The 72,089-nt window shown below is 43.4% G+C and overlaps 1 protein-coding gene across 1 annotated transcript; it reads right to left on the bottom strand.

Annotated features, from left to right (window-relative positions):
* Positions 1-17,124: 17,124 nt before the first annotated feature.
* LOC147709300 (chymotrypsin-C-like) lies at positions 17,125-65,269 on the bottom strand. The gene is made up of 8 exons (XM_086927855.1): positions 65,191-65,269; positions 40,829-40,917; positions 40,648-40,745; positions 38,198-38,320; positions 37,207-37,343; positions 30,792-30,937; positions 19,006-19,158; positions 17,125-17,590 (listed from the first exon to the last, which is right to left on the bottom strand). The coding sequence occupies exons 1-8, from the start codon at positions 65,228-65,230 to the stop codon at positions 17,573-17,575; spliced, it is 804 nt and encodes a 267-aa protein (XP_086783981.1). The 5' UTR covers positions 65,231-65,269; the 3' UTR covers positions 17,125-17,572.
* Positions 65,270-72,089: the final 6,820 nt, after the last annotated feature.

The raw sequence follows: 72,089 nt of genomic DNA, 5'->3' as shown, positions 1-72,089 counted from the left end.
AGCTTAGTGGATATTGGGAACGGGTTTAGACGCTTTAACCAACTGTTCTTAAAATCGAGCTTTATTTTCCGCAGCACTGTAAGCATGAACACTCCAAGCAGACAGCCCACAGATGTGCATCAACAGACACACCAGTCACACCAGTCACTTAAGAAATATGCAGTGCACAACTGAGGCAGATCACAACAAGGTAGAAGAGTATTCTTCACTGTAGGATTTTGCATCTTTATCTCCAGTGAGGTATAAAAGCTGGATGATTAAAAAAAAAAACACTCTTAAATAATAATAATGATGATGCCCAGGCCAACGGGTCTGGCTTGCACTGGAGTCCTGACTAAAATATTTAATAAAATAAAAAGCCTGCTGAAAGTCGCGAGGTCTGGTGGCTTAGTGGACTAAGGCGTTGACTATACGGGCCTGTGTTCGAGCTCTTGGTCACAGGTTCGAATACCAGAGGGTCCACTTAGTCTTTCATCCTTCAGAGGTCGATAAAAGTGTGTACTGTTAAGTTGAGTAATAAACAGCTGTTATTCAGCGCCAAGATACCCATGGGTGAATGTGTGCGTTATAAATACACGTTATGTTAAAAAAATTACACATAAAAAAGACTGCTTTATGTATACAATGCTCTATGAGATGAAAAACGTAATATGTGATGAAGCCATGTACTTTTGAGGTGTTAAACAGACCCTCATGCTTTGCAATATAAGAACTTCAAACAGTACACCAAACAGCCAACTGCATGACGTGAGAGAGAATAGTCCTCTGGGCAGAGTGTTAACCAACTCTATATTTTAAAGTTACTATTAATAGATCATGTAGACAGCTCCATTTTCAAGCCAGAACATATCAAAGGAGAATTATTCTGAGTAATAACTTTCATTGCAGACCTAGCAGCTTCTTCCTTACAGTCATGCTGCTGTACAACTTGGGTAAGAAAACATCGACAAAGTCAAGTAATCTCTCATAGGCAAAACCTAGTGACTTTGCTAATGCTTGTTCCCACTTGAAGCATAAACGCAGCAGATGTATGTCCGAACCATGTAAGACAAAGCCCGCGATGCGCTCTGCTGTGCTAAGACACTTAGACAAAGTAAGTACCAAAGGGATTCTCTTTGATTAACCTTGAACGAGAAAGCCCTTGCAGCTGAATTGCTTCTGATCCCCAAAGTGCAGTATTAATAGCTTGACATTTGTAAAAAGGAAGAAAAGTTACCTACTTTTCCAATGGCGCTTTCACTCCTGTACACCAGTGTTGTGCTCTTTGTCAGCATATTAGAGGCCTTGACGTACAGTGATCTATGACTAATGGACTTGGCTTGAAACTGGAATTATTTCACAGGCGCAGTGTACAGGAGCGGGGTACAGATTTTCATTTTAGTGCTGAGAAACTCCAGTATGTGTCAGGATGGATGATCCATTCATGCACCAAGGTCACTCAGAGAACTGGTAGGAGGCTAGAGCTGCGCATGCATTAAAGAACAGCTGGGTGTCCATGAAGGACGCTATTCAGCCTGGTGGGGGTGTATGGATAGGATAACCAACTTAACATCAAAATGATCTATTTTTAATTAATGAAGCAACAGTACATGTCAGGCACGGTTTCATGGTATCACAGTGAGATAGCATCGCAGAAGACTTTCACAGCTGATCATGAAAAGCATTGCACAAATGAATGCGAGTATCTTTCTATTATAAGTTATTTTAATGGATCAGCAGAACAATTATGATGTACATTATGACTCAGACTTGGTATGTTTTCGCTGGAATATAGACATTTGTGCGGAAAAACAGTAATGCAAATAGATTCATCCATTTCTTAGGGCGTACCTGAGTGCCAGTACTGTGGCCGGAGGGAAGCCGGATGGAGGCGGGAGAGCCTGGTGTAAGTCTGAGAACTGTGCTGGCAGAGGCTGACGGGTGACATATTCTGAACCCCAGGAAGCCGGAGAGAGAGGGGATGTGCTGGTGTGGGAGGGGGGAGGTGCTGGTGTGGGAGGAGTGCTGTTAGGGCAAGGCTGTGTTTGCAGTGTGAGAGAGGGGAGGTGCTGGTATGGGAGGGGGGAGGTGCTGGTGTGGGAGGAGTGCTGTTAGGGCAAGGCTGTGTTTGCAGTGAGAGAGAGGGGAGGTGCTGGTGTGGGAGGGGGGAGTTGCTGGTGTGGGAGGAGTGCTGCTAGGGGAGGAGAAGCCTGATGCCGGATGGGGGCGGGAGAGCCTGGGAATGCGAGAGGCTGGGCTGGGCTTGCATGCGATGCGCGTGCATGTACACGTGAACTGCATGAAAACCGCGGCGGGGCTGAAAGCCCTTAGTTTGACGATGTTTTCGCCACTTGAATTCTTGCTCCGCTCGATGCGCTTGCGCACATCGATAGGTCGCGAGACCTAAATATACAATTAAAATATGTACATAAATTCCTTGGGAAAGTTGAAGAGTTTTGCACTAACTGCCTCATTTTTGGGACTAGAGAGAAAGTCGTGAGCTGAAGCTACATCCTTAACACCCTTTTGTAAAAATATCAGCCTAAGCTTGCGATGACGATTGGAGGCCAGTGCTGGACAAAGAAACAAAACATGATCCGGGTTCTGAATGCTCAGTTCACAAACTTTTTTTTTCCTCCATTTTTCGAATTCTGTGACCAGTGTGCTGTTAAATCATTTAGAGGTAGGAGATTTATGTGAAATAAGGAGAACCAGCGTCTTGTTCCATGATCTAAGTTCCAAGTTAAATATTTCTGGGGAAGTCTCTGGGAAGTTGTCCTGGCTATTATCTTGAATCTCTCTTCAGTATTACGGAACTCAATATCTCCATTAAAACTGATCTTACCACTTAAATTCTTTACAAAGGATTTAAATTCTAATAGCGGGAGGGACACCAAAGATTCTTCCTGAACACAAAAGAATTTTAGTGCCAGATTGAAGTCACGATATAAAGAGTATTTCCCCAATACCACCAAACAGTCCTTGACAAATGAAACCTCTTAGTGAGTAAGATTCACTATTTTTTAACTGGTATCCTCCACGTAAAACTCTGGAAATGCCTTGGATATGGGTGCTTATCAATCAAAATTCTGATCTAATAGCAGCTGATGGAACTAGCGTACTGAAATTACACAATTTACGTAAAATCTGGCCTTCTATCCTCTCTAAAAAAAACTCCAATCCTTTACAGGGATTGATTCAATAGCATAGAGCAAAGTTGATGGATTTCTTGCTTTAAAAACAGTCAGCAGATGCAAAAAATGTATTCTACCCATTGCACTATAAAAAAATGCGCAGACCATTAGCGTGAGACATAGATTTACAGGAGCTGTGTTTGATATGAAGTTTATTCTTCGAGTTGCTCGCTATTATTTTCCCTACATATAAATATGAATCAACCACCTCTACCTTTCCTAGACCAATATGCCATTTGAATTTACTTAATTTTATACTTCTGTTACCCTTCATGATTAAAGTTTTACTTTTGGCGACACTGATCTTCAAAAAATGAGCCATCGTATAGTTCAGTAATGAACCGTGCCGCAGGGACTTGCGCTACCCCTTTTAGTCGAGTCCTGCACCATGCCGCGCTGCCCACGGATGTCTTCTATCTCCACTCCCCCTACACCCGCTTGTTGTCTCAGTGTTTCACCATAGTGGTCCAGAAGAAAAGAGAACTCGAGCACAGATGCCAGATTGTGCCATGTTTTGTGTAACTCCTGAGGACCGCTGTTCATGCGTATACCATGATGATCTCCCATGGTTAGAAACTGTTAGGATTTGGTTACTTTGAGCTTATTTCATCTCATTTTTAAAACATTGCCTTTTCAGACACTACCTTGCCCACAGAATTCCCATGCGTTTCCAGCTCATCGTACTGGAGCACTTATACTGGATCATGCCTATTTGTCATTACTGAATTTTGCTTAAGGCGAGATTGCGTTACCTCTCAACTCTCTTTCCCACGTTATCCTTTGCACAGTGGACTTGTATTTGATTGCGATTTTCGCGCTACACACCCTCTTGATTTCTTACGTTATGTCTGTCCCTCTCATGCCCCAGGTGATCTTGGTGTATCTTTCCCCTGCTACTACTCTGCTGAGCGTGTTTATGGAATAAGAGGGCCCTCGGTCTTAAGGTAATATTTTTCTACAAGTATTTCCCTGCACATTATTTTAAACTTTTATTGTTGCTATATGTAAGTGACTTGCGCTTGCAACTTAAAATAAAAATGTTGTTAATGGATCAAGGGTCTTTATTTTTTCAATGTTATTTTCTCTTTTATATATATTTTTCTGTATATGGATGTTTTGTTTGTTTGTCGCATGTCTCATCACCAGTATCCTGGAATGTGCCTCTAAGGCCTAGTTTGTAATCACATATTTTTTGTTTTCCAAACACGTACTCCCATAGTTCTGTAATCTGTGTGTGCAATTTATGCCATAGTGGCATTGTTAGGTCTCACATTAAAAAAAATTAGAGCTATTGCTGTTGCATTATTATTTGCAATGCCAAAAGCTCAAACTTTTACTAATGCAAGACCTATTGCATTGCATAGGCTTGTTGTGTAGGGAGATTAAAATACTTTCAGACCACGACAGCAATGTCTTCCCCTGAGAATAACAGAAGTTAAACAGTGGGACTAAAAACGTGGCCCACAAGAGTGGTTCCTTTTTAATTACCGTCATAGGAATTTCATCTGGACCCATTGCTCCTGAATATCTCTTTTTTTTTAATTATAAATCCAACTACGTCACTCAATGAGTGTACATAGTTGGATAAATGAGTTTCCAGGGGGTCAGGGGCAGTGGGGATGAAACTGGGGGAATTAGTATATGCTGCATAGAGTTATACCAAGTGGATTTTCCAATCCTCTTCTTTAATAGGAATTGGGAAAGATTTTACTCTTGTGCCACAGCAGTCAGCAATTACTTCCCAAAAATGTTTTGCTTGTTTTTGGAGGATGCCTCTTTTAACTGCACCCATGCACCATCTTCCTTTACTTGTTTCAAAGAGCGTTTTTTCCTCTGCCTTTTCCTCTTTAATAAGTTGATTGAGTTACTTCGTTCAATAGTAAAGTTCAGGAACTGAGCCCTCACCAATGTATTGATTTCCCTATTTAAAATGAGCATTGGATTAAAATGAGATCTCTGTTTAGTTGGAACATGCGATGATTTACTTACTACAGCCAAAGAACCTATATTACGGGTATAAACTTCCAGAACATCAATTTGGGGCGAATCATGTTCGGTCATAACTAGATGGTGCTGATCTTTTATCAGAGTAGTTAAATTCGCTTTTACTTTAACTGTCGCTTGAGAGTTCCAGTGAATTCTACCATTTTTTTACATTAAACCCTACAGCACTGCATTTAAAGTTCCAGAGGCCTACCTTAGCACAGGTGTAATTGAATTTAAAACAGATCAACATATGATCACTAAAATCAGTTCCCAACACTTCTATACTTATAAGATTACAAATTACAAAAACAATCAGAGGAAATAATTAGATAATCTATGATAGAATTCCCTGTTGGGGCCTTATGAGTATAATTTGCAGGAAAATCGTTTTCTAACCTCCCATTAGCAATTATAGCATCTAAGCTTCTCAGACCTTCAAGTAATATAGCACCCCTTTTATCTGTCCTGTTTTTATTTGGAAATTGGGCACTGGGGATTTTTAGGGCTTAATTTCTTTTCAGTGTTGGAGAATACCCTAATACTATGTGAGGAAACTTTAGCAATCAGATCACCTACTAGCCTTAGAGACTTACAATCTTCCCTTTCCAAAATAGAGGAAATAAAAACAAATAGGTATTTCAATAGGTGAGCATAAGATGCATCAGGAGGAAGGTAAACATTTACAATTAACAGAGTATTTAAATGATCCTGGGAATCCTTAAGATTTAACTTAATCGCCTGAATCAAGTTAGAATCATGAAAAAATTCTTTGTAAGACCAACTAAAATTTGTACTAAGCATAATAGCTATTTCTCCTTTAGCATGTCCTCTATTCACCTGGACCCCCCTCTCGATGGGCAGATTTGAGCCCCGAGGACCACCAACTCCCCGGGGCATTATGTATATAATGGATGGGGGGTAGCACGAACCCCCTCTCCATGGGCAGATTGGTGCCCCGGGGACCACCACCTCTCCGAGGCTTTATTTTTTATAAGTGGAGGGGGCCATGCTGATCTCCCTCCTGGGACTGTTTGAAGCTCACCACCTGCCCGGGGCATAAATTATGAAGGCCATTCCCCCTTTGTCCACCACTCTGCAAATGCATCTCCTGGTGCACAACTGATTGGGTGATAAAGTCTCCTTGTGTGCTGTGGGACCTTGAGGGACCAAGAACCCCTCCTGTTCCCACCACTAAGTCTCTCACCGTGGGATTGCTGAGAGCTCGTCAGAGGCCACACCCATTTTGTCAACCACTCTGTAAATGCACCTACTGGTTCATTACTCGTTGGGGGATGAAGTCCCCTCGGACGCTGAGGGTTTTGGGGGGCCAAGATCCCCTCCTGTTACCACCATTTAGTCCAGGAATTACGGAGAGCTTGTCGGAGGCCCCACCCCCTTTCTCCACTCACTGTACAGACCCATACAGCCACTCACACATCCACTCACAAACCTGTGCAGCCACTCACAAACCCACTTCCACACCCTCAAAACCACTCACACACCAACTCAGTTACCCATACAGCCACTCACACACCCACTCAACTACCTATACAGCTACTCACATACCCATTCTCAAAGGTTGTAGTTAGGAAATACAATCAATAAAAAGCCTCAAAATTGACTAGGAAAAGCAAAGGTTACAGGGACGTTATAGTTCGGAAATGGAATAGTTAGGCTCAGTTTTTACTCATACTAATCCATTGAAATTCAGCCGTTATAGTTACCTGAGCTAACTATAACGTACACAGCCATAATGCACTGTTTATGAACTCACATATCACATCACTTATAACATGGTCTGCGATATCCACATGACATTTCGAATTACATCACTGATCACATCATCCATAGAACCACTCACCCCCATACAACCTCTCATACTCCCACTCACTCTCCCACAGAACCACTCACATACCCATTCAAAGACCCAATAACCACTCACACTCATTCACTCAACCATAGAGCCACTCACTCACTCACCCACTCAGTCACCTATGCAGCCACTAACACAGCCACACACTCACCCATACAGCCACTCACACAACCACATACTGATTCATATAACAACTCAAACAGCCACACACTCATTCTTACAGCTGCTCACACACTGTCTGGGGTTCACATCCTCATGTGGCACGTTTTTGGGACAGCCTAGAAACATATCCAGCATACTTTTGTTGTTACAGTCCCTAACAATGTGTTAAGTTTTTACGCTTAATCATCAAAATCATTGATGGCATTTGCAGGTAAAACAAGCAGCTGTGTGGTGAAGACCGTTATATGTATATAGTTATTTATTTTGGTTTCTTTCCTGTGGAATGCCTTTGTTTATTTAAATCGTTGTTTTCTTCCAGCACTGAACGTCTCGATATGGACATTGACTTGTGTCCACTTTTGTGTTCTAGCGCTTTCCAGCAATCCTGAAACCTTGCAGGATTAGACTGCCCATCCACAGTGTTAGGTGTAGTAGAGGGCATGGTCTACGTTATTTCAACCACGTCCGCTTGACCGCAGACGATTTGTGTCAAGACCGTCACCCAAGAAGCAATGTTCTGGAACTATTCTATGTCGGCTCTGCTTTCCGGCACAGCAGTCTTCTTTTCAGACCCCTGACCATCTCGGAATTCTCGCAGGCAAACCCAGGCAGCCCTTGAGATGTAGGGCCATATGTATCATAGTTACGTTTTGCGATTCCTATATAGCGATTTTTAAGGAATCGCTATTTAGGAATCGCAAAATGGTATGTATGAAGAAAATCGCTTTTTTTAGCGAGTCCTTAAGCTTCCTAAATTGCGAATTCGCATTTTGCGAATTCGCAATTAAGGAATAATTTCCAATGCATTCCTATGGGCCAGGAGGCCCATAGGAATGATTTCCAAATAATTCTCAAATTGCGAATTCGCAATTTGCTAATCGCAATTTTAGAATTATTGCAAGGGTGCAGGGGTGTCTCAGGGACACCCTGCTGCACCCCTGTAAATTACATGTGTGTGCATATGGCGCAAATACATGCCCAATGGGCATGTATGTGCGTCATATGCCACCCTCACAAATGCACAATTGTGCATATTTACAATAAATCGCAAATTACCACCAACTACAAGTTGGTGGTAGTTTGCGATTTCTAAACCTGAAATCGCAATTCTAAAAAGCTTCATACATAGCATTTAAGGAATCGCAAAATTGCGATTCCTTAAATGCTATGGCAAATTAAGGAATCGCAAGTATTTGCGATTCCTTAAGATGCGATTGTTTCATACATTTCAATTCATGCAAAATGGCCTTTTGCGATTCGCAAAGGCCGAAATTCGGCGAATTTCGGCCTTTGCGATTCACAAAAGGCTTGATACATATGGCCCGTAGTGAGCTCGTTCATGACTTAATTCCTGCTTTCAGCTACTGGCAAGTAAGCGCTCCCCAATGTCAATGCTCCTGACGGCTGGTAATAGGGAGGCAGTTTATTTAGAGCAAGAGTGGTGGATTTCACCGATAACACTAACTTCTACTCGGCAGTTGTTTTTACTAACACCACAGGTTTTGGAACTACCACGTTTCTGTTTATTACGTACTGATTGAAATGATCTGTTCTTAACGCACTGCCTTAATGCACTGTCTGATAGACTTGGAACTGACCCAGCAGATGCACATGTTGGAACTTGGCAGTGGAAAAGACAAATAAGGCGCTGCCACCTTTCCGAACACTTTGTTGATAATTTGCTGTTGCACTTCCAAGCAGGAGGGCAGTAACTTCCGTGACTAAATAGTTCTAGTAGTCAGTTCATCCCGAACAAACAATGAAACCAGAGATGTCACCTATGTAATGATGTAATGGTCAGCACTGACACTCATAATATGGCATCTAGTACTGTAGCGTAATTGCATGCATAATTCATGTTCGTATGTCTTTACGATAAATCATCACTGAATTGTGGCACGCGTGTCCCGTGCCACACAAGAGTTGCACAGCTGTATGCACATTTGAGATATGTAATCACTCGTACTCCTTAGTATTGCCAAAGTTCATCCAAATTTTATTCTCTTATTTTAACCATTTTTAATCATTCACGTCGAAGAAATGAAGTCCGATATTTTTCTGCATTTAAATTGCTCAAGAATTGTCCATCCGGGCCTATTCACTGGCATGTAAAGAAACTCCATTCCAATCAGTACACTTTGTTGTCACCCAATGCATTTCGGTTTTTGTATAAACCTTCCTCACGCTAAACTTGACTAAAGCGGACAAACGCTAAATTAAGGCAAACTAGAGGGTGTGCTTCAGACTTTTTTCAGATTGATTATTTTACAATGAATCATCCATATGCTTTTTCCACACTGCCCGTCAAACAAAGACTAACACAAGAATCCACATTCCTCCAGTTGATCATAGGTACAACTTATTCCGACCTTACAGTACACTATTGGTGGGTGGGTGGTAGAGGGTGTGAGGCCTCTGGGGCCTGGTCGTGTGTACAGCGCAGCGCCGCGTGCAATGAAAGGGGACACACACACTCTTGCTGCTCTGGTGTGCACCGGAAGTGCCGAGCCACTTCGGTCCCTTTATTTAAAGCTTTCTGGCCACGCCTGGCCAGAAAGTGATACATGGTGCGGAGTGCTTCCGGGGCTCAACCTGAGACCCTCGGAGCACTAGAGCGCTACATCCCTTCCCAACTTGGATTTTCAACATAATTATAAAAGTCAGTTCAACATGCAAAATCAGCCAGTTTATGATTAGGTCGTGGGTTGGATCTCAGATTATATTGCCACTTGCCTCTCGGAGGGATCGGGTCTCGAGGAGGTCCCGGTGAGGGTGGAGATGGGTGTTCTGCAATGTCCGGGGACATGCTCGAATTCTCTCTTGAGGCTGCAGGTTCTCTCTCTTCTCTCGCTACAGGCACGTCATCATTTGAGTTCTGTCTTTTCTGAGCGGGTATGGGCTTGAACCACGATATGTTGCGAGTCACCTCTTCTCCGTCCCGGCTGACTGTGACTGCTGTTCCGTGGGTTTCCTTTATGACCCAGGGCTCAGGTTCAAATGGGGTATTGAACTTCCCTCCGGCCTCCGGGTCTCCTTGTTCGGATCAGCACCGTCTCTCCTGGATTCAGGGCCTTTGTCTGGGCTCTCCTCTTATTACTCGCTTTCTCGTTTGTCCTCCTTCTCCTTTCTTGGGTGTTTGCTGGGGAGTATGGTTCGGGAGCCCAGCCGTCAGCCATTGGTAGTAGGTCTCTCCGAGGGCCGGCAAACATCAATGCCCACAGTGATTGCATGGTGGTGCTGTGCGGTGTGCTGCGGTACTCCCTTAGGAATGCTTGTAGTGCTTCTTCCAGGTCACTCCCTTCCGCTGACGATATCCTCAGTATTTTGTTTATTGTTCTCATAAAACGTTCTACCTCACCGTTGGCTTGCGGCCATTGTGGGGTGATTCGGTGGTGTTTAATTCCAAGGTTGTTCAGAAACTCCTTAAATTCGTTACCCTGGAACGGGGGCCCATTGTCTGTCTTGATGACCATTGGGATGCCGAACAAAGCAAAAGTTTTGGTGAGGATGGGGCGAATGTTCGCGAAGCTGGTTGATGCTGCTGTTTCCACTATGGGGTATTTAGTGTAGTTGTCCACTAGTACTACTGTGACTCTCCCGTCTGGGAAGCTGCCAAAGTCCAGGCTTAACCATGCCCATGGTGATGGGGCGTGTTCCTCCGTTATTATCGGTGCTGGTGCTTCGGGGCTGCTCGTGATTTGGCATGCTCGACACTCTCGCACGCAGGCTTCGATGTTCTCCTCCATGTTGGGGAACCATACCTTCTCTCGCATCCTCGCTTTCATCCAGCGGGTGCCTTGGTGTCCTTCGTGTGCCAGGGTGGTTGCTCTCTCTTGCAGCGCCTTGGGAATGACCACGCGAGTCCCTCTTAGTAGGAGGCCGTTATCTGCGCAGCTGAGGTCGTCGTGGACTTTCCAGTACTGCTGCAGGCGTGTTCTGTCCGCTTCGTCCCATCCGTTGGTATCCTTTAGGAAGTTTGCCCACGTTCCGGAGTGTATGGCTTCCTTCACCCTTCCGACGACTGCATCGCTGTCATAGTGGGAGATGATGGTGTTAGCAGTCAGCGCGCAGGGGCAAGCGCCTGTTGCTAGCATGTTGATGAATTCCTCGGTCTGACCTTCAGGGTCTGTATCGCCGGACTTTTCTGCGGGGGGGTGGCGTGACAGGAAGTCCGCTGGGTTCTTTGCCCCCGGTCGGTATACTAGGTCCATTTGGTACTGTTGAACCTGGATTGCCCAGCGCTCGATCCTTGGCGGTGGATGTGGAGCGGTCCCGCGGAATAGTGGGATTAGCGGCTGGTGGTCTGTCACCATTCTGAATGGGTGACCGGATATGTAGAGGTGAAAATGGGCGCACGCCCATTTTACTGCCAGTGCCTCCCTCTCAATTTGCGAGTACCTTGACTCCGTTGCTGTCAGGGCTTTGCTTGCGAACGCCAGCGGGGCCCAAACCCCTGGTTCAGATTCTTGCGACAGGAGAGCTCCCAGGCCCACTGGGCTGGCGTCCACTAGTACTTCGGTGGGTCTTGCCGTGTTGAAGTAGGCCATTGTGGTGCTGTCTAGGAGGGCCTCTTTGATCCGGTGGAATGCTTTGTCTTCCGCTTCAGTCCATTTCCATGGGCTGTCTTTCTTCGTCAGGTTTCTCAGAGGCTCCGCAATTGTGGCCAGATTGGGTATGAACCTGGCACAGTACTGCGCCATCCCTAAGAAACTCCTTACTTCGGAGGCTGTTGACGGTGCTGGAGCATTCTTGATGGCGTGCGACTTGCGGGGGTCTACCTTTACTCCGTCTGAGTCGAATATATATCCGAAGAACTCAATCGATTTCCTGAAGAACTGACATTTGTCTTTGTGTAAAGTGACTCCATACTGTGCGAGACTTTGTAGGGTGGCTTTCAGTCTTCGGTGGTGTTCTTCGCTGGTTTTTGCGTGAATCAAAATGTCGTCGCTGACGTTCAGCACTCCATCAAGCCCTGTTAAGATTTCTTTTATTGTGTTCTGGAAAATTTCGGCTGCGGATGAGATGCCAAAATTTAGTCGCTTGTATCGTCTCAGCCCTAGGTGCGTCGAGAATGTTGTAATGTAGCGGCTTTCCTCCGCTAGCCTGAGCTGGTGATATCCTGCATTTAGGTCCAACTTAGAGAACCATTGGGCCCCATTCAGATCAGTTAAGATGTCATCTACTGTTGGGGTGAGGTGCCGCTCCCGTCGGATGGCCTTGTTGGGGACCCTCATGTCTATGCAGATGCGGATTTTGACTGGCTGGCGTGGTTTCTCGGCTATCACCATCGGGGATACCCACGGCGTCGGCCCTGAGACTTTCTCAATTACCCCTTGTTCTTCGAGTTGGTTGAGTTCCTTTTCCACAGCTGGGCGCAAGTGGAAGGGTATCCTTCGGTGTCTTAGAGCAATAGGTTGGATGGCGGGGTCGATGTGTAATTTGATCGGTGGTCGCTTGATCGTGCCAAGACCCTCGAATAATGTGGGGAACATTTCCAGGATGTCCTCGGTTTGTAGTACTTTGACGGCGTTTGCAAACGCAACGAGGCGGAGGTCTTCTGCTGTGTTGCTGCTTACTAGCAGGTCTGCTTCTTTGTCTATTACGTGGAACGTTGTCGTTACCTCGTTGTCTTCTGCTTTTACTTGGACCGTCATTTTTCCTCGTAGTGGGAGGGGTTCCTGGCTGCCGTATGTTAGTATGCGCGCCCTCGACGGAACTAGCTTGGGTCTTGGTTTCAGTGCTTTATAGTGCTGGATTCCCATGACGTTCACGGTGGCCCCCGTGTCAATGACGCCACACGCTGGGGACCCGTCGATGTGTATTTGGCACTTGGGTTGTGGTCTCCGTCGTTTCTTTAGTTCACTTACGAATGACACGTAGTAGCATTCATCTTCATCCTCCGAGGGGGAGTCGTCGAACTGGGGTCGCCTCGGCGATCTGTGTGATCGCGATGATGTTGCGTCATCTAGCGATAGCTGTTTCACTGCTCCTGTGATTGGTTTTCTTCCGGACGCTCCTCTTCCTCTGGAGCCACCCCTGCACACGCTTGCAAAGTGGTTAGGTATTCCGCATTTCGAGCATGTCTTGCCACGTGCTGGGCAGCCATCTTGGCTGTGCTCGTCTCGGCCACAGTATCCACATGACGCTCGGCGTGGCGTCCTGGTCGGCCATCTTCCTCTGCTTCCTCGACTGGTGTTGCGGACTGCATCCACCCTTTCTGTCTTCACCACGGTTCCTGATTCTGCCCGCGGGTTCAGGGCTGCTTCCATCGCTGTTGCGCGTGCATCCGACAGTTCGTGGGATCTGGCTAGGATCAATATTTCTTCCAGTGTGATTCGCGGTTGCCTTAGGATGAGTGTTCTTAGGTGTTTGTTACGGCAACCTTGAATGAGCTGCGCCGTCACTTCTTTCTTTTCGTCCTCGTCCGTACACGTGCTTATGAGGTCCCTCAGTCGCGCGTGGAACGCATCCATGGTTTCCCCTTCCCTCTGTCTGGATTGACAAAACTTGAACCGCTCGTAGTGCGGGTTCAGCTGGGGGTCGAAATGTGCGTTCAGCGCGTTGACCGCAGCGTCGTAGTCATCGTCATCTCCTGTGTCTGGGAGATGTTTGAATAGTTTGTACAGCTCGGTGCCTCCAAAGTGCAGTAGCAGGGACCTCTTCACTGCGTTATCCTTTTCTCTGGTGGCAGTGAAATAGTTGTTGAGTTGACCTAGTCACACGGCCCATCTGGGAGCCGCTGTCCCGGGGTCCATCAGTTCGCTGAAAGGTGGTAGTGCTTGGATTTGTGAGTGTTGCGATGGCGCAGGTGGCTGTGTGCCGAGGTTTACTGCTGGTGCTGCTTGCGCTGCTTGTTGAGCCAGGGCGGCTCCCCCAGCGGCTCCTCCTGGGTTTGTGGTCATTATGAGGCTGGGCGGTGGCTCTCTATGGTATTCTGGTTTGCCTTTGCTCGTGCTTGTTGGTGCCTGTGAGAGGCAATGTTTGTTGGGCTGTGAGTTGCCTTTGCTTGTGCTGTTTTGCTTTGGCTTGGTCTGGTGTGCACCAGGTGGCTAACTGTCTTTGCTTGTGCTTGTTGTGGGGTTTGCCTTGGCCAATGCTTGATGGGGGCGCTGCTCGCGCGTGTCTTGCCTTGGTTGTGGTGCCTTGTGGTGTCGTTGATCTTGCTGGGCCTTCCTTGCGCCTGCGAGGCCTCGCGCTCGATTTTCTTGAAGCACCCTCTCGGCCTCGCGCTCTCTCGGGCTCCCCTTCCGGCGATGACGTCGGTCTTTCCGCGCATGCGCGCACTGCTGGGCCTGCCGTCCGATCGTTTCTCTCGGCGCGCGTCTCCTGTTCTGGGCCTTCCTGCCGTCGCTGCCGCCGGTGCCGCACGCAGCTCCTTGCTCACACTGCTTACCGGTGTGCGCGGCTCCTGCTCTCGGCGGCGGCTGCCGTCACGGGCGTTCTTCTCCGGCGCTCGGCTGTGGGGATCGAGCCGGCTGGCATCCAGGCAAGTAGCGCTGCGGGGATGTAGCGCTGTGGGTTTCTGCTGATGGGCTTATGATCATCCCACCCTCGTCGCCAGTGTGAGGCCTCTGGGGCCTGGTCGTGTGTACAGCGCAGCGCTGCGTGCAATGAAAGGGGACACACACACTCTTGCTGCTCTGGTGTGGACCGGAAGTGCCGAGCCACTTCGGTCCCTTTATTTAAAGCTTTCTGGCCACGCCTGGCCAGAAAGTGATACATGGTGCGGAGTGCTTCCGGGGCTCAACCTGAGACCCTCGGAGCACTAGAGCGCTACAGAGGGTATTCTTTCATAGGATCAAAGTAGTGATCTTAATTCTGTACTTCCCAAAGGTTGTCAACAGGGCAACACAAGTGGGGAAAAATATGTCATCCTGGATGGCCTCCCTCCCTTAGTCTTGCTCAGAATTCCCAGAGTAAGTCATAATCCCAAAACCACAGGTAGGATTCTAGGAGGTGGGTTCCTATTGTCTCTTTAATGTAGAGGAGCAAGCCTCTAAGTAAGATTGCATCACTGTGTCTTTTCTAATATTTCAACCATGCAACCATTTACACAGCTATTCACTCACACATACAACATCTGAACACAGCCATACACTCACCCATGCAGACATTCACACAAACATCACTCAGCAGTACATCCACTTACACAGTAACTCACTCAACCAAACACCCACTCAAACAGAAAAGTGTAATCTATACAAGCAGTCACACACCCACTCACTCAACCATTTAGCCACTCACACACTCACACACCCACTCACCCACCCAGTCACTGATTCAGCCACTCAAGCACCCACTTGCACACCCATAGAGCCACCTACACACCCATTCACCCACCTATACAGTCACTCACTCATCAATGCAGCGGCTCTCACAGCTCTCACCCATACAGGTAGTCATACACCCACTTATTCAACCATACAGCTACTCACACACCTACTTATTCACCCATACAGCTACTCGCACACCACTTACATACCCATAATGCCACTCGCATACGGATACAAAACAGTCACTTACATAACATATGTTAGAAATAGTATCACTCGGTAGTACACAAAGTATACTAATTTAGTTTTTGTGGTACTTCGGTATTTATTTTTCATGCTCATAAACTTTTAAAAAACACTCACAATCACTAGACGATGTCATCAGTGATGTAATTTGAGATGTCAGCAGTGATGTCAGTGACCATGTCATGAGTGATGTAATATTTGAGGTCATAAGCAGTGTATTGCGGGGGTGTAAGTTATAGTTGGCTCGGGTAACTACAGCTGCTGAATATATCTATTGATATCTGAGTCTAACTATATTGTCCCTGTAACCTTTGTTTTTTTCTGAGTATGTATACATATATATATTTGAACCATGTTGGTGAAATTAAATGTGAGCAGTTAACACATTATTTGGAAAACAAAAAATTAACAGATTCCTACATTTATTACTACAGTGCAAAGATGCTCTTACCTCAGTAGAACATAGCCGGCTTGAAAAATCTGATTAATGCCTCACAGTCTGCATTCTATAATCCTTTTTCATTCTTTATTGCTTTAGCTTTTCATGTGGGTTCAACAATAGCAGAACTGATGTTGCAGCTTCCACCAGCAGAGGAATGGTCACCAGTCTGCAATACTCAGTGTCAAAATATCCATGTTATGAAGCTTAAAAAGCATATGATGATTAACACTGCCTCTCAAACAGGCAAGCTCCAGGTTGGAATTAAAAAGTGAATAATTCTTGACACTTGAGTAGTCTGTTAATCTCTGTCAGATTGGTGTCATTTAAAGGTCTGGCTGATTTCTTATGTCCACATGAGTTCTTAGAAATAGAGGCTGTGTGTTCTGCTTGCCTGCTCAAACTTATTGTTGATAAGATACAAACTAAAGGGCTTCTTTAAGGTTTACCAGGCTGTGTTCTGTCCTGCCAGGTCAGCAGAGGCACATACTCAGATGCCTTGATGGAGATCAGCTCACCATATTCAGAGGTCTCTGCCAGCAAGGCCTTGAACTCTGCTCTCAAAGCATTTTCCCCGGTGCATGGTCATTAATCTAGTTTTATATTTGGGAAGGCTAGATTTCCCTGGCAATTACAGTGTACAAAAAAGTGACTGATGTCCCAATATCAGGTGTGCTATCAGAGATAGTGAATGCTCCTCTGACAGAAACCTGGCAGTTCTGACTCTAACTAGAATGAGGAACCGCGAGTTTGCCCGTCAAGATACACCGCCATGTTTTTAGCTGAGTACCTTATCTGCCAAACTCGGAATATATTATAGTTACTCATGAATACAAACCTTCTCCCATAGGATTGTATAGCCCGCGAAGTCCCCATTATCCTATTTGAGAATCCTACAGCATAATTTACAATAAAACTGTTTGGGGTCCTTTCATAGTCCTGGAAAGAGATAGAATCTTGTGACTTCTTCTATTCATCATAATTGTAACTGTTGTGTTTCTTATGTGTAAATTCAGACCTGTTATTTTCTAGACAATGATTCTTGCTGGACATTGAAGTGTGTTTTCTACTTCTGTGCCATACTGTACATGATTTCCAAACCCACTATTACCTTTGGAGTAACGCTTGACTCCTCGATCTAACCACCTTTGAAGAGTCTAGGGTGCAAAGTGAGTAACAAGCTTATCCGATTGGGATTCATGACCCTACATGAAAGCTTGAGAGGGCTGTGGTAAACCACACTACCCACCACAGATAATACCCAGTAACCACTGGCTGCTCCGGGACTAAAGGAAAATGACTCATATGATGACAACAATCAGTGTTTTTCTTAATCACACAAAGATGCAAGGAATCGTCTAGGTTTATTCCGTTATGATGCACGACATTTAGAAACACCAGGGTGCGGCATGTTCTCACTTTAGTTGGAGGCAATTTTCTGTTGAAGGAGAGAGAGGGAAAAGTGTTAATATCATGATATCTATCATAAGTGGTGCTGGTAAATTGCATGCAGATCTTGTGGAGCAACTCTTTCTTTCAACATAGCCCTTGTTCGTTATATTTTTACTTTGCACTAATATAGACTACAAGCAAGTTGGGAACCAAAGCTTTGGCCACAGCAGGCTATGCAGCTTAAGAATGTACATTCCATTCAAACCTCTGGCTATAGGGCTCTACACTACAAATCCACTCTTTCTTGTAATGCAACAATGCCTGAGGGGTACTAAGGCTTTGCATCCAGAGCTGCTATTAGTCTCCTTCATTGGTTGACCAATGGCTTTGGAAGACTGGTTAGTTATGCAGTTGGGAGTGGAACTGACACCTACTTAGCCCAAAGCAGACTGAACACACATTATCAGTCACTGACATGTAGCAACAGAAGATATATCACACTTAAGGCAACTTTCATCAGAATTTATAAAGCTTACACGTCAAAGGGCTCTAACATACTAAGAATAATAATGGTCAGCAGCATGTAAATGACAGCAAATGCAAGCTGAGAACCAGCTCTCATTATTTATCTGCCATAGATGACTTACTTTACTCTGCTCTACTCTGCTACCCCTGTGCTGAGCATCATGGCATTAACCCAAAAGACCAGAAAAGCCAGCTTGCATTTGAATGTTCCTCATGCAAACTCATTATGCACTCAGCCTTTCCCTATTCTTATCATTTCCGGCCAGATTATACACTGTTAAAGCCTAGCCAAGAATCACCAGAAATAAGATCGGTCATTGGATGGTGGTGCTGGTGCAAGGATGTGTCTGGTTGCAATCCAAAAGTTGCAGGTGGGAGCTAGAGTACCATCCTATTGTAATCCATCTGGTTCTGAGGACACCCTACTTGGCCACTGTATCTCGAACAGTATCTTGCCCCACATTTTCTAGTGCAGGCCATAATGGCGACCATCCACTGGGTGGTGTAAGCATCATGATGTTCTCTTGCAAGATCATTGGTACTTTTGTACTATGTTTAACAGAAGCTTTGTGGGTCAATATTGTCCCAACACTAAAGTGAGGACATTAATTGCCCTATATAATTTCTCTCTACAAATCCCCCTGCTTGACTGGCATGATTTTTAGCTCTGCCATAGCAAAGATCCATTCTCTTTTGTATAATAATCATGCCTTTATCTATTTGCATGATGTGCAATATACTGTATTCACCCTACATATTCTACATTGTAATGGATGGAATAGATATGGAAGACAAATTATGAAGCGCTTAGTACAATGTACTTCCATTCTCCACAGGCTGCATGCTGGTTTTATAATGAGTGCAACACAAACTATGTACTAATGTTGAAATCCACATGACACCTTGTTTACATGAACATAAGAAGAATCTACTCACGTCATTGATCCAGTCGATGTAAGCAGAGACACGAGTGAAGACGGTGGGCTTTTTAGCAGTGTTGCAACTGGTACTCGAACCAAAGCTCACAATGCCATGAACGTCCCATTTGCCATCATCTGCTTGGCAGTTCAGAGGGCCACCAGAATCCCCCTGTCATTAACAAAATAGTTTAATTTAATGTTGCCAATGGTCCTTGTATTAAGATATTGCGAGAATAAAAGAAAGCTGTAACACGTGCATTAGAAATTTGCGGAAGTGTTGTATTGCTTTTCAATCCAGGTCAAATTTATTGTGTATTTTAAATATCTAACTTCCACCCTATACGTCCTGACCCACTTCCAAAGTTCAGGCATGCTATCTTTTTTGGTCTGACTAAACGAAAAGCATATCTTGAGTTTCATTTAGTTTCATATAGCATTACATTCTTCTCGATCTACCTCAAAAAAGTCCCTGAGAATAATTCTCTTGGACTATTACATACCATGGGAGATATTCACTAAGGCATTTTAGGGTACACAAGGTAATTCGCCTTTAGTACTCTTATGTACAGATACAAGACTTGGTGAATTGGCCTGTAAACATCTGAAATAGGGATATTTGGGATATATTCCTATGCAATTAGTATAGTCTGAGGGCTTCCTTTTAATAATAATATAAATGTTATCAATTTGTCTTGGGGGGAAACAGTTGCTACACAGCAATTAAGCCATCAAGGAGAGATCTGAAAACCATACCTACCCTTGTGTTGAAAGAGGTGCAAGGTACTGTTGCTGAGCAGCCTTTTCCATCTGCCTGTCGAGCAAATTATTCAACGTAACTAAAGTTCCTAACCAAAGTTCAGAGGCAACCAGGTTGTATGTTTATAACTCAGATATGTCCTTAGAGCTGTCCACTGATCCAGTGTTATGTGTGACACCATTAGCATTCTCCATGCTGGACTGCACATGCCCACACTTAGAATAAAAAATGCCACATCAGAGTACAATAATCCAACTTTGCTTTTGGCTAAAATATCAAGACAAGCTGTGTAGTGATTCCCCTTTTGGGTCCCACGTTGTGCGTCATTTCATAGGGAATCTGCTGGGAAACAGAACTGTACCTTGGGATAACAGGACGTCAGAATGTAGGGACTGAATTTCTCTACCACATCAGTACCTTTAGGCTCAAATTCGACTAGCTCACAGTGCTTCACCTGAACTTTGGAAACTTTCACACATGTAAGCTGCCGCACGTTTAAGACAAACTGATCAAGATCCTTTGGATGAAGTGCTTCCTATCATGTAAAGTGACACGTCTTCATCGTACCATGGGCAAAGTCAGTTTACATCTATCATGCAGTTTTGTTGGATGCTGCAGGTCCTTAAGAATAGCAGTGTGCCATGGCCTTACTTAAATATGACATAGGTATTCTTGCCTTTCAACCTCACACGTAAACGACGACTCATTGCCAAAAGAGGTGCTATGTACACAATGTTACACCTTGAGAAGTAAGATCTGCTCCCTTTCACAATAGCAGAGATGTCCTCCAGTGAATGGTTAATACATGGCGTAATATCTTTGCCAATTTCAATATTTCAGTTTACAACTTGCATGACTCACTTCCCTGTTGGTAGATACAAACCCTTAGGAGGAAGCATAATTCATGAATTATGGTCACTACTGTTTTCTTCTCGTTGTGAACAAGCCAACAAAGAGGTCTTCTTTACTGGAAAGGAATACAACTCTTCTGTCAAACACGCACTCGTTTGTAAATGTTACCATTCATGGCGCATGTAATCCTTCAGTAATGAATTTGGCCTGTTTTCTAATAGGAATACCAGCCCCTTCAATTCTCCCCCTCATTACTGTCCTTTTAGATGGAAACTGTTAAGCAACCAGGACAGTTGCGAATGAATACCGGGATCCCATATATTTTATCAGTCTCCCAAATAGTGACCTGCTGCAATAACGCACTATTTCCCCCCGATGCATATGGCTTTTGATAGTACATTGTGACCTTCCATTCCAACTTTGAAGGCGGATTTTAACAAGCTAAGCCGACTCAAAGCCCTGTTGTTTAAAAAAAATTAGCATTAACTCTAAAATCTTCGAATTGCAGGTTGCAAGAAGGTCCAGTGAAAGACAGTCCTTGTTTAACACAAATCTTCCATTACAATTTGGCAAGCAAGTGCACCAGATTTTTAATGTGTCCAATACCACTGGTATAGCACAATTGTTTTAAGTTATTGGGACTGCCATAGTCAGTTTCTTTCAGAAAATCTTTGGAGTAATACCAGCCTTTAGACATTCATTATCAGCGTGTTCCCTTTAGACATTCATTATCAGCGTGTTCGGGGGCATACCTTCGGTGTAATTCCTCATTTTTGGTACTTTGTTCTATTTTTGCTACTCTGCAATGGATATTCCTTTCGAAGCCCACTGGTGATGGAACTCCCACCTATCCAGCTGTGCCGGGAGCACATGATACAATTCTTTTGAGTCCCTTAGATCCAAGAACCTAAAATTGACTGATCATTGTCATTCCGACCCACCTGGTTTCCTTCGTACAACCCAGGTTTCATTGCCTGTTCTGCCTAGCTCTGCAAATGCTGGTTCCTGTGGATATGAACCTGTTCATGAGTCCTATAATGACCCATTTTCTGAGTTATCCCATGAACTTGCGGCTCCTTCAAAATGAATGGCATGAGCCTCTCCATACAGTGGAGATGGGTGCTTTAGCATCAGGATTACCGAACGCTGGCTCTAATAACACAGATGCAGGACAGCAAGCTACTGCCTCCACGTCAGCTGATCATGAGGATCATGTCTGCTCTTTGGAGCTTTTAAAAGTGGCTAATGAGGAATCATTGGCTGCGGAAACTGAATCAGTTTTGGATTCACAAAACATTGTTCTTTTGGAAGAAATCTTGGGTGAAAAACAAACAAGATGATGGATGGAATGTTGTGCAATGGCAAAACATTCACCCCCAGTCACAGATCTGGGTTTAATCCATCCTTATTTTGCTCACCAGGCCACCTCAGTTCAGACATGGCCATATGCAAATCAGTCTTGGCCCTGTGCCTCATTGGAACAGTCCAGCCCGAACTGCCAAGCCATGTCTTCCCTGGACCGGAATCAAGCATCCTAGGACCGGTTCCTGGCTATCAGCCGTCTTCAGCCAGGATAGCTTGACTCCAGATACTTGCACAAGTGCCACCATTACCTATGTAACGTTTGTTCTTGTGTTTGAGTGTCCTTCATTTATTGCAGTATTATACCTCTACTTGTACTTTGTACGCTTTTGTAACCTGCACACATGTCACTTTTTCCTCCTGTAATGCACCGTTTGCTACCTATTGTATTTTGTTTGCTCACGATTGTCACTTTTGCCTCATGTACTGTAATGTTTGCTTTTGTAATTTGTTCACTTGTAATGTTCTCATGTATCAGTTCTGTTCCTATTGTGAAGCGCTGTGACTCCTTCAGGTAAAGTCCACGCTATATAAAAACGCATAAATAAATACAAAATAAATGGAAAGTCATTGAGAGGTTGCTGTCAAAGGCAACTCAGGTTACAAACTGGAGACTAACATAGACCCCTGCAGCCCCTGTGATGTGATGGGGGGGCCCATGAGTTCAAGGGTTCTATATTTAGCTCTACATCAATGAATATCTGTGAGATATGGGAGAGTCAGTGGACCCTGGTCAAATTCTGAGGGAGGGTCATCATGTATTAACCTACTAGTTACAAACCTTATCCATAGGCAGTCATAAAGCGCGGAGATACTCCCCTGGGAGTCTATTCTAGCGCTCTATAAACACGCAAAATAAAAATAAATAGGTCTGGGTTTACTGACCAATAGAAGGGCAACTGAAGGCTGTGCTTCCTTCTATTATAATGATCTCCGTCTTAATCCATGTTTATTTGCAGTCCACTACTTCCCGTCTACTCCCTGCCCTTTAGAAGACATTGTTGAAGTGTTTGCATTGACTGGCATTTGTTACTTGTTAAGCATACAATAGCTGATGAGATGATTTCTTGCCATTTGTTTAACCACTAGCAATTGCTTGGGGTACCATCCCAACTTATCGTTCTTTTGCTCACTATGCCACCTCAGTTTGGACGCAGCCATTTTCAAATCAGCCTTGAACCTGCTGCTCACAGTCCAGCCAGTACTGCTAGTCTTGGTCATCTCCCCACCAGAAGGATTGGTTTCGCCCTGATAAAGGCTCATCAGCAAGTTATAGCTTGGTTTCAGGGCACTGAGTATAAGACCCATGTTTGGGCCTACTCTTGCCACGCAGGGTGGTACATCAGACACACAAAAGGTGATGGGAGGAATGCTTACGATTTGTCTAACCACTGGCAATCACTCGGATAGCATCTGAACCCCTCCTTCTTATACTTACCATGCCACCTCAGTATAGACCCAGCCAAATGCAAATCAGCCTTGACCCTGCTCCTCATGGGAACAGTCCAGCCCGAACTTCCACGCTTGGTCCTCACTTGGGCCCAGTGCTGACTGTGCTTCTAGAATCAATTCATACCTGGCAATTGAGCCCCTCTCAGAGCAAAACTGGTCCTAGGTCGCTTGTGGTCCAGTTTAGGGAGGGCCTGTCCTGGCAGTTCATGCTGGACTGTTCCAGTGAGGAGCAAGGTCAAGACTGATGTGCATATGGCTAGGTCCAAACTGAAATAGCATGGTAAGCAAAACAACGATGGGTTAGAGTGCTACCCCAAGTGCTTGCCAATGGTTAGAAAAATTGCAACTATTCCTCTCATCAACGTTTGTGTATTCTTTGTTACTTTCTACCAGTCTATGAAATAGCACACATCTAAAACATGAGTCCATGGAGGCAGAGCAGCTTTGTCTGAGGCTTTTCATAGATACTTACCAGATATGGAGAAGGATCAGGTGACTGCTGAAACTCAATAAGGGAAAATAAAACATGGTAACACTTAGGGAAATAGAGAAATGCATTGAGTGTGGTTTGCAAGGAATAACTCAACCTAGATCAGTAAAGCCTGTTTCACTGAACCTGGCAAGAAATATGTGGTGGACCGTCTCAAAAGCACCTGAAAGATCAAGCAAGATCTGTGTGCTGACAGCAAACATCCATCGCTGAGACCAAGCTTATCCTAGGCAGACAAAAGTGCTAATTCTGTGCTGTGTGCCAGACACTACCCAGCCTGAGCATCACCCAAGCATAAAAAGATAGTTCTCATCATTGAGGTGAATTACTGATTGGGAATCAGCTGCCAGTCACCCTGACGCCTTACACATGCCGGATATACTGGGGCACAGACAGGTACTGGGATGAGAGTCTCATTTCTTCACCGATGGGAGCATCTTGAAGCATCGTCATGAATAAATGCTTATTTTGGGGAAAGCCCTATCCGACATAGTAAAACACATAATTTCACCAATATATGCAACAATATAAAAGTAGTAATTTTTTTTACATCTTCTTATGCCTTTAAAATCACATTTCCATGCAATCTAGTTATCGCAGCATTTCTTTCTCCAGTACTATGAGGAAAACAGGAATGTATCCCCACTAAACACAACAGGAACACTTGCACCAGATTTGATTATCCTCAAGCAGTTTTATATTGTGTCACCATTGCAGGCTTCATATAGGACTTATTCACTTTCCTCAAAGTTGAGCACAGGCAGTACAAAAAAGAGCAAACGTGCTACCATTTCCCCATCCAAGTAACACTTTACACATATATCAAGAGGGGGAATAAAAGGACTAACTAGCCATGTGCCACTAAGTCTTCTGATAGGTAATCTTCTATGCCTGCATTTTAAGTACAGTTGCTTAGCAGCAAAGGGACTGATATCATCTGAAACTACCTCAAATGTTAGCTCACTCATAAAATCGAGGACGCGATCTGTGATATATCCATGTCTAAATGAATCGCTCCATGCATCCATCACGTGTGGCCCGTTTCTCCCTCTGAGGTGTTTCATTGACATCCTCATAACAGAGCTCAGGTCATCTTATAACTCATTCACCAGGAGAATATACAACCAAGTGTTTTCAGTTTTCAGCCATGGGAAGCCACACAAGTATTCCAAAGTTAGCACTTCCTGAAGACACATACTATATGGGCCCAACTCCACTGTGGACTAAAGTCGAAACCAATATAAAATAGGTCTAATAATAATTGTATCGGCTTTATCTTTCATACCAATGTCCATGTGCGGGGGGAAAAGATCAACGCTTCTGGGGATGTTGACCACTGCTCTAAGAGATTGTTTTTTTGCCTACATTATTATAACCCCACATTCCTGCACCACAAAGATCTGCTCCTAGAGATATTGCATGATAGGCCTTCCAGCACTGGTGAAACCAATCTGGAGATAATATAAATATATTTGTACGGCTGATGCATCGTCCTGGAGCATTAGATGGCACTTGGTTGTTTTGTGGGGTCCATGACGTAGCACTAGACAATTTTACAATCAAATACTCAGAATTTGTGACCCTTTCTATCTTGCTGTTCTCAATTAGCAGTACAGGCCTATCTGTTGGGTGTGGGTTGAAACACAGGTAGTTTGTATTCAATTAATTTATTTCCAGTCGCCAATCCTAGTGGAAGAAGACAAAATGAACTAAAAGGAACTCAAGCCCTATTGAAGGGGTAGATATCAATAAGCTGTCATCAGCGAAGAGTAAAGTGGGTATCTTGTGGTCAGACAATTTGGTGAATCATTTACACAAGCATCTAGATCCTTCAAGACACCATTAATGTATATGTAGAAGAAAGTTGGAGCCAACACTCAACCATATCAGACTCCTTTATCTATTTCAATGCAATTGTTTAGTTCCCTGTATTTTCCCGACCTAACTTGGGCATAGTCATTAATTTGCAAGGTAATAATTATATACAGAATGCTTTCAGTCTCAAGTACTGCCCAGAGTTTACTTCTAAAGATTAGCTTGAATGCCAACCTTAAATTAACTGGGGCAACATGTACATCGCCCCACTGTACACTGCTTTCCTGTAAATAAGCAGGAATCGGAAGACCTAGTCAATAGTGCTCACCTGGCTTCTAAAACCTGCCTTTAAGGTGCCTCACTTGCCATCATCCAATTTTGGAGATTGGTGAAGGCTTGTCTACAAAATATTTTCTGGAGGTTGCCAATTAATCTAATGGGTCTATAATTAACAGGATTGTTCTTGTCGTCTTTATTTAAAATTCGTATTCAAAATAGCGTTTGATAAGGTGTTAAGATATGGAGAACAGATATTGGGCTCTGATAGAAATAGGTCCCCAAGAATTCTGTCAGGACCTGAGACCTTGCCAAATTTTAAGTTGCTTGAAGAGTTTTAGAAACTCCATTCCCCCAGTACCAAATGTCGGGTTCAGTGCAACCGATACCTCAACGCTATTATTAATGGGTAGAAAATGGCAATAAAGCTCACCAAAATGTTTCAAACAGACATGTTGTTGAACACAAAAATCAACACTTGTATGTGTGTGAAGGCTGCCATGGACAACTATATGGCAAAGTAGTCTGTTAGAGTTTCCTGTTTAATGCTGTGACACGATCTTGCCAATTAGCTTCCTCCCACGCTCTATTACATTATTTTTATTTATTTATTTACTTTTAATAAAGTTCAATAGAGTGTCCCGGCGCTGGGCTGAGCATATAAAACATTGCAGGGCTCCCCTCAACATATGTTGATCAAGGAATAACCATGTTTTAAGTTCTTTCCTAAAACCTCCTAAGCCATCCAGCTAAGAGTGACAGGCATCCGATTCCATAGACCGCCACTTGTACCTGAAAGGAGCGTCCGCCCCTGCGTGAGCGGGCAAACCTAGGCACTGTCATTAAATGGAGTTGTGATGATCTAAGGTTTCTGCTAGGCGTATAGACGCCCGCTTCCTGATGTACGCGGCTCCGAGGCCATGAAGAGCTTTAAAGGCCAGCAAAGGGCCTTAAGGTAAATTCTACTACAAATAGGCAGCCAGTGAAGATTCTTTAGATGAAGAGAGATCCATTCTCTTGGGCCCAGCATGAGGATAGCTCTGGCCGCCATGTTTTGAATAACTTGAAGTTTATGCAGGAGGTCAGCTGGAAAACCCAAATAGAGGACGTTAGCGTAGTCCAGCCTAGATGTTATAAGAGCTTGGACCACCGTCCTTCTATGAGTGAGCGAGAGAAGGGGAGGAATCTTAGTAGCATTTTCAGGATGCCATAACAGGTCCCTGCGACCAAATTTACTTGAGTTTTCATGTCAAGGGAGGCATTCAGTTTTAACCCTAGATTTCTCACTGCTCCTGCCGATGGCTGTGGCGATGGAGTATCTCCCGGCCACCAGCCTCTCCACGCTTCCTGAGTAAATGGCCCGAAGAGGATCACCTCTGATTTCTCAGGGTTACATTAAAATTGGTTACTTCTGAACCACGAAAAGACCACACTTAGGCTTTTGTTGATCCTCTCTCCATCGGGATCCTCTCCTTTTTTGCAGGTGAACAATAGCTGAGTATCGCCAGCATAGGACATAATAGTTGCACCGTAGGCCTCAGCTAAAGAGGCGAGTAGTGCCAGATAGATATTGAACAACAACGGGCTCAGAATGGAGCCCTGAGGGACTTCTACCCCCATCAAAGGAATACCAGCTACAAATGGGGGAGACCAAACCACCTGGCACCTGTCCGCCAAGAAGGAAGAGAACCATTCTAACACCGTGCCCCCAAGACCGCACTCCCTTAGTCTCTGCAGGAGACGGTCGTGGGGCACGGTGTCAAAAGCAGCGGACAGATCAAGTAAGAAAAGAACTGCTCTTCTTCCCGTATCCAAGGTTGCCTTGATAGACTCTGATATCTTGAGTAAGGCTGTCTCCGTGCTAAAATTAGCACGGAAACCGGATTGACTCGGATGGAGGAGGCCATTTGTTTCTGTAAAATCAGTAATAATATAGTTCACATATTTTTGATAGATTTCACAAAGAAAGGCAGCAAGGAAATAGGTCTATAGTTGGATGTTAGAGTAGGATCAGCCGCAGGTCTTTTTAGGAGAGGGAGGATGTTTGCCCTCTTCCAGACAGATGGAATTTGGCCCCTACTCAATGACAGATTCAGGACCTTGTTAGCCTCGGGATTAATGATCTCAGCCATGGCCGCAAGTAATTTTGCCGGGCAGGGACCAGACGGCGACCCCGACTTTAAGTTTTTCATTATGGATAGAGAATGCTCCAGGGTAATGGGAGGAAACTGAAGGATTGTGGCCATACTTGCCGGAGGAGCTGAGCGCAAGACAGGAGAAAGGTCCTGCGCGTCCTCCATAAAGGTAAGGGATTTTTGAATCTTTGACACTTTCTCATGAAAGGCGGAGGCCAACTGGCCTATCCAATTTTCTGACACAATCCTTTCCGAGGCTGCAGCTTTCGGTGAGACAAAGTGTTGAACGATTTTCAAAAATGTCCTTACTCTTATACCCTGACGCCTCAATTCTAGCTGAGAAAAAACTTTCTTAGCTTCCAGAATTCTGTTATGATACATTTTTAATGCCTCTTTATATAGTACCTTACTATCTGTGCTTACATAAACTCTTACATTTCCTCAACGTGTCATTGAACCAAGGCGCCGATGGCCTTATTGCCTGATGCGAGCAATCTTTTCAAGATTAATAGCAGCGTCCTCGATCTTACTATGCATAGAAAAGGGATTAGAAGAGAGTTCTCTGCTCAGTGCTTCGGGAGTAATTTTGTGAAAAGCTCTAGTTGTAAATGATGGCACTTTCTCAGAGATTAGAGTCTGCTTCATTAATCTACTGATCTGCCAACCGATCAAAAAATGGTCTGTCCAAACCAAAGGACAGGTTCCTCAGTTGTTATTGGAATATTAGAAAAAATGTGATCTAACGTATGGCCTTTCTCGTAAGTCGGCATAGATATATAGGGAATAAGGTTCATGATCTCCAAAGTCTCCTGGAATGTGATTGCATCTGGGCTCTCCAGGTTGTCCATATGGACATTAAAATCTCCCAAAACCAGAAAATGCTTGAATCTCGAGGCTAGTGATACAATGGAAGTAGCTATATTCCTAAATAATGTCCCTGCATATCCTGGGGGTCCATAAATTAGGGCACCTGCCACAGATTGGTGGGTGGATAAAATGAAGTGAAAACCCAGACATTCCGTCCCCTCTTTGTCCTCCATAGGAAGTATCTTAACCAGAATATTACTTCTGGGAATTATTGCGACACCACCCCCCTTTCCCTTGGTGCTTCTAATTACTCTTTGCTCCCCAAATTATGACCATATTCTCACTCCTGATTGCAAATTAGTTTACATTTTGCTTTCTTGTGGTCTTTATCAAACCAGGGCAGTTATTGATGTGAATTTCCAAGGTTTTTAAATTTGTATTTCCTATGATGTCCCTATAACCTTTGTTTTTTTCAGTGACTTTCTATGGTTTTGTAATGCTATTTTTCACTATAATGTCCTTGCAACCTATGTGTGTGGAAGGGTTTGAATGGTTCTGGTGGGTATGTGAGTGCATGTGTGCCTGACTGTGTAGGTCTGTGATTGGGTGTGTGAGTAGGTGTGTGAGTGGTTGTGTGGGTGTGTGAGTAGTTTTGTAGGTCAGTGAGTGGGCGTGTGAGTGACTGGTGATTTGCAAGTGGCTGTGTGAATGCTTGAGTGGGTGTGTAAGCTGTCTTGGTCGGTGAGTGCGTTTGTGGGTGGTTCCAAGGGTTTGTAAGTGTGTGTATGCAGGTGTGTGTGAAAGCTGCGTCTGTGAGTGGGTATATGAGTGGTTTTGAGAATCTTTGAGAGGGTGGGAGAGTAGATGTGTGTGGTTTTGTGGGTGTGTGGATGGGTGTATGAGTGAATGTGTGAGAAGGTGTGTGGATCTGTGAGTGAGTGTATGTTTTTTTTACTGGGGGTCTGCATTTGCAGATCCATCCGACTCCGTGAGGATCCAGGGATGATCCATGGTTTTTGGATAATTTCTTGCCCATGAGGGGACCCTCTCAGACCCCTCCATTAGTTCCATGGGTTCAGGGTGCATCTTCCCTGACTCCTTTTATCACATTTAAATGTTATTTTCCCCAATGGGAACCGAGTCCTGATGAACACAATGGCCACAGCAACTTGGATATGTGATGTTATGTTACAACGCATGCCATTACATCGCATGCAGTTGCAACGCCAACCTTTACCCCGAAGTTCTGTCTGGGAGCGCTGGAAGTTGGAACAGATTAATTTTCTATTCCAACTCCAGTGTGTGCAACAGTAGTGAAGGTGTTGGAGTTAAATCCAACGTCTTCTACCCACTGCTGCACACCTTTTTCATTGCAATGGCATGTGATGTAATGGCATGCGTTGTAACGGTTGCGTTGTAAAGGCTGTTTCCCCCACAACTTTCCTCTCAAGTTGCTGCCAGCCAATCACAGCACTCCTGTTGGCATGTGGATCCGCAAATATACAAATTTGTTTTCCCCTTAATATTTAAAAAACGACTATATGTATTTACAACAATTCAATAGGTCGCCTTCTGGTCCAAGAACTGCCACTTGGCCAAATTTAGAGTAATTCCGTTCAGCGGTTAGGGCAGTAGCCATGTCTAAAATCTGTATGAAAATTAACATGAGGAATGCACCTTTTAGGACCCCTCCTTTTAGTCAGTCTCCACTTGATGGATCACCCTGAAACTTTAAATACAGTAGCTGAACTGAGCGTCAAACACATTTTTAAAATGTTGTGAAGATTCATCAAACTGCGCCAAAGTTATATGCAAAACAAAAAGTTGAGACAGGCAATAGCGCTAAAGAAACTTACATTGCAGCCAGAAACAATGCCATCCCCTCCGGCACAGACCATAGTCTTCCTCACGCTGGATCCCCACCAGTCTGCACGAGAACAGGTGACGTGATTGACTACTGGCAACAGGGCTTGCTGCAGGTTGTCAGCAATAGGGCCATTAGCTGAAGCAGAGAACATTGAAAGTTTACGTATCAACAAATTAATATTCATTGTTCAAAACAATCTCGCAGGCTTTTGGTTCTAAGTTAAATCCTGGATAAAGACATGCTATACTTATCCTGTAGAAGTATAGATTTTTCAGAGGAAATCCATGGTTTATCTGTATGCTTGTTCTGTCTGGCTCACTAGTCTAACTGACATGATGCTTAGAGGCTTCCCTGTAGTTGATGCAACTTCTAACTGCCCTCTTTCTTTCGTCCCCTTTCTTATAGGGAGGTATAGAAGTACCCTAGCATTGGCTTCACGTTCATGTTGAAATTTCCATATCTTCCCTAGCAAGCCCACATAAATTACTGTCAAATAATATAATAATAACTAGGAAGAAACAATGTGGGCCATATTTCCACATCATCATCATAATTCTTTGGAAAATCAGATGACAAGGCACCCTTTATTGTTAAGTATCTGTCTGATGAATGCAATATTATATTATACTTTGCATATGGCCATGTCTGAACTGGGGTGGTGTGGAGTGCAAAAAAAACGATGGATTTAGGCCCAGATCTCTGTACTAGGGTGAATGTATGACATTGTTCTACATTCTGTCCATCAACTGTTATTTTTGCATTCGTACTTCCTGCCATACATTATAAGAATTTTGCAAGTCACCAAGCAATTCCACAACCTTATTGAGGGACGAGGCTGAAGGTATAGAATCATGGAACGCTAAGTTGACTTGAATATCCTTTTAACGTATGGCAGAGGGTGGTTTATTCTTTATAATACATTGCCACACCATCAGCTTTTCCAAAGAGCAATTACATCTTTGATTTCTTGCTCCTTCATATTCATTGCAGACATGATGAAGAAAAGCAGACCCTGGACTGCAAAATCAAGCATATCAAAAAGCAGTTAGTAAATCTCAGATTGCCTCATGTGAGGAGTGTGAAAATCTCACCAAATCCTTTTTATTCTTTAAATCATGTACTGGTCTCTTTGCATTTTGTTTTCTGTTACTAAAGTAGTAGTTACAAGTACCACATTGTGATAAAATAAAAAATAAGGGCCATATGTATGAACACATTTTTCCATAGCCATAGAATGGGTAAAACCCTTTGATACATCTGGCCCTAAGTCTATTTGTCCCATGTAATTTAATCTCAGATAGTTTGCAAAAAATAAAAGCCGCTTAGCGGAGATGGACACAAGACAGTGGGAGAAAGCGGCAGTGTGTGAGGGCGAAAAAGGATTAAGAGGGATGCTGGGGTCAAGGAATGCCACTCTGGGTTTCCCTGTAAATTGGCATGGATAGGGGCAGGGGAAAGCAAAGGGGTACAATGACTCAGCAGGAAAGATAGGTATTTAGGAACATCAACAAGAATGGGGGCCTCCTTTGAAACCAAGCAACAACAATGGAGATTACAACACAGGAGGGGGGCATGGCAAGCAACACTGAGGTTGGGGGAAATAGGTAAAGCAATAAATGCAGGAATGTGGGAGCAACAGTAAAGCAACAGCGCGGTTGGGAGAGGGCAAGCTATACCAGGGGATTGAAGAGCAGGAGGGGCAACAAGAGCAAGCAAAACAGCACTGGTGAGAGGAGGAAGCAATAATGCAGTGCCATAGGGAGAGTGAGCCTGCAAACACGTGCACTCACTCCTTTGGAGTGCTACAAGTTGAAAAAAAAGGAAAACATTTGGAAGCATGCCACCAATGGAAGGGACCGGGCCGCAGACTGGATGCTGTACTTGGTCCAGGCTATATGGGATGGACAAACACAGGGATAGAAAGTGAAAGCAGGAAGGGCTTACCAATGAGAAGCAAGGAAATTAGAGTGACATCGAAGCAAACCAATGGAAAGTAATGGGCTGGCTCTAAGCCCAATTTAATCATTATTTTTTTAATTTGTATTAGATCTCCCAAGTGACAGCATTTGCGTTGTCTCATACGAGGCCTATAAACGTACTGCCATAAATATCTCCTTTCAACTGATCATGTTTCTTTTTAGAAAAACAAATCGACATCAAAAGCCAGTTCCCGTTTTCATTGTTTAAAATGCAGCTATAATGATGGTCTGTGACTTGCCTTTGAATGTGGCTGCTGGCAGCAGACATTGTGATGGCATACCTCAAGGGTAATGTGCTAGAATAACCTTTTATTTCATCTTGCTCAGAAGCACAAACACGCACATTCCATGAAAGAAAATGTTTTATAAGCCAATGCCCGTGTTCCAATAATGATAGAGACAAAACATGTTAAAGTTTAGTTCTCTTTCTATATCTAGTGTACACAGACACTGGTCAATGTGTTTCAAGGACCTTTGGGTAAACTATTGAAAACAAAATTAATGTTTGCTTGCTGTGGCTGTGAAATGGTTTTGCGTTCTTAGGGCACTTTTATTGGAAGGAACAGACCCATTCTTAGCCTCCATTGTGGGTTAAGCCTGGCAGATATTTTTCGAGTCTTTAAAATGTAAAGCTAGGAATAATGCAACTCAATACACACTGGATTGGGAAGCTGAGAGATGGGCGTTTGGGAAAGAGACTGGGAGCAAAATACTCTGTGCCAGAGAGGGTGCGTTTTCCGGAATCTATTACGACACAACCTGTTTTTTGTTACCTGACTGGTTCAGATTTGCGATTTAATTTGACATTTTTGAAAGAAGCCCAATAAAATGACTGTCTGTGGCAGTGCTTAGTTTGAAAAAATTAAAGTGGCAGGTCCCTGCTCAGGAGGCACCATCCATTGTCCCTAACAGCCCTGCCAATAATAGTACTAATTCAGACTATTCCAGGCCACCCAAAGCTATAGGAATGGCGTGGAGCAGTTTAAATTGTCATTTGTTATGTGCATTGAATTCTTAAACACTGTTTTGTGCTCATATCAAATTAAACAGACATCGCCACTATGTGGTGGACTGTCATTAGGGCTGGTGTTGAGAATTAAGTGCTGGTGACGAGCACCGGAAACCACCAGATCAAATTAAGCACTGGTCTGTAGCGCGCAGATCTCTTTAGTGCCTTTTGTGCAGTAGAGACCCCAGCCTTAAGACACTGTGCGCAATATGTCACTTTTCAAGTGCTCGCCATTCTGCGTGAGATTGACTCACATTCCCAATGATTTACATTGTCCAAATGTGTTAAATCAGACAGGATGTAGTCCTTGGACCATCAAGAGATCCAGGGCGCTGGCGAGCCAGCCATGTGCCTTGCACTATAAAACCGTAAAAATTCTTTCAAAATGAAATCTGAATTGTGGTCGTGGCAGAGCTGCCAGCTCGTGTGGACGGGCGGCATTGCGCCAATTAAAATGACTATCTTACCCAAAATTTTACATACCTTCCAATCCTTACCCTGAACACCATACCGTAACATGCTGCTAACTATGCCGAAGGTGATGAACAAATTTGTGTGGAACAGGAAACGACCTCATATGGCATAATACCTCACATACCATCCTGTGTCTGAGGGCAGCCTGGGGATACCCAATATCGCACCCTACTTCCAGGCCACACAGCTTAGATTCCTAGTGGAGTGGGGATGCCCTGAGTCTGAGAACCACTGGTGAATCAAGGCACTTGCATATGGAAGATACCATGGCTACCCCAACGGAGCAGATCATGGGGGCTTTACTCCTCCCCTGTCACACAGGCCATGCTAGTGGTATTGGCTAGGGTGCCGGAGTGAAACAGTCTGGTGACCCATCCTTTGCCACTGAGCCCCCCTCTTTTCCAAGCCTTATTTCATACCAGGTATATGTAATGACCACTTTGAGCTCTGGCAGGTAGCGGGTGTAAACGGATTGGCGAACTCTTTGACTACACTGGGATCATCACCTTCACCACATTGAAAACAGATTTTAACTTAGCGGAGGCTGATAGCATGCAACACATGCAACTCTGACATGGGGTAACACATCTCTCATGTAAGTCTGAGTGCCCACCGCCTCTAACACCATTTGAGAAATGGCTCTTACGGAAAGTCCCGTGCTCACTATTCCACCGGATTCACGCTAGCCTGATTGATGACAGGCGATACCCCAAAACTGGTCCCAGGATCCTTGTTTCTGGTCCAGGGAGGACCTGGACTAGGAGTTCAGGTTGGACCATTCCTATGGGGAGTAGGGTCAAGGCTGATTTGCATACGGCTGGGTCCAAACTGGAATGGTGAGCACAGAAAACAATGGATTTAACCCAGATCTGTGAATGGGGGCAAATGTTTTATTTGATAAGCATTCCGTCCATCATCTGTTCTTTTTGCATTTGTCGCCCTAAGTGGAAAGTGTATGCCCAGACGTGGGACCTGTGCTCGCTATGACACCGGAATCAAGATAGCCTGGCTGATGATGGATCAGTCCCCAAACCCGGTCCTAGGTTGCTTGTTTCTGGTCCCGGAAGGATCTGGCCTGCACAGGTCCCACGTCTGGGCATACTGGATGGACTGGTAACATGGGGAGCAGGGTCTGCATTGAATTGTATATGGCTGGGTCCAAACTGGAATGGTATGGGGAGCAAAAACACCTGATAGATTTAAGCCAGATTTGTGACTGGGGTGAATGTTGGATTTGTTTAGCATTCTGTCCATCAATTTTTCCTTTTGCATTCGTTGGAGGATGTCCAGCAGGTTGGGGGATACTGGAAGAGTTGCCTACCTACAGTTAATGGGCGACCGAGCCATTATACCTGAGATATTGCATGTATGTGGGGAGGGCTGAGGGGGCGAAGGGTTTTTTGTTGCAGGCAAAAGCATTTGTTTATCTAGTTAGCCGGCCTCTGGCTTATAGCCAACAATTTTGTAAGTTACATTATTCAGATAATACTTATAAAATAGACATTTTAATTCTGTCAAAAACTGGACTTGGGCACTTTGGGGCTTGACGAGTTTTTAGTAAAATTTAGATCTCAATCTGGTGTCCTATGCAGCCCTCATGTTTGTGAAATCTACCACTTGTTTTCTTCCTCATGACAACAACTCTCCTTCAGATGGCAGAATGTATTTGCCCGGTGTTACTACCTGGATGAAGAGTGACTCCTCTGCACATGTAGAGAGGGCAGGAGTTGTCCACTCAACATAGAGGGATCAGCATGGGTAACTCCCACAATTTGAAGAGAGCCAGTGGTCAATCTGAGCAAAAGGTTTGTATGGTCCTCCTTTGCAAACTATTAAGCTCTTCAAGGTAATGGATTTCCAACTGTCCCCGACCACAACAATGCAGTACTTCTTTAACACGACCAGTTAGTAGCCACTGAGCAAGCAACTAAATGTAGTTTAAAGCCCAAACTTTGACTAATTATAATCTATAAAGACCCCGGTTGGTTAATTTATATACAGTAAATGCTAGTTTAAAGTTTAGCAAATTTAGTTAGTGTTGGAATTTAGTATAATCAAGGCAGCAATCAGGAGTTTTTAAATATTGAAGGGAATAGGTCAGAATGTTGCAAGCACTGAATCCCTGGCTCATGGCATCCATCATAGGGGTCTATTTAATTACCTGTTCACAGCAAACCTGAACAGAGTCAACTACCGTTCATGTGGAGTATTACCAATATCTAGGGCAACCCTGAGGATTAGCGTGCAATATATTCTGTTATCACAGGTGAGAGCCACCACCAGTGGCTCCAGGGCAACCCTGAGGATTAGCGTGAAGCATCTTCTGTTATCACAGGTGAGTGCCACCACCAGTGACTCGAGGACAACTCTGTAGAGTAGCGTGCAGCATCTTCTGTTATCACATATGAGTGCCACCACTATTTGCTCCAGGCTAAATCTGCCGATTCTCATGCAGCATCTTCTGATATCACAGGTGAGAACCACCACCAGTGGCTCCAGGACAACTTTGCAGAGTAGTGAACAGCATCATTTGTTATTACAGTTGAGTGCCACCACCAGTGGCTCCAGGACAACTTTGCAGAGTAGTGAACAGCATCATTTGTTATTACAGTTGAGTGCCACCACCAGTTATGTTATGTTATTTATTCTTGTAGAGCGCATGGTTACCCTGGGGTTACCCTGTTCCAGTAGCTCCAGAGCAACTCTGTATAGTAGTGAGAGGCCTCTTCTGTTATAGGTAGGTGAGTGCCACCACCAGTGGCTCCAGCAGAACCACAAGCAGTTGACCCACCACCACACGCCTAACTAAGGGTTGAATTCAGACATCTGACACTTGCCTGAGATGATGCCCCACACGTGTCCCATAGTGACCCCGATAAAGGGCCTGGTAAGAAGAACACAAACTCTTCAACTAATAAGAATAGTGAGAGCTTCTTGCTTACTGTAGAGCCGGCCCCAACCAGTGACGTAGCAGGAGAATTTATGGGGCAGCACAACTCCTGCAGCGGGTAGGCACGCCGGCTGAATCTTGTCGGACAATTCTACGGGCTCGGCCAGCTTGATCAGGGCAATGTCATTACTGCAAGGAAAGAATATTGGCTCATTTGTGGATCTAAAATACTTTAAAGACTGAATGATCACCAGAAGCCAGAGTTAGGGAATCATCACACCTTTACGGCACTACCCTAACAAGGAACGTGCTTTGTATTCACCCCATATCCCTGTAGAATATTTTGGATGCTGTGGGAAAGGGGATAACTATTAATATATTGGAGGGAATTCTTACAGGATGAATCCCTGAACTGTGCAATCAGGCTGAGGCTTTACCCACTCCCATCAAGGGCCGAGTTATGAAGACTGTGCTGTGCAACAATCCCTGTTTATATGGTCTGACTGTTAGAAGAGTAATGTGTGCACTAGTCACATGGTACAAATGTTGGTGCAAAATTGAACTGGTACTCGTTGCAGAGAATCAGACCCTTGGGCTATTTGAACCTTGACTGAGGCCCCAATAAGCTCAAATAGTCTAACCCACAAAGCTAGTTTCTGGGGGGAATACCAGGCAGATTGGCTCAAGGAATAAGCCATACTCCCTCAGAGATCAAATGTGTGGTATATGCACTTTAATGTGTGTGGTATATGCACTATAATTAGCAAAGTAGCAGTGTAGTTGAAAAATGAATGAACCTAAAATGTCTTTAAAATAAAAAAAAGCTAAAAATAAAACTTTAAATTAATAAGGTTCTTTGTAACTCCAGATACTCGGACAGTGCTGGGTGGAAACATGTCTGCATAGAAGAAAAATCCACACACCCTGAATGTGTCTGCTAGTGTGCTCTAAGGTTATCAGTAGTTGCTTCTTTGATGTAAAGGTGAGAAACTGCTTTGACCCCTAAGAAAAGCCTCACGTAAGTTAGACATAGCAGAACATACACAATGGGGAAAGAGGTCCACTTTTCATGAACGATGAGTTTGGCGGTGCCAACTGTGACCGATCCATGCTCCTCCATCTTCAGGTTGTGTTTCCCTAGAACGACGCGGTATGTCCTGGAGCTTCTGCAACAAGAAGTCAAGAAATAGCGTCATGTTAAAAAATATTCCCAGTGGCAGCACAACTTCTAAGCTCTGTTCGGATATGACTGATGAGAAAATACATTCTATAGCCCTAGACCCCTTGCTATATTTGCTGCCTTAGTTAGGATTTTTCTTTCAGTCGATAACCCTGCCTTAGACCAGTCTGTCTGCTCATCTCTTCTGCTATCTCTGTCCAGTTAACCATCATGTTTATCATCAGTCGTTTAATCGCTGATTATTCCTACAGATCCCAGGGCAGGAGGTTTTGAGGCTCTTTGAACTATATAAAATATTGTAGAAAATGTACTTCGAACTGATAACTTGTCGCTTGTGATCCTTCTTTTTGGGATCCTTGAAGGTCAGCGGTTACTGGACCTTATCCCTTGGGTGTACAGTTGTTTGCCAGTGGGGTCCCTGGGTCACAATGCTGTTGCACTTAAAACTGGCTAGCCTAGTGATGCCCTCGAGCTAGCAAGGACAAGCAGCCGAGGTTTACTCCAGGAAGTGACAGGGCTTGGAGAATCAGATTTCATGTGATACATTAGGCATAAATTAATAACTTCAATGTACAGTCACTTCTTAACTTTCTAACAAGAAGGACTTCAAAAGCAGGTGAGTAAAATAATACCCAAAAATAAGGTACAGATGGAAAACCTAGGGGCATATTATTAAGGGTATTATCGCCGCTTTAGCGGGACTTTTTCCCGCGAAAGCGGCGATAATTTTATCGCCCTATTAGCAAGCTGTCGCTAACAACAGTTAGCGACAGTTTCTAGGCGATAGCGAGCGGTTTGGGGCCCGCTTTGCATGTCAGCGATATTTATCGCTAATGACATGCAAAGTGGGCGTAGACAAACTGTTAGCGACTGAAAGCAGTCGCTAACATCACTATTGCCTATTATCAACGCAGGCGAAGCGATAAAAAAATGTGCGCTAAGCGCTAATATCGCCAGAAACTAACGCCTGCTTAGACCACTTCTTAACCTGTACATCCAATGGGATTTGGATATTCAGGTTAAGACCCTATTGGTGTTAATTCCTGAATATCGCTGAATTTCCAGCGATATTCACGCATTGAGCCCCTATCGCCGGATATTTTATCGCATTTGAGATAAACGTTGCTAATTGCACGTTATCTCTGCGATAAAATTCAGCAATGTGCGGCGATAAAAAAAATATCGCTAAGCTCATTTAGCGATAAATATCGCTAGTTGTTGATAATATGCCCCATGGTCCCTTCCGAGCCCAAGACACAATGTCAAATGCCTCTATACCTCCCTCACAATAGGGACTACACCAAAGAGTCCTATGCTATTTATTTTTTCTATGGTTCCTTCTTTGGGTCAACTTTAAAAATGTTGGAAGCCTGGGCCGCGGAGATATGAAAGCTGTCACCCCTAAAATATGCCACATTCTAGTGTCACAACTCTTATTGTCATACCGGGGTGACAAAACGTGGGGGTTAGACTATAACTTGACTTCGACTGATGGCTATGTTGATCCCACCAATTCTACAGGTTTGAGCTTTTTCAGGTTGGAAAGAAACTAACCAAACCCTCAAACACAGTAAAGAGTGTGGGCAGGGATCTGAGCTACGCCGACCTGGCAGAAATGTTAGGGCCAAACCAGAGACTTCTGCATAATCCAGTGTATCCCAAAATTATGAATCTTTGACTGCAATTATCTATTAGGAGTAAAACCTGCCCAGTTAGATCTTATATATTTATGAATGCGGCCAGAATATATTTGTAGATCTTATACAATTCTCTAATAATCCTGTCTTCACTCCTGGAGTTTTGGAGATAGTAATATTACAATTTCCTTTCTAATTGATTCTACTGGAAAGATCTTAATGTGCTCAGCTTGCTCCTCGACAGCAAGACTGTCTAAGCTCCCCTTCTCCAGAAATTCCTTATTTCAGCCTGAGATTATGACAATGTTTCTAGATATAGGGCTTGATAAAACTTCACAAAAATTTCGGTGAAACACTCTGGATTCTCCTCCAAGGCACCCGACTTATTATTCCGGACATCATGGATTTGACTAGAAGTTGTTCTCAATTTAATTTTCCATGCAATAAATTTCCCAGTTTTGTTATTAACCTTGACTGTTGTTGACTTGTTGTCTGGTTAAAACAGTGGATATTGTTTGTCCTCATACTTTGCAAATGTCGCTTCAACTAGAAGGAGGAGGAAGGTAGAAGAGGAGGTAATGTAGCTCAACTGGAAATCCAGGCCCTAACACCACAGCATGTTTATGCTTTTGCAACATGTCAATCCCTGCTCCTGGACTTGCACAGAGCTAGTTACCTGATGCAGTGGGCGGCTGTGAGGACCCATTGTGGGTGGATGAGGGTCCCTCCGCAGGTGTGGCCCCACTGGGTCTCCGGCTGGTACTGCAGCGAGATCTGGAATGGGGCGACAGCCATTAGCAGCAGCTCTCAATGTCTGTAGACCGGGCACGTTGGTAAAGACTGTTGTTTTACTTTACCTGCCAAGGCCAGCTGTTGGGCCTCACATCCTCGCCCCCGACAACTCTGGAGACGTTAGGAGTGTATGAAGGCACACCACAGCAATAGGCTGCAACAGAAAACACAAATAACCATTACTAGTGGCCATCACAAAACACAGCACTGTCAACTCAATAAGCTGTCAGTGTCAAGCTGAGGATAGGTCTACCCCCAGCCAATAAGCAAATCAATGTCCTGAAAGACTCACAAGCAGTCAATAGTGTCTTCTGCCTCATTTTGGCTGACATATATATCCTAGACCACGACCTAATGATGTTGCATCACCTCACCTTTACCTGCAGATCCATCACACACCAAGGAAGCTGCACCACACAGTTTTATAGATGTACCAAAGAACCATACATTTATAATGGGAGATTTAAACTGACTGGCAGAACATATGGGGTATTTCCTCTTTTCTTTGACAACACACAAGACAGAGGTTTCTATGACTGGCACCACAGCTAGTGTGAGGATGGTTATAACATGGACCAAGCCATGCTTGATTGTCTCCCAGGCCCTGATCTCATTTGAATGGCCTGCTGCCAGAGTGTGGCACACCATCAGGAGCAAAGCGCCTTGCACCTGCACCATACTTACTGAAACACTGGTGGTGTTCCTAACATATTGACTGGTCTTGGTGGTGGCCATTTGTAACACCATTGCCCCATCAATTTCTAATCACATTTAATGAAATTATTGTGAAAAATTGACAAATGGATCTAACTTTTCTTAAAGCATAATTAAGTTATAGTGCGGCGTTTGACTGTGGCAATGGGGAAGGACAGTGGTATGGATGTAGCGTGTGGAATGGATGCATGAGATGAGCCCATGTTGGGATGGTTTGATGGAATGTGAGGGAATTCTCAGGAAAGCATCTGGCAGTTCAAGTATATGGAAATGGGTGCATTTCCCCTGGTGTTGCTCCAGTATGTACAGTATACTTGTTATCTGATCTCTGCCTTGCGTTCTCCTTCCAACTTTGTCAATAAATGAGCAACTGGAGTAGGAGTGGTGGAGAACCCTGGAGCCACCGCCAATACTGTGCCTATGATAAACCAGTGTTGGACTGCGGCGTATCTCTAAGGAACCTGTGAGGACCACAGTGAAGTGTTGAGACCACAGACAGGTGCACAGTAGCGGTTCTGTTATACCACGCAAATGATGTGGAGAACCACATGGGAGGACCGACAATTGACAACCCCAGCATTGATTTTCAGGTGTACGTCATTGGGCAGGCAACATGTAGCCCTTTCCTGATGTGTGACACATCCTGACCTGCTTCTCCAAGCTGTATGCATGTCATGAGTTGCACACCTGCAGCCATTTTATATGTTGCTTTGCCTGGCAACCAAGTAAAAGGTGCGCAGAAGAATGCTGTCCATGTCTGAACTGGGGTGGCGGAGTGAGCTAAAGAATGATGATGGATTAAACCCAGATCAGTTGACTGGGGTTGAGTGCTTGCAATGTGCAACACTCCGTCCATCATCCCCTGTGGTTTTGCTTTGTTCGCCCTAAGTTGGCAGGGTATGCCCAGACGTGAGTCCCTTGCTCACTTTGCCACTGGATTCAAGCTAGCCTGACTGATGACGGCTGATAGCCAGAAACCGGTCCCAGGATGCTTGTTTCCGGTCCAGGGAAGACATGGCTTGTCAGTTCAGGCTGGACTGTTCCCATGAGGCACAGGATCAGACTGATTTGCATATGGCCATGTCTGAACTGGGGTGGTGGAGTGAGCTAAAGATGGATTAAACCCAGATCAGTTGACTAGGGGTGAGTGCTTGCAATGTTCAACAATCCGTCCATCATCCCCTTTGGTTTTGCTTCGCATAATGCTGTCACCATTGACCTCTTCTGCAGGTGGCTACGTTTTGGCTTTTAAGAAGTCTTTATTGAAAAGCACTGAGGATATTTGTAGCATATGAAACATACCCTGCCAACTTCCAACAAAAAAGTGTTTGGTAATAGGTTATTGGCAGGAGGAGTTAGAGACACACATACATTTTTGTGCTACACATGGATGGTCAGAGAGTCAAATCATAGCTTCTTCTCAGCAGTGAATAAGAGCCGTAGTGGTTCATCGTTTACCAACATTATGTTAATAAATTATTTGTTTTCGATATAATAGACTATGGCGATGTTTTTAATCATCCCTGTATTTGGTGATTCAACAGCAAGGTTACAGCTAACCTCCTTTTTACAAGCACCAAGGGAACCTTCCTTGGAATAAGGAGTTTGGTTTGAAGAATTTTGAAGTACTGTTGGTATCTGTGATAGATTGGGAAGATGAGGATTGCTTTGCATAAATGAAAATCATTAATATAACATTGCTTAGGTGGAGAAGATCCAAGAAAATTGATGCATCTTCCGACATTATAGATGTTTTTGAATATGGTGTGAAGCAGGTACCGGGGCCTTATTAAAAATGTGAACAGTTTAATGGAGAAATATAAATTCGATTCTAGGAATGAAGATGAAGCAGAGTAAATACAGAAATACATTTCATCATTAAGCCCGTTGGCTGTTATGTGAGACTTTAGTCATGACCAAATGTTAGGTGATCACATGGAAAAGAACACCAACAGTAAAAAAAAGTACAGAAAATAATGCAGATAAGTATTAATCTTGAATTAGATGCCACCATTAACACAACAAGGAGTGTGAATCTGGATGCTATATATTGGAGTTAAGGTATCAGTCTTCATCTGAGGTCAATACAGTGAACAAGAAAAGTGCAGGGGACAAACGAATAATAAATAATGCCTTTGAAAAAACAAAGAAGAGGCTGTTGTTAATTACTGTAGATGTGGTGGTTCAAGCTTAGGAACTCTAGAACTTGCCCAGCATATGATAAAGTATGCAATAGGTGTAAAAAATGAACTTTTTAGCAGATTTTGTAAAATCATATGTGAAAGTAAGGCCACATTAGATGCTACAGGGGTGTGAAGCTATGGGCCTGAATCCTGATGTTGTGTTGAGTGATGGGACCTGTGAAAGAAAATGTATAGGTTTGCCAAAATGTTACATTAAGAAGGATGTGAAGTAACTTGGTGTGATGGTTGATGTGTGAGTATGGGTTGTTATTCACAGGAATGCACTGGTGACTAGACTGCAGGTGAAGAAGAGGGTGCTAAAGTTTCAAAGGGAAATACAAGAGGATATGGATTGTCAGTAAGAGTTTCTTAAGGAGTTGAAGCAGGGTAGGTTGTGTGGCAGGTTGTGTGGCTAAGGTTGCTGATTTATGGAAAGGGTAGTCTATAAGGTCAGATCCCATACATTTTTTTGAAGTGTTGAAATACAATGATTATAGTGGAAGAGGTTTAATATTGAGTTGATATAATTACACACAGGAGGGGTATGAGTGCTATGTGTGGTGATGATAATGTATTTTAAAAAGAAGTGTAGAAGAAATTTGTGCAAATAATGAGTCTCTTTTACCGCCAACATGGAATGGAATGCCAGGGACTGTAAGAGGGGCTAGTGGGTATTCTGTCAAGGGGATGTGAGGTCAACAAAGAGGACTCCTCAGAGGCTCTGAGATTATGTGGTTAGTTAGAGTATATTTGTTGTGTAGTTGGTAGTTTTTTAAGTGTTTGTTCTTTTTTTAGGGTTGCGTTCATTTATATCAGTTTTCTAAAGTTGGAGATGTGTGTTATACTGTGCTGTTTTAGTGGACGTGTGTAGAATGACAGCAGTATGGATCGATAGAATGTGTGGAATGGCTGTGTGTGATGTGCACGTGTAGGGAATGTTGGATGAAATGTGAGGGAATTCTTGGAGTGGCAGTTGGTGGTTGAAGTGCATAGCACTAGGTGCATTTCCCTTAGTGTCCTTCCTATAATATTCTCAATAAACTTCAGTTATTACCTCTTCACTGCCCTACCCTCTCATTCCAACAATCATCATTACATGAAAGATGACGAGATATGCCCGGAGTATTAATGTTCCAAGATGGCCACGACATTCAGGATCGGTTACTGTTGGTCTTTCACCGTTGCTTTGGCAACCACCAAAATCTCAATAAGAGATATAGGGCTCTGTAGTTGGCTGCAAGCACCTATCATTCTGCCAAGAATCTGTGTATAACTGGGAAAGCAAAAAGTACTAAATCCACAATGGATCTGAGGGTGTGACGCTAAGTAGCACACAGTACTAGCGACATTCCCTGTGATGGGATTCCAGGCATGTGGAAGTGAAATTATTTTTGATTTGTGGGACTCTTTCGATTTTTTGATTAGTGTTTCAAAGAAAAGAGGAGTACCGCTGCTCGCCAGCCCTTTACCCATGGGTGGAATCAAACCCAGGCAGTGTGCCGTTGTGTTTGGGTCACATCAAATAGACCTCCAAAATCTTCTGGCCCATGCTTTCAATTGCTTCACAGTGTCAGAGGAGTAATGGAGAGCCACACATAACTTGACCTCTGTTATGTATCCCTGTGCCAAAGGTACAAAAAAACGTATCTGCTATCCTTGACCAGCCCCCACCACCTTCCTTGCTTCCTTGCCTCTGCTGCAGCTCTGTTTTCTGTTTTCAGTCAAAGCAAACAAGCAGTGCTGCTCTGACAAGCTGTTTAGGATGCCGGTCAGCTTGGTCTTTTTGACATCACAACAGTGGGTAACCAGTTTTGTTATCAACTGTTGCTATGCCATTGCATAGCAACAGTGTGAATCAAAAACTGAAACAAATGGTAGATGCTCCCTATTAGAGCCATACATAACATTATCACTACATAGCCTGCGTAAAAGAATGCAATAATTCATCTTTGAAATCCTCTATTGACTCCCTCCCCACCCTCTGTGAACCCCAACTTGCAGGGGGTAGACCCCCTTCCATACTGTGTCCACCCTCAAAAGAACAAATAATGCTTATACTACGGATCCCTAGTGCCATCTGTCTCGGCTTACGCCCTCAAGAACATGCAGGTGTCGTTCAGAGGCATGAGTACCAGGGATAGCCTTTGTGAAAGGGACCCAAAGCCCTCCAGGGTGGTGGAAGAGCACCATTAGCAGGTCCACACACTAAGTTTGCATAGACCAGTTTCCATTTGCTGTCAAACAGTAGGTGGGTGCCATTCATGTTACTTGTGATACGTTCCATGGCTAATATTGTCCACAATCTATGGTACCATTGAGTGGGTGCCAGACTTTCCACCTTCTTCCAGTTGTAGGCTATTTTCATTTTACAGGTCCCAGGCATTGGAGAGACAAGTACCACTCATGTCTTGTCATTGCTTTCAGGTTTGTTGGCTTGAGGCCTGTGAGCATCATCTCAGGTATGAAGGGGATCAGATGTGTCAGTACCTGATGTAGGAACTTGGAGACTGCCCTCTAAAATGACTGGATCACTGTAAAAACCCACCAAATATGAAGCCCCTCGTCTAGAGCCCTACATGCCCTCCATCATCGGGGAGACACGGCATGGTACAAGCGGTAGTGTCTGTGTGGAGTGTATTGCCAGCCATACCAGACCTTTTAATGTATTTTCTCCCTAGGACGGAGGTTGAAGAGGCATTTATACAGTGCAGAGGTTGTGCCCCCATGCTTATGAGCTTAGGAAACAACAGTTTCAAAGGTGTTTTAGCTTGATGTATGTGATTAATGAAAAAAACGAAAATGGAGAAACCACATTGGAGAAAACAAAATCGTGAAAAATCAATTTAAAGGAAAGACAATAAAAGTAAATAAAAATTAATAGAAAATTTGTGGTAACATTTGAAAGGAATGATCATTTTAAGGAAAAATCCAAAATTGCATTAAACTTAGATAGAGTTTTGGACTAATCAAAAAATCAAAGAGGGGGGAGTGAAAAGGAAAAGGTAGAATCTTCTCCCTCATACTATTGTTATACAACACAAGGATTCTACCATTTATTACATGGATATATATGCGCATATGTATGTGTTATTCTTACTTGAGGTGTTAATTATATTAATAGGGCTACGTAAAGGATGGTGTCCTAAAAAAGATGATCTAAGCACCTTCTATTGATTTTAGGAAGGGCAATATTTCCAAAATACCCCTCACACACTGAAACCTGATTCAGTGTCATGCCTCATCATTGGGGTCTTCCCGCCCCTCTATGGGAGGGGGCGTGCTATGGCCTACGTAGATGCGGTAGCACTTTATTAAGTGATTAGTGAATATGTGTAATGCTTGGGATCGTGAAAAAAAGTGTACAATGGTTAAAAATTCTCTGGCTAGTGGAAAAAATATCTACTTTATTTCCGTCCCTAACTGAGAATAGTAAAAATGGGGAGGTGTAGATGGTGTACTATGATGAGTCACCTTCTACAAGGTCGACATGTTTCAGAAGCCATCCCCTTGGCTTTCTTCCTCAGGAGCAAAAAACAATCCCTGTTTCACCTCACTGGGTGATAGAGTAATGAATGTACATATGCCTGCTGGTCACAAGTGATGTCCTCTATTCCCTATTAGGGCAGTTTGAAAGATATACCCATAGTATATCTTGCAACAAAATCTGAAATAAAAAAACATTGTGTATAAACAATGACATTCATTATTTATCACATCATATATTCACATAAACATCATGTGGAAAGTATAATGCTCTTTTATCCCTAAGATATACCCTGTTGTGGGTATTAGTACCACTTGGTAAATATCCTCTACTCATATGCCAGCTAAAGAAACATTCCTCGTTGTTATGGTGCCCAGTTTCACATTTATTCAGAACTCATTCATACATATGTCAGTTTTTGCAAATTACATCTTTCATCCAACACATTCATACATATTAAAAGGAAGTTATATACAATTGTTATGTACTGTTTGTGGTATTCAACAGATTTTCAAAACAACTATGCACTTGCTCATTTCGAAATGTGTTCTAATGACGTGCCTTTGAAGTATGGTGGATTCTCAATAGATGTCTGTGCACTCACTCTTTTTTAAAATGTGCTCACATGGTGTGCCGTTATAAATAATGTTGGTATGGATGCTCCTAAAATAAACATGCCATCTAAGGTTGCTATAAATACATACATATGTATGATATTTTTACCGTAGGTGTAAGGTAAGCATGGGCGGAAAATCCGTTTCGCTCGCGGATTTTGCGGATTTTCGGGAAATTCGCAATCCGCGAGATTCGCGAATCTCCCGCAAAATCCGCAAATCCGCGAGCAGCGGATTTTGCTCACACTGCTCGCACTGTTCGCGTGAGTTCGCGTGAGTTCGCGCCCCGCGAATAAGTGCAAAATTGCAGAAATACGATTTTAGCAAACTGAAAGTAACTACTTACCAGGTTCAAAAGTTCAGGCTCATCATTAGTAGCCATTTCCTGTAGTGCTTGCTGAGGGGCCCCTCCAGAGTTCAGTTGCCAGTTGCAACTATTATGTGACCCTGCTCTGAACCTCAGAATAGTTACACATATGCCACAAAGGTCCTGAATTACAGCTAAGGGAGACAAGCAGGAGCCAGGCTGGCAGTTCAAATCCATTAATCAGCCCCTAATTCATTATTGTCAGTTGGGGCAGGGCAGGTGTTGTAACTAATTTTGCAACAATGAAAGCACTTAGCAAGTGCAAAAGTTCACTAATCAGGAAGCACTAAGGAAGCAGGTGCCAGCTAAAAAAATATTCTGTGACACATTAATCAGCCCCAAATTAATTCAGGTCACGTTAGGCAGGGAAGGTGTGCTTGCGTTGCCACAATAATGTACACTGACTGGACAACCAGAGGGTGCTGTGATGAAACAGAGGGTGGCATGGGTGGGCCAGAGGGTGGCATGAGTAGTCAGAGAGTGGCAGTGGTGACAGAGAGTGGCAGTGATGAAGAAGAGTGTCCCAAACAGGCTGGACACGTAGAAACAACAAGTTCGTGAAACTTGCGACCCGACAGGTAAGTTCGCAATTTGCGACATTGTACAAAACCCTCGCGAACTGGCAGAAACCCGCGCAAACACACAAAAAAAAAATCCGCAAATTCGCGAGAATTCGCGGATTTTGCGGATTGCGAGTTCGCAAATCCGCAAAATTCGCGAACGCGAGATTCGCAAAATTCGCCCATGCTTAGTGTAAGGGCGCCTTCAATTAGACGCTGTGGGTATTTTGAAACACAGAGGGGAAAAGGGGGGGGGGGTTACACAGGAGTCGTTATAGTATACAAATTAAATCAAAAATTCAGTCTCTTTGGCTCTTTTAAAGACATGCTGTTGTCTTACTTAAATGCTGGAAGGAGCGCGGTCACCAAGGAATTACCTTCTTGTGGCGTGCCGGAACCTGGATTGGGGTTTGTCCGAGCCCACGTTTTAACGTGTGTGCCGTGTGGCCCATTCCTACACCACCACCTCTGACCGGCGTGGTGCGCGAGGGAGTGGATCCTCAAACAGCAACAACAGTGATTTATTGTAAGAGAAGAGAGGTGGGTGAATTTGACCTTCTGTCGTCAAGTCCAAGAAGGCTGTTTGATGGCAAAATACCATCATAGAGATGCAGACCATTAGAGCAACATAAGCAGATGAGAAAAAGAAGCAGTAAATGGTGGAGACACATCAGGTGGTGGTGCCCATCTGTACCTACCAAAGATGTGCTCTCGTAAGACATCGTGGAGATACTAAAGTACAATTCTGACAGGCTAGTTGGACACTCAAATGGCTTTTTGGAGTTCCAGATTTACTGTGGGTTCTTTTGGAATGTAAACTGTTTGGAACTGTCCGCAAAACGTAATAGCAATCATGGTGCAAAAGATTTTCAAATGGCTCCAGAACAGCACCCGAAAAACTGCCACATACACCCTACTACATAAACTGAACCAGCATACCTCAATAATCGCATGTGCTTTCACAAACCTTCCAGACACCTGCACTTGTCCGGACTTCAGATTACACATTGTGCTCCTACTATGGGATATTTAACTTGACATTGACCTTTCCCTTATCCGGACATTGAATCTATGGACTTACCCCCGACCGTGGAGACCTAGATTTCTGGCCGACGCCCATTGGAGCTACCTGGTAGCCAAAGAGGAGATGGGCTGTGGACCTTCCCCCTCGGCCGTCACATACCCAGCTGGACGTTGGACAGATTTTTTTCCTGCCTCTCTTTGTCATATGCTCCCTCCTACTCCTTTACCCTACCCCATTACCCCTCTACGCTCCAATTATTTTGCCCTCTATGCTCTTTAAATGTTTTCCCGTTGAGACCTAGCTATTCGGCCAATGCCCGGTGGAGCTACCTGATAGCTATAGAGGAGATGGGTTTTTGGGACTTCCCCCTCAACCGTCACCTACCCAGCCGGACTTTGGGCAGACCTTCCTTCGTCTCTCTGCTGTTTCTCCCTCCTACCCCTTTACCCTTACCCCCTTCCCCTCTACACTTCACTTATCTCGTCTTCTATGCTCTTGTAATGTTTGTCTAGCAACTGATGTAAAATGGAACTGATGTAATCTTGTAATTTTTGTGGAACCTCATGTAAAGCGCTCTAATACTTCCGGGTCTAGCCAGCGCTATATGAAACGTTTAAAATAAAACTAAAATAAATAAATAAAAATAAAATAAAATGAAATCAGCTGGGTAAAGAAATACTAGACCGGGTAAGGTCAAAGATGGCTGCTGGTAAATGGATTTGGAAAGAGGCTCATTTTAATCCACTTCCTGTTTTGAGGTTTTCGGATTTATCGGTTGAAAAAGTGCATCATTTCTTATTAGCTTGTTGTGAAGGCTGAGAAAAAAGGGGGACTATGCTTTATAAATATAAAACATGTTTTTGAAGGACCGGAAAAAAAAGGAATAAATTGAGTGAAATTTGCAATCAAATTCTTGAAGCAAAAGACAGCTTGTTGCTTTAGAGATATTTGTTCTGAATCCAATTGAGCTAATGGGCTGATTTTTTCTTATTTCCTGTCACGGAATGAAGATTGAAAAAAATGGAAAAATGAAGTAATGAAAAAAAATGTTTTATTTGAGAAAGAAGTGTGCATACACCGGGTTAAAAAATATTGGGTCTATAGAACAAAGAGAGGCTGGTCCCGAAAGGCAAATGAGACTCATAGTTTAAAAAATGTTTTGTTATGGATGTGATTTGAAATACTATGTATTAATTAAGAAAGTATGATTTGAAAAAATTGGGAATGTACACTTTTAAAAAGTTTTGTGTTTCTTGCAACAGATTTGGGTGGTCATTAGGAATTTTCAGGTGGCCAGAGGGAATTTGTAGGCCTCAAGACAACTTCTTCTATTGGATTGCAATTTAAAATCTTCTTGGTATCTGTTTCAGAATCGTCTGCATCAGAGCTGATTCCATGGAATCTCATCATTTAGGCCTTTTTCGTGAGTTCTCAGATGGAACACCCACCGTTGTTCTTTTTTGAACAAATATCTTTCGTTTTGGATTTGTTCGATTATTGTCCATGAGAAATCCTCCCACTTGTGACCTTTTTCCAAAAAATGGGCTGCCATTTTAGTGGCACTCTTTTTGCATTTTATGTTGCTTTTATGTTCCCCTATCCTTATCTTGACGGGGTATGTGGTCATTCCTAGGTACTCTAAAAGTTACTAGTGCCATCTTGGAAGAGTATTTATTTACTTTTTTTGTCAGTTTACACACATTGCACATTCCACAGGGGTGATGCCCAGAGATTGGTGGCATTAGAGTAGTTTGCATGATCTGTTCGTCTCTTCTTTCTTTTGGTCTGGTGTGTACCACCAGATCCCGGATGCTCTTACCTCTTCTATGTGAGAAGATAGGTTTTGGTAAACTGATGCCTCCATTGTTGAGAATTCTCTATTGTTTGTTTACAATTTTCGTGATCCCATTAGAGTTTGTGTTGAAGGTTGTTATGCATACTGGGCGGTTCTCCTCTTACTTATCGATTTTTGGTTCCAAAATGCTATCTCTGCAGTTGTTGCGCGCCCTTTTGTATGCATTATCAATCACCTTTTTGGGATATTGGCGTTTCTCTAGTTTCTTTTTTAGATCACTTGATTGTTTTTTTTAAATCTTCAATTTCAGTGCAGTTCCTACGAAGGTGTAGGAATTGTCCATAAGGAAGGTTGTTGCGAAGATGACGAGGGTGGAAGCTGTTGTACAATAGTAGGCAATTTTTTGAGGTTTCTTTGAAATGGGTTGCCGTTGTTAGTTTTCCCTCTTTAGCATGGATATTTAGATCAAGGAAGACTAATTTCTCATTCGAGATGGTGCTTGTGAACTTCAAAAATTGGTCTTGGCAATTCAGCCATGTTAGGAAACGTCTGGCAGTGATCTCATCCCCATTCCAGATGATTAATATGTCATCTATATATTGTATATATATATATAAATGCCGCTTCTGCTCGAAATAAAAATCTGCAAGGCAAGTTCGTGTGGCGACTCGTTGTTCCCCTGACGGGGATAAATTGTTAGAATATATATATATATATATATATATATATATATATATATATATATTTGCAGAATGGATTGATAGGATTGAGGATTTTTTGTTTTTCCAGTTGGTGAGCATAGAGACCAGCTATGCTGGGAGCAAAAGTGTTCCCCATGCTGGTCCCATGCTTTTGTAGATAAAGTGTGTTTCGGTATTAAAATTAATTCTTTTTGAGGGAAATTGGCAGCACTCCATTATCATGTTTCTTGGTGTCTGGTAATCCCAATCGGTGTCGAACAAGACGTCTTCTATGATATTTAAAGTCTCTGTGTAGAGAAGACTTTGTATAAACTTTCCACATCACAACTTATCAATAGTTCTTTTTCTGGATTGAATAATTGCCCGTCTAACAACTGCAGGACGTCTTTGGTGTCCTTAAGGTATGTGGACGTTTGTTGTACTAGCGGTCTTAAGAAGGCGTCTGCAAATTTAGAGATCGGTTCCAATATGGATCCAATGCCAGACACTATTGGACGACCAGATGGTGAATCCAGGTTTTTGTGGATTTTAGGTATTGTGTGTAGGTAAGGTGTTCTTGGTGAAGTTGTGGTTAGAAAATCCCCTTCTTTTTTAGATATCCACCCATGTGATCGTGCCTCTTCCACCATACTTGCTATCTATACTCATATTTGCTCTGTGGGATCTTGGTTGAGGACCTCATAATTCCTTTCGTCATGGAGGAGGCATTGGTACTCTTGGTCATATTTCTCGGCTGATTGTATTACAATTGCCCCTCCTTTATCTGCTGGTTTTATTACCAATTTAGGGTTGTTGGCTAGTTCTCTCAGTGCCTCATTTTCTTCTCTGGTAATGTTGTGAAAGACCTTTTTGGTTGCTGGGTCCATTTCTTCTAGATCTTTCATGATAGCTTTTCCAAAGGGGATCAGTTCTACTGGTAGATTGGCCTCAGGTGGGGTGAAAGTAGATTTTGGTCTCAAACTGGTGTCTCCATCTTGCTTGTCATTTTTCTCTTTGTCTTTGAAAAAAACTGTAACTTTAGTCTCCTCATAAATTCTTTCATCTCTTTGCATAGTTGGAATTTATCCAATGTTGCCGTTGGTACAAAACCTAGTCCCTTTTCTAGGACTTTAGTCTGTGCCGGTGTTAGAATGTGGTTTGCATGGTTGACTACCAGATTAATTTCTTGCTGGTTGAGGCCCCTGTCATGCTCCTTATTGCCATCTGGATTTGTTCTTCATTTTGTGGAGCCCAGTGAACGTTGTTCTCTCTCCGATTGCTCCCTCTGTTCCTCCCTTGGCGTAGTCCTAAAAAATGTGGCTGTTCATAGAAGGGGTAGTCCTATGGAGGGTAATTCCATTGAGGGTAGGCCCCTTGTTGATGTGGGTATTTCGGAGGTCCTAGGGGGTGCATGGGGTATGAAGGTGGACCTTGATAGTGGCCCCAGCCTCTTTGGCCATGGAACCAAGGACGTCTGTTGTTGCTCCTCCCACCTCAATACGGTTGGTATTTCCCTTTGCTTGAATCAGATCCACTGGATCCTGAATCGGATGAATCATCGTCAGTTGTCATCTCGTGACGGTTCTCCTTCCTGAGGTTTGTAATCAACTCTTGTGTAGGGATAGATCCTCTCATGGCTGAAACGGGTGACATCTTTTTTTAGTTTGTTGTACTTGCTTTGTTTCAATGTGACTTCAAAGTCATTGAGATTCTTGTTTAACTGTTGTCTTGAGGCCTACAAATTCCCACTGGCCACCTGAAAATTCCTAAAGACCACCCAAATCTGTTGCAAGAAACAAAAAACGTTTTTTTGAAGTGTACATTCCCAATTTTTTCAAATCATACTTTCTTAATTAATGTTTTAAAGCTATGAGTCTCATTTGCCTTTCAGGTCCAGCCTCTCTTTGTTCTATAGACCCGATATTTTTGAACCTGAGTGTATGCACACTCCATTATCAAATAAACATTTTCTTTTCATTACTTCATTCTTCAATTTTTTTCAATCTTCATTCTGTGACAGGAAATAAAAAAATTTCAGCCCATTAGCTCCATTCGATTCAGAACAAACATCTCTAAAGCAACAACTTGTCTTTTGCAGCAAGAATTCGATTGCACATTCCACTCAATGTATTCTTTTTTTCCCGGTCCTTCAAAAACATGTTTTATATTTATAAAACATAGTCCCCCTTTTTTCTCAGCCTTCACAATAAGCTAATAAGAAATTATGCACTTTTTCAACCGATGAAACCGAAAACTTTGAAACAGGAAGTGGATTAAAATGAAACTCTTTCCGAATCCATTTACCAGTGGCCATCTTTGAACTTGCCATGTCTAGTATTTCTTTCCACAGCTGATTTCATTTTCTGAGCGTGCCTCCATACATGGCACACACGTTAAAACTCGGGCTCGCACCCCAAACCAGGTTCTGGCGAGCCACGAGAAGGTAATTCCTTGCTGACCACACTCCTTCTAGCATATAAGTAAGACAACAACATGTCTTTAAAAGAGCTAAAGATACTGCGTTCTTGATTTCATTCGTATACTATAACGACTTCTGTGTAAACCCCCCCCTTTTTTCCCCTCTGTGTTTCAAAATACACACAGTGTCTAATTAAAGGCGCCCTTACACCTCTCGTGACAGCTCATGGAGCTGTAACGATAACATACAGCTGTATGTATTTATAGCAACTTTAGATGGCATGTTTATTTTGGGACCTGCATACCAATATTACTTATAATGGCACACCATGTGAGCACATTTTAAAAAAGAGCAAGTGCACAGACGTCTGTTGAGAATCCACCAAACTTCAAAGGCCCGTCATAAGAACATATTTCGAAATGAGCGAGTGCATAGTTGTTTTGAAAAATCTGTAGAATACCACAAACAGTACATAACGATTGTATATAACTTCCATTTAATATGTATGAATGTGTTGGAACGAAAGATGTAATTTGCAAAAAACGGCATATGTATGAATGAGTTCTGAATAAATGTGAAACTGGGCACCATAACAACGAGGAGTGTTTCTTTAGCTGGCATATGAGTAGAGGATATTTACCAAGTGGTAGTAATACCCACAACAGGGTTGCAGAAGAGAAATATATCACAGTGTCAAAAGAGCATAATACTTTCCACATGATGGTGATGTGGATATATGATGTGATAAATAATGAATGCCATTGTTTATCCACAATATTTTTTCATTTCAGATTTGTTGCAAGATATACTACGGGTATATCTTTCAAAACTGCCCAAATAGGGAATAGAGGACAGTACTTGTGACCAGCAGGCATATGTGCATTCATTACTCTATCACCCAGTGAGGTGAAACAAGGATCGTTTTTTTGGTCGTGAGGAAGAAAGCCAAGGGGATTGCTTCCGAAACATGTCGACCTTGTAGAAGGTGACTCATCATAGTACACCATCTACACCTCTCCATTTTTACTATTCTCAACTAGGGAAGGCAATAAAGTATATATTTTTTCCACTAGCCAGAGAATTTTTATAGTGCTTGCGCGTCTACGTTGGTCGCCCCATCCCGTAGAGGGGCGGGAAGACCCCAATGATGAAGCATGACACTGAATCAGGTTTCAGTGTGTGAGGGGTATTTTACAATTTTGGAAATATGGCCAATTCAGTAAATAATTAAGACACAACACAATAAAAATCCAACACCAATTTATAAAATTAAAAAATATTTTTTCTTTAAAATGAAAAAAATCCAATGCAGGGAAACGGGAATATGACTTTTAACATTTTTTGCACGATATAGCACATAGAAACGTATATCCCCTTTTGGTACATCTGGTCATGCTGGACCTGCTCAAAGTCAAAGTTTCATGCCGACCACGATGAAGCCCTGCAGGGGCTACTCCTTGCAGTAGGTCTCGGTCAAAGTTTTTACCTTCTGACTTAAAAACTTTTCTGGAGCTTTTCTTCACGGGGTCCGTCGAAGTTCTCAGCCACCCCTGATTCGGCGAGGGTTCGCCAGCTTGCCTTGCAACGAACTCCCAGTCAAACTTATGGAAGTCCAACCTGCGGAGCTTTCCAGCGGTACGAGCTAGGGATGCAGGCTGGCACACAGTTGATGGTGGGTGGCTTGGCTCTCCTGGTTGGCCCGGTCACCTTTTCTAAGTTCAGAATTAGAAATGTTTGCAGAGATTTTTCTTGCAGGGTCCCTCAATGCTTTTCACTAGGCCAGATTCGGTGAGGGTTCGCCAGCTTGGGTTTCTACCTACGCCCGATCAAACTCTGGAAATCTGACCCCTGGAGCTTTTCAGCCGGAAGAACCTGGGCGGCAGGTCAACTCATGGTTGATGGTCGTCGGCTTGGCTGGTCAGAGTGAGCCGGTCCACTTATAGAGCTTTTTACCAAAGTTGCTCCAAACTTCTCCAAACCTCTGGAACTTCTTCCTGAAGTTTTCCAAAGGGTCTCAAAGTGCCCCAAACTTACTCCACGGGTCTGGAATCTCCAAGATGGTCCTTGAAATGGACTTCAGTTTCCACAATCCACTTGGACAAACCCCTTTCAAATTCACTGGTAGTTCTCCAGGCTGGGGATTCTTGGTGGGCCAGGTTAGCTCTGTTAACCTTCAGCTTGCAGGGAGTCTACTCTTTAGTCCTTTTGAAGCAAGGTAGTCCATAGGACTGTAATTCCAGATTGTGCAACAGGCGCAATCTTCAGTCCAGAGCCAGGTTGGTTCAAATCAAACTCCTCAGCAGGGTCCCTTCTTCTCCTAAGTTTGAAGCAGCATCATCTGAGAGGCTTTGTCCCTTTCAGATACTTATTCCAAGTTCTCTGGGTCAAGAAGGAGGACACTCCTGTCCAATGAGGTGCAGGGCAATGCTCCAGGGTATGACCACATCCTCTAAAGTGGGGAATTATTTTCCCAAAGAGAGCATCATTTCTCCAAAATTCATCATGGCTGATTTTCCAGCAGAGGGAGCAGAACTAACTCAACCAGCCTACAGGATGGCTTCATATACCTAGGTCCACTCCCCTTACATCTGGGAATTCCTCCTTAATCACCCCCATCCGGCTGTGGGAGAGGTGTAAATGAAAGTGATTTTTCCAGCTTGTCTCCTTCTCTTGAAGAGCATTGTTTACTACCACTCCCCCTGGCTCTGGCGCTCCTATGCCCAGCAACCTCTACTCTCAGACAGGCCACCTAACTCCAGGGGTCATTTATCACCTCTTCAAACAGCCAGTCCAATCCATTTACCTCTGACAAATCAAGGCAGGGCACTAGAGGGCTGAATTGTGGCTTGCAGACAAGAAAATCTTATAACCTCTTGTCGGTACATTTTTGAATACATTCAACAATACCACATTGTTGCATTTATCATTAACATTCTTCTGAGTCCTTTAACCCTAGTTGTATGGCTTTCCTTTCTCCAGTTATTAATTAATAACCTCTTGCAATGTTAACCTATGGGCTGGGGATCTGCAATGGAAAATTTAACTGGCCAATTTCTCCAATACCAGGGCCTGTATAAGGGTCCTCCTTATACCTACAGGACCCCCACCCCTAGAATACATAGGAAAGACTTTAGGGGTTCTGATTATATCAAAATATTGCAGATTCTCACTTCACAGTGCTCCTAGCACAAAAGACGATTTTGGGAAGCACTATACTACAATGTAGGCAGTGAAATGTGCACTTTCACTAAACCCAGGGCATATAACACACATTTTATAAGGGCCCTCCTTGTAGATACCTGATCTCTAACCCCTAGGACACCTAGGGGAACCCCTGGGGATACCTAATATGCCCCAACATTGTAGTTTATCAATTTGTAAGTGCCCTAAACCCAAAAGTCAAGATTGGGCACAATTTGCATTTTAAAAGCAGTCCTCCAACACGGGTCTGCTTTTAAACTGACCTCAGGCTACAGCAGTGCACACATGCAAGAGCAGGAAGGGCTGCTGGCCTCTAAACCACTATGCCCTAATATATACTAGGGACTTAAAGGTAGTTTCAATCCCCATGCCCTATTATGTACTAGGGCCGTATAGGATAGGTCATGTCAATCATGGAGGTACCCTAGTGTATTTATGTGTTTTTACTGTATTTGTAAGTGTCTCTTTCAACATAGCACTGGCCCTGGGCCTGGTTAGTCAGAGGCCAGGGTCAGTCAGAGTCAGGTACCACCAGTACCAGTCAGCAAAAAGTTGGGGAGTGCCAAGGGCACAGATGACTTTGCAACACTAGAGAAGCACAAACCCAGAATTTAAAACATAACACCATGGTTGGGGGTTCTCTTTAATAATCAGAATTGATTTCCATCCTAATGAACCCATTTTCAAACTTTAGGATAATGAAAGAGTGGGCAAAAATCATAACGTTTTAATCTATACTTTGCAGCTTTCATGCAGCTCTTTGATGAAGGGTAATAGCTCACTGTTCAGTGTTAGGATTTTAACTTATAAATAGCAAAAGAATCTCTCAGACAAAAGCAGTAACTCACTGACCTATTTACATTATATGCATTTTGTGATCTGCGTGGTACACGATCTTTGTAGCGGGCATATTACCCCATTGTGGCTACCTTACCATGAGTCAAAACTTCCAGTACTCAGACCTCTGATCTCTCTCAATAAAGATCTCTAACCCCTTCGCTGCGGCAGCAATTCTGCCGCAGCGCTAGGGGGGGGGGGGCCCGAGCGGCGTTCGCATGCTCGTGACGGAGCGGCTCCGTCACGAGCCGCGGTTGCCCTGTGCTCATGACGGAGCGGTTCCGTCATGGCCCCGCCCGCTTAATAGAACGCGCCGTGCAGGCACGAAATCAGAGCCGCGCAGGCGCGGTGGCAGGGCCATGACGGAACCGCTCCGTCATGAGCACAGCTCAGCCGATGCTCATGACGGAGCGGCTCCGTCATGAGCATACAAGGGGTTAATCACCGAAGTTATCATCACATTTTTATTGTTGCCTGAAAATTTCTGGAGACCAGGAATGCAGCAGGTACTTTTCAAGCCATAATGCACTTGCAACCATGACGCCCTCACCCGAAGTCAGCATCCTTTTTTGCTTGGTGCATGAAGATGCAAGATTCATATACATTTTTTTTAACATTTGGTCTGATTACTATGTGAATGTAAACAACAATAAAGCATACATGCAAACTCTGACTACATGCCTGCTTTTCTCAATATTTCACTTCAAAACAATGCGAATGTATTTGTTTAACGGGTGGTGATTTGTATAGGGTCAATGGAAAATCCACAAGGTTGTCCCTGTCCCCCCCAGAATTTTAGTGTCTCCTACGCCCCTGGTAACATACTCAGTAGTATATCATTGCCCACAGTTACTACCACCAATACTAATATAAGCACACAAAGGTCAAGTGAGGATAATATATGTAAAAGATTAGAATTAATGATATCTACTCCACTAGAGCCGTTACTGCAGACATTGTGTCAAATAGAAGACAGAATGAATAAGTTAGAGCAAATTGGCTTTGAAGTACGGTCAGTGAATCGAGATACATGTAATTGTGGGGGCGCAGCCAGTGGGTCAATGCCTCCGCAGACGAGGACTTTCAGTAACGTAAGGGACGGTCTTACAATTAATGAACCTTGCCCTAATATTCAACCTGTCCCTTTCACTACAACTGATTCAGCATATACCAACTCCCTACATTTGGAAGGGAGACCTCGTTCCACATCACACATTCAGTATCCATCTTCAACAAATCATAGGCTAAGTCCTAGGGATGGGGCTGCGATAAGGAACACTGGAGAGTCACATGTCCAGGGCGCAAAACAGAGGGTAGCTAATGATCTTCCTAATAATTTGAGTTTAAATCTCCCTCCAGAAGCTACGCCATATACTGTTGTTTTAGCGAATGTTCCACCTCTAGTTTTAAATGATCCTGAACACTGGTCTACACTACGTAACAAAGCAGTCTACTTAGTGAGCTCTAGAACTGGGCTAAAGAATATCGTATTTTCAGAGTTTAAAATGGTTCATAGGGTATCATGGATAGGCAGGTCCATAAAGCTCCTACAAGGGGACTGCGTGATTTTAACCTTTGGGTCCCCAGACTGGTCCAGCTTATTTTTGAAAGGGCAGGGAACTGGCAGGTTGATCCAAATGGTATTAACATCTTACCCCTGGGGTTCTTTTACCAACCCGACACTATTTTACTTTACGATCAGGGAGGAAGGTTACCCGTAAAGAATAGGCGAAATTCCTATGTGGTACCAATAAACAATCGTTATGAAATCCTTACTTCCCTAGAAGATATTGATTGACTTTTTGACCCAAAGTTGTCCTTATCTGATAATGTTATCCCAGTTTATCCTACCACTGAAATGCTGAATAGTGAGCCAACACCACAGAAAGACTGTATGAGATTCTCTATCACGAACCAGGAAGACTCCAGAGGGAAAACTCCAAACATAATTTCAGTACAAGTATCGGATACTGCCGATATCTCGGAAATGACATCTACAACGTGCAACTGTTCAAACATCACTAATAAGATAGTCTCTTGTAATTTGGTGTCCTGGAATGTTGCTGGCTTGCGCTCAAAGTTGAGTGAGCGCATTTGGTGTAAGTTCCTATTAAATCAAGATCTCCTTTGTCTCTAGGAGACATGGGCTAGAGATGCGATTCACATCAATGGGTTTAAAACCTTACATACTAGGGCAATTGAAGGACACAAAAGAAGGCGTGAAGGTGGGCTTTGTACTTACATATCCAATAGTTTAAACATTCAGGCTGATCTTTATATAGAGGACATCAACAGGCTAATCAAGATTGAACTACACAGTAAGCAATATTTGATTTTGATTAACTTTTACAATAAAATTTCCAGCACTTAGCATTGATCATGTTAATAAAAAGCTATGTAGTGATGTACAATCCTTATCGGGAAAATCTGCCAAAGAAACAGTTGTTATTTTGGGCTGGGATTTTAATTGTGTTTTATGCTCGCATTCTGAAAATAATATCTGTGGCCCTGAAGCTGAAGAAGGGTTTAGCAGTACCCATTTTTGTCATTCTAGTCAGGGGGAGATATTTAATGAGATGTTATGTCTTTTAGATTTAGGCTTTGTAAATGACATGTGCCCAAATCCTGCTTCTATGGGCTATACTTTTAATGGTAGGAGCGTGTGCTCTACTATAGATTTTATACTTATGTCAAATAAATATGCTTTATGAATCCGTTCCTTTCCCATTGATGAGTGATCATTTCCCACTATGTCTGATAGTCACTTTGTGGTTGAATCGCCTAATTAATAGTAATGAAGGTGACCAGAATTTAGATGCAATTATTCTTGATAAGCAGAATGGTTACACGTTGAAATAGTCCATGGTTGATCCCAATGTGTTATCAAACAGGTGGTAGATAACTGCAAAAATGCACTTGAAGTCTGCTTTAGTGAGACATCAACTCCCATGAATATCCTGGATTCTTTTTCATTAATATCCAGCTCGGTGAGGGAGGTATTACATGTACAGAAATCAAGTATAGTTAATTCATATGGATGGTTCAACTCGAAGTGTACCAAAGCTTATTCAAACTTTAAAAATGCCCTCCACACTAATCCTAAACATCAGGATAGTATAAGACATGCTAGAGGGATGTATAAATCAGCAATTAGGGAAAGGAAAATAATCCTGAGAAATGAAGCGTGGGACTCGCTTCATATGGCTGCTTTAAACCGTGACAGTAGCGCTTTTTAGAAAGCGGTTAGGAAGGGGGTCCGACATTAGAGATTGCTATTACAGAGGATCAGTGGATCCAACACTTTACCAAGGTCTTTAATGGGGAAGGCAAGTCCAATAATAATTTAGAAGACATTTTGTCAGCAAATAATACCCAAAACTCCAACCTCCAATTTACACTGGAGGAGGTGATAAGGGCCATTTTGGTTACATTAGGAGGAAAAGCCCCAGGACCTAACAATATTCCCGCAGATCTATTTAAATCAAATATAGATTTATGGTGACCAGTGGTTACACATGTAGCTAATTCGAGTTGTTCTGTATCTTTTTTGCCTACCTGGGTAGAGTCAATTATTGTCCCCATTTTTTAAAAGGGTAACCTTCAGGACCCTGGTTGCTATAGACCAATTTTGCTGTTGGATTCACTGACCAAAGTAGTGGGTCGTATAATTGTAGCATGTTTAAATGTTTGGGCACAGGATTATAATGTTCTTTCAGATCTTCAATCAATTTGGATTCCGAGAAGGCGTAGGTACCATTGAACAGGGCTTAAATTTTGCCCTACTGGTGGGAAAAAAACACACGAGTAAAAGAAGGAAGATTATTTTTAGCCGTTGGAGACCTCACGCTGCATTTGATTTAGTTCGACACGCTAAATTCTTGGAGATCTTAGATAAGATAGGCGTAGATCCACATATCATTGATTTTCTGAGACGTTTTATTGTAAAGCTAAGACGAGAGTACGATTTGGCATCAGCGGCGGTTGTACCACCCTGATCCCAATTCGAAGGGGGGTTAGGCAAGGTTGTGTCTTGGCCCCCTTTCTTTTTAATCTTTACATAAATGGTCTTGAAGTGGCATTGGTTACAGAACAGAACAACTACCCCCAGGTAAATTGGCGACCGATACCTGCCCTTCTCTATGTCGATGATGCAGTGCTAATGTCACGGACACCAATAGGTTTACAAAAGGTTTTTAATGGTTTTACAGATTTTATGAGTAAGTTAGGACTCCTGGTGAATACCTCTAAGACGTTTGTAATGAGATGTGGCAGAGGGATATGTTCATGGATGGCAAAAAAATAGAGTTAACTAAGACATTTGTGTATCTAGGAATATTATTCCACGTGGATATCCTGTTGACCCAGGCCGTCTTATCAAAAAAGTTAGCCTTCCAAAGAACCATTACAGCGCTTGCCCAGTTCTCTTAAAAACTGGGGAGAAAACTCCCTGGGGAGCTTTTGCGGCTTTATCACGCCAAAGTATCCCAATGGCAATGTATGGAGCAGGGGTGTGGGGTCTGGCTAATGCTCAACCACTTCAGACCATGGAAAACAATTTCTTGAGATACATTTTATCAGTACCTAGAAGTACCTTGTCATTTGTTTGCCATGCAGAACTGGGCCTATCACACTTGTCAGATCTTATAAAACTTGTGGCACCGGGTATGGACCAAGGAGGAGACTACATTAAATAGGGATATTTTAACTGATATTTTGAAGATGGAAAAGGTTTTAAGGATTTCTTGGGTCAGATATGTCCGTGATTTTATGCAGAATGCAGGCCACCCAGAGTATTTTACTGAACCAACTACCATGCGAGAGGTACGTAGGAAAGATCTAAAAAAGGAAGGTCTAATGATGATGGATTTGTCACGGCTGACTACAGAGATTCTGAAACCCACTGTACAAGAAAATCAACTTATTTTAAGTGTTTTTAGCATTCAACCATATTTAGCAATTGTACTTGGAGGCTATGACAGATTTCAATTGACAAGATTCAGGCTGGGAATATTGCATAGAATTGTAAGTTTTCCCACTATGAATGACTGGTCACGAACAATGATTCCATGTCCCTGTGACACTTCCTCCAAACAATCTACCATCCATGTTGGGTTTTTTCTGTAGATTTTATTGTCACATAAGGAAAGTGTGGATTCTCCCTATCTTGAAATCCGTGGGGATTAGACAGTGTCGCCCAGCGTTCTTTGCTCTACAAATTTTGAATAACATGCATGTAATGTGGAGAATAGCAATGTTTTTTAAAAAAAAGTGGTTTGCTTCACAAAATCTATTGTTGATTAACAGATTTACACAGCATTTTCTTGGCATATTTTAAATGCGCCCCATGTGCTGCGATTTTATTCTTCTGTTGTTACCCAATTTAGTTTGATGGTTATTATCAATTTATTTTAAGCTTGGGCCTAATGATGAATTAAATTTGTAATTATGAGATGTCTATTGTAATTATGTTTTTGTAATGCTTTTATGATTGTATTATACAACAATCGAATAAAGTTGTTCTTTGACTTTGATTCCACACCACATAATTCAACAACAAATAACATAATTCAACTCAACAACACAATTACACATCACACCACATACATCTAACCCACACCACATAATTCCACATCATGACACACAATTTAACAGCACACCACATAATTAAACTCCTTTACATACCGCTCCAGAACACAAAATACCAGTCTACATAATTACACTCCATGACACACAATCCCACTCCACATAATTCCAGTGCACTCAATACCACATAATTAATAGCCTCATAATTCTACTTCAAACCATGCCACATAATTCCACTGCACAAATCCACTCCACACCACACTATTCCATGATTCCAGAAAGATACATCCACTTCAGTCCATGATACATGGGTAAAATACATGTCATTTACAAAGTCAATAGCTTTAACTCTCGCAAAAGTGAGACCTATTGGCTTTGCCAATGCTTGTTAAGTTCTTCAGAATACATGACTGTCCCCAGATGCTGACTCTGTAAACAAGGATCTGACAGCTAACTGGGACTGTGGCGGGATGGGGGTGAGGGAGTATCACACAACTAAGTTGTAGTTAGCTGTGACAATTTTGTGAGTAGGAGTTCAAGAAGCGAAGAAGGTCCAATCCCAGGTGAAGAAAGATGGCACATTAGAAATCTATCTAAAGAATAAAGCATTAAGGACGTCTGACCCGCTCTTACATCTGTGCAAAAGAAGCAAATATGTTATTAGTGGAAATACTACTTTATGGTGAAATAAGTGCCCTTTAAAAGGCGTACATGCACGCGCGGTGGGTCTTGTTCCTGAAATCATTTTCAGCCTCAGGGTTCCTACCACCTGCGGCTTCACAACTATACACACACATTTCCACGTTAAGAATAGAAATCTGTGCCAGGTGCAGCCTCCCAGGCATACCCTGGAAAGGTTTTCTGAATCTATTTACGTGTGCAAGTCACACACTTAGACACACCAATAGTTAGTGAATGAGACCATGAGGGTTACTATCAAAAGATGAGAAAAAACAAAGCACTCACCGCAGGTCAGGAGGACAGCAGCAAGCAAACACCCGAACATTGTAGCAGGTCAGGATCTAATGAAGCCCAGATGGTTTTTAAAGGGTATCTGACAAGTGTCTTAGATAAACTGGGGGCCGCTGTTAATTAACCTATAGAAAAAACCTGCCGCCTGGGAACTATTCTATGGGAATGCAGCATATTCTGTCAAACATTAACAAACATCTGATATGAAGTTATTTATACCGATGGATTCTAAAACACCTAATCAGGGCAAGAAGGCCTTGTGCACTTTAGATTGTAAAAGTTGTCTTTTTTGTGCAGTTTATCTTTTCTACAAATGCCACAAGCACGTTCTGTAAGTTAAAATTCTATAACCTTAGGAGTCCGTTCATCTATTGTTGAGGGACGGGTCCTTGTTCGATACACTGCCCTTCAATCTCATCGTCATTACATTTCCTGTGAAATTACAGTACATATCTGGTGATTTTCGGGCAGAATTTCTTGGCAGGTAAATTAAGCAGAATTTATAGTTAGAAAACCACAATATTCCGAGCTTTGCAGCACGGAACAGAGAAACACATGCACTTTTCCAGTATTACACCAATTTCTGATCTGCGGAACTCATAACTATGCGGTAATAGCAAAGTGCATAGAAACTAAACCCACGGTAATGGTATTTTCCCTGGATGATATTACCCCACCAAAATACTGGGGGGCAGGGAGGGCAGATTTACAATCCCCTTGGATAATTTTTGCTCCGCTGTTGCCTCACTTTTTGTGATCCAGCAGCAGCGTAAAAATGCAGCCCATTTACAACATGACTCGTCACGTTGTAAAGCCCTGCGTCACATTATACCTGCGTCAGGTATAATGTATGCAGGGTGGGCGTTCCAACGCAAAAAAGCCTCAGAAGTGATGCAGTGAAATCTACAAGATTCCACTGCGTCACTTCTAGGACGTCACTGTGTCGAATTCTTACGCCTGCTTGAAGCAGGCGGAAGGAGTGACACAGCACAATGAGGATAGGCCTCCCCCTGCTTTGCTGGAGTTGCGTCGTGCTTGCGACACGACTCCAGCAATGCGTGACTTTTGCGTCAACAGATGCATCAGAATTTCTGACGCATCTGTCAATCCTTGCGCCATGGTGCGCCGTATTGTGGAGAAGTGTGGCTCACTGGTTAGAGGAGGCAGACCTGGAAAGCAGAGGTCAGCCCGGGACCAGGGTTCAATTCCCGGCTCGGCGGGGTCTTGAGTCCTAAAATGTCAATGGACCCGACAATTCTCGCTCCGGTGCCTACTCGATTCACGGGTTCACACTCTGCGACTCTGGGCAATAGCTTGCTTAATCTCCACAACGGCCCACAACGGTGAGGGAGAACGATTTGGCCAAACTGGGTGGGCACATCCTTATGGAGGAAATCATCTCTGCTGCGTGGTGGGCGGCCAAGACATGTCCGGGTCAATGTTTTTCTTTCTAGAGACCGTAGGAAAAGGGGGCACAAACGGGGTTTTAATATCTCACTCTTTGAGAGAGGGGGCCTATGCTCAGCCAGTTAGGAAAGTCTTCCAGGGACTCTTAGCTCAGCAGCCCCCCCCCCTCCCCCCCCCCCGTCAGTGGTGATACTTCGCCTGGGGGAGAATAATTTGGCCAAACTGGGGAGGCGCACCCTTATTGGGGTGATTATCTATACTGCGGGGGGGGTGGCCAGGACTTGCCCGGGTTGCACAGTAGTATGGTTGCAACTTATCCCTGGTGACAGGGGCGAGAAGGGTACTCGGTCAGGGCGTTGAATTACTCGGTAAAGAGGATCAACACACTGTTTGGCAAACTATTTCAAGCCCTCCGTTTGCTGACGATTCCACATGGGTGTATCTGGGGCGCTTAGTTCTACCTGGGGGACAGGGTACACTGGACTGAGGCAGGGCTAATAATCTATGGGCCTGGTTAGAGGGGTTTTTTGCAAAGTAAGTATGCTCCTGGTTTAGGTCTAGGTAGGGGGAGGCCAGATCGTCGGTTAACAATGCTGGCCTGTGGCGGTAAGGTCATGACCGGTGAGCAGCTATTTTAAGGTCTGAGGGGGCGGGCATCATCCAATGGAGGTTCCCGCCCAGGGGGAGAAGGACATTGGACCCTCCTAGAACTTCAGGGGCAAGGTAATTGGTGCTTCAAAGGGGCGCGGGTTGGAGGAGTCATGCTTTCCTTAGGCTGGTAGCCACCCCGCGCGCGCATACTGATGACGTCACCGGATGACGCAGAGTAAGGGCCCTACTTAAGTGAGTAAATGGAGTTCACGGCGTGGACCGGGTAATTACCAGGCTCGGCTGCGCATGCGCACATCTCTAGGTGAGGCGCAGCTAGTAGGACCTGACACCGGTTAGCGACCTTGCCATATGGCCAGAAATGTTAGATACAAAAATCAAGATGAGGATGTTAGATTCGGTTAGGAAACAATCTGTATTAGAGTTTCTGTTAAGGATAGTCTCTCACACCTGTTGACAATATTGTATCTAATGTCCTGCTGATTTTTGTATAAACTGATTATTATGCAATTAAAAATTTATTATTTTTATACCTTAATAAATACGGCCGGGGGGTCTTGTGACCTCCCGCCTTCCAAAGATAACCAGGTCTCATGTTCATGTGTCCAGGGGTGGTGTGGACATAGGGAGGGGGCGGCAGCCAGTCACTGACCATGTGAAAAGGGGGGGCTCTTGGCCCCCCCGCCCGCATGGCGGTGCGGCAACCGCCCCTTCCTCCGTGCCTCTCGGTGGTGGGGCGTGTCTTCTGGGGCGCGCCCTACCACCGATTGGCTGGCGCCCTCCCTGACCCGGATGGCATTGAATGACATCCGGGTCGGGGGGCGGGCCGCAGGAGGGGCTGGGTGGGGGGCATAGCCACCCCCCTCCGGGCCCCTCGCGAATAAAGAAGCGGGGAGCGCCTAGGTGGCCCTCTTGTGCCCTGGACGCTCCCCCACACCGGTCGTGCCCCGCGCTCGGGGCTTCTTGTTTTCCCACCCTCCATCCCTAGAACAAATTGGTTGATGCTTTTCTAGTCTGATTTAGTGTGTAATGTGCTAGTATGTTACCTTATTTTCATACATTAGTAAACTGTATGTGGTTTGTATATTTTGCTGACGATGCTTTCTTGTAGGAATTTTTTCCCTCTTTTTAGCGAATGGTGATGAAATGTTATTGATGTTGCAATCGTCCATAGGCCTTTTTTCCCTTTGTAGCCTCTACTTTTATGCGTGATGTATGATTTAGCCAGTGTAGTTGTCCTTTAGAATTCTTTCCCTTAGGTCGTCGTATTTATTAGGAGTGGGGCATGCGGTAAGGTCATGACCGGTGAGCAGCTATTTTATGGTCTGAGGGGGCGGGCATCATCCAATGGAGGTTCCCGCCCAGGGGGAGGAGGACATTGGACCCTCCTAGAACTTCAGGGGCAAGGTAATTGGTGCTTCAAAGGGGCGCGGGTTCAGGAGTCACGCTTTCCTTAGGCTGGTAGCCTCCCCGCGCGCGCATACTGATGACGTCACCGGATGATGCAGAGTAAGGGCCCTACTTAAGTGAGTAAATGGAGTTCACGGCGTGGACCGGGTAATTACCAGGCCCGGCTGCGCATGCGCACATCTCTAGGTGAGGCGCAGCTAGTAGGACCTGACACCGGTTAGCGACCTTGCCATATGGCCAGAAATGTTAGATACAAAAATCAAGATGAGGATGTTAGATTCGGTTAGGAAACAATCTGTATTAGAGTTTCTGTTAAGGATAGTCTCTCACACCTGTTGACAATATTGTATCTAATGTCCTGCTGATTTTTGTATAAACTGATTATTATGCAATTAAAAATTTATTATTTTTATACCTTAATAAATACGGCCGGGGGTCTTGTGACCTCCCGCCTTCCAAAGATAACCAGGTCTCATGTTCATGTGTCCAGGGGTGGTGTGGACATAGGGAGGGGGCGGCAGCCAGTCACTGACCATGTAGTTCTAGCGCCTAGAGGGCCCTCTCCTGCCCTATGCTGTCTAAAACTTGTATAGTCCCAACACCGCGCTTCACGTTTTGTTCACTTCCACCCCAACATCTTTTCACATTTAAATTGCACCTCCTAAACGCAATTTTGAGCAATGACCCACTTTTTAGGTAAAGTAAGCCTGGTCTCCAGCTTACACATTGTTTAGCTGCTAGTCAAACATTACCGGCTTATTTCGAAATATATACGACGCGTGCATTTTTAAAATCGAGTCAAGAGGTGCAATGTAAATTGCAAAAAAACACGCGCTTTCTATATTTTGAAACAACAAGCCGGGAATACCTCCTAAACAGAATTCTGTGGCATGACGTACTGTTTCAGGAAAGTCAGCCTGCTCTCCAGCCATGTTTCGTTATTAGTTAAACATTACTGTGTTATTGTTTTAAAATATATACAGAGCGTGCATTTTACAATTGTGTCTAGGAAGTGCAATGTAAGTTGCAAATTGCACGAGCTCTATATATTTTGAAACAACAAGGCGGGAATGTTCGGTCTTTGCTTTACTCATCTAGGAAACTGGCACCTTGCGCCACTGGGGGGCGGGGGGGGTGAGGGGGGTGGGAGGGCACAAGGCAGACAGAGCCACCCTTCTTGGTGAATACCTTGTAAATTGCACGTGTGAGCAGTAAAGAGACCGGAGGCGCTAGGAGAGCACCAAACACACAGACATGCTCCTTAATTAATGTTTCCCCCCGGAGGACTATCATTTAACGTTTAACTCCAAACATTTTGCTTCATGTCAATTTAAAAAAAAAAAAGGTCTGAATTGTTCTCCATTATATAAAGCACACACTGCTGCGATCACACTCTCCATGTGTTTTGGAAATGTTGTTATGACACTTAATGTCTTTATTTCACTTGTTTAGGAAGCCAGTTTTATAAGCCCAGTGCCCATTTTGCCAGTAATATGTAACACTCCTATTTGCATACATGTTTCAACATTATCCACAATTATAAAAACTTTTAATATTGCTCTGGCAAGTAAACAGTGCCATGCTGAGATGCACATGTTTCTGCTTACTCTTAATGGCTTCTTTTTAATTCCGCAACTTATGTACATTTGGCTATAGAATGCGAAGAAGTATTTTTCGCAAATGCTCAATTTAAAACAACATTTTTATCAAGAGAATACATTCACGAAATGGATGTGTGCGATTTTGTTGGTGTTTTTGTTCTGTTTTAGCCTCTGCCTTACACCTATGACCCCATATTGACAAGTTACTGCACCCTTGAGTTTTGAAGGATTCCTTTTATGTCTATAATCCTTTAATCCTCTAATCTATAGTTGATGACTGCTTGTGCAGGGTGCACTTTTGAACACTGTTGATTTTCATGTGTCATGCATTTTGTGGATGTGATTTGTAGGATTCAGGTTTATGGTATTGAACAGGGTGTGTCTCCTACTAAGGGTGTTTTTGGCCTGACTGTCTGACTGACTCTGCCTGTCACTCTGTATCACTGACTCTGCCTATCACTCTGTCTGAATGACTGTCTGTCACTCTGTCTGACTGAGTCGGTCTGACTGAGTCTGACTGACTGTTTGACTCACTCTATCTGTATGACTAACTTGGTCTGTCTAACTGACTCTGTCTGTCTAACTAACTGTGAATCTGTCAAATGACTCTATCAAAATGACTGACTCTGTCTGGCTCTGTTTATCTGAATCTGTCTCTCTGTATTCCTCTGTCTGGCAATGTATATGACTATATATGTCAGACTGTCTGTCTGTCTTACTCTGTCTGACTATACCTAAGTCTATCTGTCTCACTCGGTCTGTCTGACCGTCTGTCTGTCTAACACTGTCTAACTCTATCTGACACTGTCTAACTGTAACACTGTCTGTATGTAGTAAGTGTTATGCTATCTATCTATCGCCCTCACTCAATCACCCTCACTCTATCTATCTATCGCCCCTCACTCTATCTATCGCCCCTCACTCTATCTATCTATCTATCGTCCTCACTCTATCGCCCTCTATCTATCTATCGCCTTCACTCTATACATCTATCTAGCTAGCGCACACTCTATCTATCTATCTATCTATCTATCTATCTATCTATCTATCTATCGCCATCTATCTATCTATCTATCTATCTATCTATCTATCTATCTATCTATCTATCTATCTATCTATCTATCTATCGCACTCTATCTATCTATCGCCCTCTAGCTATCTATTGCCGTCACTCTATATACCTATCTATCGCCCAAACTCTATCTATCGCCCTCACTATATCTATCTATCGCACTCACTATATCTATCTGTCTATCTATCACCCTCACTCTATCTGTCTATCTATCGCCATCACTGTATCTATCAATCACCCTCACTCTATTTATCTATTTATCGCCCTCACTCTATCTATTTATCGCCCTCACTCTATCTATTTATCGCCCTCCCTATATCTATCTACCGCCCTCACTCTATCTATCTATCGCACCAACACAACGTCACTCAACAGCACCACAGCATCACTCGTCGCAAACACAACATCACTCAGCGCCAACACAGCATCAAGCTGGGAACCCCATTCAAGAACAACTGGTTCAAATATGTTCTTTCAATGTTTCAAGCTTTATTACAAATTTCACAAAAAAAATGTTAATATTTCACGTCTGTTCTCGGATTTTCGTCACAATAAAATACAATGAACATAATCTTCACAAAAGTTCATTAGAACAGTTTATACTACTGCCATTAAACATTACAATAACTTTTATTTAAGTATTAATTATTTACAAAAATTAAAAGACACTGTTATTAGTAATATCAATACATATATGTCACATAAAAACAAAACATTTTGCTTTACAAATGCTATAGGTGTCACATTTGCGAAAGTTAAAACAATTGGCATTATCAATGACAAGGCTATTAATT

This window comes from Lissotriton vulgaris, chromosome 6 (genome assembly GCF_964263255.1).
Source record: "Lissotriton vulgaris chromosome 6, aLisVul1.2, whole genome shotgun sequence".
Classification (NCBI taxonomy): domain Eukaryota; kingdom Metazoa; phylum Chordata; class Amphibia; order Caudata; family Salamandridae; genus Lissotriton; species Lissotriton vulgaris.
Note: the sequence above shows the minus strand (reverse complement) of the source record. Positions and strands in the feature narration are given on the sequence as shown.

Excerpts from the sequence above, each read along its gene's own strand:
- LOC147709300 (XM_086927855.1), bottom strand. The coding sequence starts at position 65,230 with ATGTTCGGGTGTTTGCTTGCTGCTGTCCTCCTGACCTGCG. Across the intron at positions 38,321-40,647 it reads ACAGCCGCCCACTGCATCAG|AAGCTCCAGGACATACCGCG; the intron begins GTAACTAGCTCT and ends TTCTTGTTGCAG. Across the intron at positions 30,938-37,206 it reads TGGTTGGGGCCGGCTCTACA|CTAATGGCCCTATTGCTGAC; the intron begins GTAAGCAAGAAG and ends TCTCTGCTTCAG.